Source organism: Nicotiana sylvestris, chromosome 10 (assembly GCF_000393655.2).
Source record: "Nicotiana sylvestris chromosome 10, ASM39365v2, whole genome shotgun sequence".
In the NCBI taxonomy this organism is placed as follows: Eukaryota; Viridiplantae; Streptophyta; class Magnoliopsida; order Solanales; family Solanaceae; genus Nicotiana; species Nicotiana sylvestris.
In genome coordinates, this window is record NC_091066.1 from 36,751,012 (window position 1) to 36,823,100 (window position 72,089).

At 37.7% G+C, this 72,089-nt stretch overlaps 3 protein-coding genes and 3 long non-coding RNA genes across 6 annotated transcripts in view; 4 read left to right on the plus strand and 2 right to left on the minus strand.

Moving 5' to 3' along the window:
• Positions 1-523, plus strand: part of LOC104218964 (uncharacterized) — a 20,948-nt gene extending 20,425 nt beyond the window's left edge. Inside the window, exon 4 of the long non-coding RNA XR_011403188.1 lies at positions 286-523. This is a non-coding gene — a long non-coding RNA (uncharacterized lncRNA). The remainder of the gene's footprint in view (positions 1-285) is intronic.
• A 15,007-nt stretch (positions 524-15,530) lies between these two features.
• LOC104216585 (brassinosteroid-responsive RING protein 1-like) lies at positions 15,531-16,370 on the minus strand. The gene has a single exon (XM_009766667.2). It carries the CDS (start codon positions 16,236-16,238, stop codon positions 15,738-15,740), a length of 501 nt encoding a protein of 166 aa, XP_009764969.1. The 5' UTR covers positions 16,239-16,370; the 3' UTR covers positions 15,531-15,737.
• A 2,058-nt stretch (positions 16,371-18,428) lies between these two features.
• LOC104216584 (zinc finger BED domain-containing protein RICESLEEPER 2-like) lies at positions 18,429-19,886 on the minus strand. The gene is made up of 2 exons (XM_009766666.2): positions 18,755-19,886; positions 18,429-18,681 (listed from the first exon to the last, which is right to left on the minus strand). Exons 1-2 carry the CDS (start codon positions 19,884-19,886, stop codon positions 18,602-18,604), a joined length of 1,212 nt encoding a protein of 403 aa, XP_009764968.2. The 3' UTR covers positions 18,429-18,601.
• A 6,806-nt stretch (positions 19,887-26,692) lies between these two features.
• On the plus strand, positions 26,693-27,646 carry LOC138879198 (uncharacterized). Its single transcript, XM_070158793.1, has one exon. It carries the CDS (start codon positions 26,693-26,695, stop codon positions 27,644-27,646), a length of 954 nt encoding a protein of 317 aa, XP_070014894.1.
• Positions 27,647-61,048: 33,402 nt separating this feature from the next.
• LOC138880385 (uncharacterized) lies at positions 61,049-62,544 on the plus strand. Its single transcript, XR_011403021.1, has 2 exons — positions 61,049-61,473; positions 62,282-62,544. It is a non-coding gene; the product is annotated as an uncharacterized lncRNA (long non-coding RNA).
• An 8,560-nt stretch (positions 62,545-71,104) lies between these two features.
• The window catches only part of LOC138880384 (uncharacterized), a 1,408-nt gene continuing 423 nt past the window's right edge, over positions 71,105-72,089 (plus strand). The window contains exon 1 of the long non-coding RNA XR_011403020.1: positions 71,105-71,550. This is a non-coding gene — a long non-coding RNA (uncharacterized lncRNA). The remainder of the gene's footprint in view (positions 71,551-72,089) is intronic.

Genomic DNA, 72,089 nt, shown 5'->3' on the forward strand with positions numbered 1-72,089 from the left:
CACCCGATATACATTCTGTATACACTGAATATACAGGGGCAGAATTCATTTTGGAGAGTTTTGAAGTTGAAAAAAAATAGTTACTGCTTCATTGCCTCGCTTAAGATCTGAAATAGTCAGAACCTTCCTGCCTTTTACTTCTTCACTATACTTGGAGTCGTTTATAGTCTCCTGGGTTTTCTGCTATTCCTACTGTACTGGTTTGCGATGTTGCTGAATCTGCTGTTGCTGTGTTATTACTGCTGCTGACTTCTCCTTCTTTTGTTCTTGTACTGCTGTTTCCAGGTACACATTTGTACAATCTCGGCTTGAAGCAAAAAATGAAATATTAATCAGGCTTTGTTCCTGTTGAATTCCTCCTGTTTAGATTTGTGGTTGAATATAATTTTTCTTTCTTCGTATAAAGATGTAGTTGAATGATTAATGAATAATGAGGTTGCATATGTATACTTTCTTCATCTAATAATGTTAGTTTAAATTACGGAGAATAATTAATCTGTTTTGATATTATGGTCAATCTCATGTTCTAGTATTATTGAATAACAGAATATAAAATGAAAGCAGTTTTTCTTTGTACAAACTCGATCGCAATTTTCCATTCGCATTAGCCGTAAACTAATAACTAATAAGTTACGTTTTTCAGCATGTAAATAATTAAGAGATTTTCTTTTAGTTTAGAGACGAACTTAATAGAAAATATAGTCATTGTAGGTTTATCCTGTAAAAATAAAAATGAGACGAGCCTCGCCAAATAAAACGTATAGATTGCGGGGCCCTCACAAAATGTATGGTTTAATTAGAATTCGGAAGGACCGTTTAGCGAATTTCACGGTCTTCCCCAAAATAATAACGCGATAGTCTCTTTAGGCGCGTGTTTAATATTTTACTTTCTTAAGCCTGGGTGTGCATTTCATGTGACCCGAATCCAAATCCCAAAACATCAAATAAAACGTGTTCCGGATTGTGGGTGCATTTCATGTAACGCAGTCCAAAGACGTGTTTTAAGCGATGTTCATATTTCTTTTAAAAACAATAATAATAAAGCGGTTAAAAGATAAAATTTGCACATAAGTTCATATTTGTATAAAATCAGACAATCAAGCCGAATATAACAGTTGAGCGACCGTGCTAGAACCACGGAACTCGGGAATGCCTAACACCTTCTCCCGGGTTAACAGAATTCCTTATCCGGATTTCTGGTACGCAGACTGTAATATGGAGTCATTCTTTTCCTCGATTCGGGATTAAAATTGGTGACTTGGGACACCCTAAATCTCCCAAGTGGCGACTCTGAAATAAATAAACCAATCCCGTCTCGATTGTCCTTTAATTGGAAAAACTCCCTTGCACCCTCGCGGGTGCGGAAAAAGGAGGTGTGACAGCTCTGGCGACTCTGCTGGGGACTTGGCCCAGAACCACTGGTTCAGGGTTAGAAATTCGAGCTTAAAATAACTGTTATAGTTGGCTTTATTTATTATCTGATTTTTACATGTTTATGCTTAATATGCTAAATGATGCTTTTACCGCTTTAATATTATCTGAATTGTGTATAAAACTGCTACGAAACTCTTCTTCTTTCTGAGTCTTCTAAATTTATGGTGTACACGTGCGCGTGACCCACCTTTCTGTTAGAAGTCATACCAAATAAGACGAAGTTGGGACAAGTAACTAGGCCGGGCAGACTTTCGTGCTCCCGGTACGTTGCCCCCATTTCGGCTCAAGCTGTCCACTTGGGTAAGCCAGGGCTAGAACAATATGCCTCAGGTTTTTTTTCACTTAGAATAACTCAGCTTCATGCCGGATCCCTAGTAGGAACGTTTGTTTGCATCACGTGCATTTGACTTTGGAGGCTCAACACAGGGGTTGGGTCTGTCTAGGACAGGTGTACCAAAAAATGAAAATGACCATCCTGATGCATCTTACTTGCTGCTATTTGCGCATTTATTTGATTCGGACTTTTGTGTTGACTGACTTTTGAATATCAGGAATAATATTTTGAAATTGAAAAAATAGCGGTTAGGGAATTGATTGTTTATTTTTGGAAAAAAAAAAACAATGCCCAAATAACTGTCAAAACTCTGCCGAAATTTTGAGAAAATGAAAAAAAAATATTTTATTAGTTTGTTTTATTAAAAGCAAAGGAAAAATAGAAAGAAAAAAAAGAGTCGTTGTTTTGTCTTGTTTTTAAAAAACAAATTAGAAAAAAAATAGTTTGTCTTGCCATAAAAAAAAATGAAAATGAAAAAAAGTCTTGTTTTAAAATGAGTTTTTATTTATTTATTTGTTTAGATACCAAAATAAAAATAACTAATAAAATAAAAAGAGTCGCGTCGAAAGTGGTTTTATTATTTGTTGCAAATATGTATATATATAAAAATCCAAAAAAGTTGTTCTTTATTTCCAAAAAATGTATATATATCTTTATTTGTTGCAAAAATATTTGTCGTGCCAAAAGTCTAGAAAAGTTTTTTTTAGACTCTCAATTTTCAAAACAAAAAAAAAATCCAATTTTTTTTTCCGTTATTGACTTCTTTAGAAAGTCTTTTTAATTATTAAAATATATATATATATATATATATATATATATATATATATATAATAAAATAAAATAAATTCGAAATTATTTTCCTTCTTCTTTAAAAATTGAAAAGAAAATTCAAAATTCAAAAAATATTTTTTTTAGAAAGCGTTTCTTTTATTAAAGGTAAAATTCCAAAAAAAAATATTTTCTTTCTTCTTAGAATAAGAAAAAAAATATCTTCCTTTTACTTTTGAAATTCTCAAAGTTCAAATCAAAAGAAAAGGAATTCTTAGAAATCTTTCTTTCAAAAAGAAAATCAATTAAAAATCCAAAAAAAAATATAAAAATACTTCCTTTCTTCTTTTAAAGCAGTTCTTTTACAAAAAAAAATCATAATTTAAAATCAGTTTATTTACTTTATTCATGACCGGCCGAACTATGCGGGTTTGATTCTCACCGGATGTGAGATACGTAGGCAACCCTCATCGGGTCCAACCCCCATTTTTGCTAAAATAGCCAAAAACCAATAAATAAATAAAAAACATGTCAAAATTTTAATTTTTTTTCATAAATAAGTCGGGCAGTGTCCAGCCTCCACTTTTTGCTAAAACAAAATAGCCAAAAAAAAAATATGTCGAATTTTAAGAGTCATAAAGAAGTCGGGTGACGTTGTTTTATCAAGACATAGCCGAATGTTCCCGAATGGGACGCCAGAAGGCCGACTTTGCATAAACAACCACCTTTTGGGTCATGTTTAGGATTTTGGTCTAGTTGACCCACACAGCCTTAAAAATCTTCGTCCCCGAGGCGCTGAAGGGCCGTGTTTGCAACACCAGGTTTTTATTGTAATTTAAAAAAAATAAAAATAAATAGTCGGCGGTCAGGTGAATACCGTTTGAATTTTGTCATAATAAGCCGAGCCAGCTTCGGCCGCGTCTTAAACCGTTCTTGCCGAAATAGCCTCAGAGTATCTTTCAGTTGTCGAAAGGCTATTTTCGTAAAAGAACGGACAAGTGTGTAAAGTGTCATAAAATAATCCTCTCCGGCCTCAAAATTTGGACGGGGCCACATTTGCAAAAATAACCGTTTGGTTGCATTTGTCAAACGGAGAAAGGAAGCTGGCCGTTTGTTTTGGAGTTTGTAAAACTTTTGATTATAATATGTGGGTCGTTTGATTTTCTAGTTTGTAGGTCATTTTTAAACCTTTGAAACCCAATATGAAAATTGAAAAAAAATGATTAGTATTGCTTATCTTTTATTGGTCCGAACTACGCAAGGTCTGATTCATGCAGGGGCATGATACGTAGGCAATCTCTATAAGATTCGACCACCACAATAAAATATATATAATAAAATAAAATAAAATATAAGTGAATAAAATTTTCAAGAAAACTGGGACAACACAAGCAGTCGAGCAAATGCATAATAGAAAGGGGATATTTGTCTAGGAGCATTGCATCTCAACGTGTAATTATATATGTGTTAAATTCTCAAAACTAACAAGTTTGTTCATTTCCAGAATTCAAGCAGTTAGTTTCTCTAAAGAGTATACTGGCATATTATCATTATCACACGAGATCAAAAGGACGAATACCCGAAAGTATGTCTATCCCAGATGTTGACACAGGTATTGAGCTAGAGGAGATGGATGTCGGGAAAATGAAAGAAGAGATGTTTAAACTCAAACAGCAAATGGCTGAAATGTACCAGGCTTGGTCTACAGGGCAGTTACCCCTATCTTACCCAACTAACCCTGCTCCATCAATGACCCAAACTCAGGATAATATTACCACTGAATTATCCCCAAATTTCCCCATTTACCAACACTACCGAGGAACCACCTCTCAAACACCGCAGTCTCCACCTCCAAAACCAGTTTCATACTTTCCTCCACCTGTGACTCCTGTTTTCGTAGCACCTCCCCCGGCTACATTCCACAAATCTCCTAGTGAGCCTACATTCCAGGCCCAGGACAACCAATATTACCCCCCGGAGCCCACCCTCAAAGCCTCCGAAATCCATTCAACTGCTCCTCGTTTTGATATCCCAACCGAAATTGACAAGCCAGCCAAAAATGCTGAACAAGAAGAAATGTTCAGGAAGGTCAAAAGTCTAGAACAATCATTCCGAGACATGCAGGGATTAGGTGGGCAAGTCAGTGTAGCTTACAAGGATTTGTGCTTGTTCCCAAATGTACAATTACCAGTTGGTTTCAAGATGCCTAAATTTGACCTATACGATGGGCACGGCGACCCAGTAGCCCACTTAAGGGGTTTCTGTAGCAAGATGCGAGGAGCTGGGGGAAAGGATGAATTATTGATGGCTTACTTCAGTCAAAGTCTAAGCGGATCAGCTTTGGAGTGGTATACACGCCAGGACCATGGGAGATGGTACACCTGGGATGACCTGGCACAGGCATTCACATACCATTTCCAATACAATCTGGAAATCATCCCAGATAGATTATCTTTGACAAAATTTGAGAAGAAACATAATGAAAGTTTCAGAGAGTATGGTTTTCGGTGGAGAGAACAGGCAGCAAGAGTGGATCCTCCTATGAAGGAGAGTGAAATGGTAGACTACTTCCTCCAAGCCTTGGAACCAACTTACTATGCCCATTTGGTTTCAGCGGTAGGGAAATCATTCAACGAGGTAGTGAAGATGGGAGGTATGGTGGAAGAAGGCCTCAAGACAAATAAAATTATGAGCTATTCAGCAATTAAGGCAGCTACTCAAGCTATTCAAGGCAGGGTAGGAGAAATCGGAAGAAAGAAGAGAGAGGAAGCAGCGGTAGTTGGTTCAGGAATTTGGTCGGGACCCAGAGGTTCACCGCCTTACTATAATCAACAACGACCTCGCCAATCAACTTACCACCACAATTCATCCCAACACTACTATCACCTTACAGAGCCCCATTCTTCCATTAACCAAGCCCAAACATATACTCAGCCTCCGGTTCGCTCGCAATGGCGCGCACCGGCTCCCCAGAACACACATACACCACTGCAAAACACCTATTCACCACCAAGAGCCTACAAGAACCCTCCAGGGGTAGGTTTCCGGGGAAATCAGGCTTTCAGAAATGAAAAAATACAAAGAACATTCACTGAGTTAGGGGAAACCTATACTGCCGTGTTCCACAAATTAAGGCAGTTAGGCTTGTTGAGTCCTGTTGAGCCCAGATTGCCAAATCCCTTTCCCAAAAATATGGACCACTCGGTAAGCTGTGAGTATTGTTCGGGGGCTCTCGGTCATGATACCGAGAAATGTTGGAAGTTGAAACATGCAGTACAAAATCTTATTGACACCAACAAGATTGAGGTTCAGACACCAGAGGCACCCAACATCAATCAGAACCCGTTGCCGGCACAACTTGAAACCCACATGATTGAGCTAATGCACGAAGGAGGGAAGCTAAAGAAACCCTCACAAACAGTGATGATGATCCGTGTCGGTTCAAAATAAATGTTAACCAGTGGGAAAACGGTGGTATAGTTGGAAAAGGTGGATAACAAGCCAGTTATGGTGTTGGGAAAAGGGTCCAATGAGGCAGATGTACAGTTTGTGGGGTTGAAAGCAAAAATCAACAATTGAATGGCTACTCCTCTTCCTATACGAAGGGAGTCTTGGTAGTGGGCTCTGATTTTCTTTTTTGTTGTCTGGATTATTCCAGGGTTGTAATCCAAATCTTTCTTGTGCTCGCCAAAGTGTGAAACCTTGCTATCCCGTATTTTAATAATTTTTCTTCTTATTTTTGTCTTCTGAACAGTTCTCTTTCTACTGATTCTAATGACATGGCATGCACGACGGATCTTCAACCTAGTCTAAAAAAAGAAATCAATCAATCTGATTTCGAACTTATAGTACAAGATTGTGATGATAAGTCGGAATACGATGAGGACTAAGCCTTCAGAAAAATTAACAGAGAGTTGAGCCAAGTTGAAAAAAAAAAAAAAAAAAAGAGCCCAACTCAAATGACACGGAAGCCGTCAATCTAGGGGATGCGGATGACATCAGGGAAGCTAAGATAAGCATCCACATGGAACCAAACATCAGGGAAGAACTAATCAAAGCACTTACTGAATTCAAAACATTTTGCATGGTCATACGACGACATGCCGGGCTTAAGCACCAATCTAGTGGTTCAAAAATTGCCCACTGACCCGGCATTACCCCCCGTCCAGCAAAATTCAGGAAGATCAAAACCAACGTGAGTGGGAAGATTAAGGAAGAAGTGACCAAACAGCTGAATACTAAGGTTATTCGGGCCGCTCGATATCCTGATTGGTGGGCTAATGTGGTGCCAAAAAAAAAAAAGGAAAATCCGAGGTATGTGTTGATCATCGCAATCTAAACAGAGCAAGCCCGACGCTTTATGATCCACAGATATCGAAGGGAAATGCGTCGACATGACTATCAATTCTGACGCAGTTAAGAGATATTATGATTTCTGGTAATTGTAATTGTTGTTTGTTTGTACTTACCATTTATCAGAGAATGAAATGACGGAGGCAATTCTTTCTTCTATCCAAACACTTTGACCTTTGCCTCCCCTTTTGAGCCTTATTTACTCTTTCATACCCCTCTTTTGGAATCTGTAATGAAAACGAAAAAAGTAATGATAATAAGAACAAAAGAAAAGTCAAGAAAAAAAACAAAGGAATGGGAACTACGTTTGACCTGATTCCTCAAAGAAGGATACGTAGGCGCCTCACGGCTCGGTATAGTGTAACATAGTGTGCATAAGGTAACATATTGTGACAAAATAAAAATCCCCAAGCAAGAAAAACTGGGGCAGAAGTTGGCGCTTGTAATTTTGGCAAGAAAGTTTGATTCCAAGAGTTGTACTATTTTACCCCTAAAAATTATTTTTGAACTTTTGATACCCCCTTCTCCTTTCAGCCATACACAAAAATCCCTATTGATGTCCAAAAAAGACCTCCCGATCAGTATCTGAGAAGTGCTAAGTCAATGCAAATGGAAGTCGGGAATAACACTCTGATCCCCAGCAAAGAAGAAGATCATAAGCTGGAACTGAATTGATAGCCGAAAGAATCCCCAACAGAGAGAGTCATATCGGCAACACTCCAATTCCCAGCTGAAAAATAAAATAAAATGAGAGAGTCTTATCGGTGAAAACCTTCACAGGCACCATAAGGCGACAGGAGTTGAGAGAAATGAGAGAGTCTTATTAGTGAAAACCCCTCGAAGGGCACTATGAGGCGACAAAACAAGATTGGCGGGAAGGATCCGCAAAGAGTTGAGTGCCTGTTTATCCCCAGCAACATGAGGCCGTCTGGAAGGTTGATTGATACAAATAGACTGGGTTGATTAATCCGGAATGCGCGACATGAACGTTGGAATCGGTTATATCATTCAGATAAGTTCTTTTCTTTCCTTTTCCCTAGCATTTGTTCAGAAAGACTTCTTCTTTTTTCTATTTTTTGAAATCATCACTTTTTCATTTCTTGGTTTAAAAGACTTACCTTCCCAGCAGTTTGTTTTTGAAAAGGATTTTCAGAGCTTACTACCAGTTGCCAAAATGATGCAAAGCAAAATGCGAATAGGACACGCCAAAGATAAGGCGATAAAGAGAAAAGAAGTTGGTCGCAAGACCAAATGATGAAAGGGGCCTAGATCCCAATAGGACCAAATTTCCAGGGGAAGTTGGAGAAAAACAGGAAAACAACAGTTGAGAAAATTGTGGACCTAATTCCAAGAGGGCCCCCGACAGATCATCGAGATGTAGGAGCATCCCCAACAGATTTTCGACCAAGTTCCAAGAGGGTCGGACAACATAGAGTGGGGAAGGGAGAAAGGGAAAAAACCATCCCAGTAGGAGTATCATAACCAACCACCGGGTTTTTAAACTAACAAATTTTGTTTGGTTTGAAACAGGTAAATGGAATGGCAGTGATCTTTGAACCAAGGAAGTGGTCTTTGAACCAGGGTTTCCCCCAACATAATAAGCTTCCAATGGAGGAAGTTGATCCCCAGCAGACAAAACAAAGAGATGACATTTGTGCTCAGAAAAGCAAAGAGCCATTATCCTCCCCAGCAGCTTCCAGAAGAATGAAGCATCGATTTGAAGGGATAAAATTCCCCAGCAGCGTTATCCTCAACAACGTTATCCCAAGAAGATAACACTTTTATCCCCAGCAGTGTTAAGAAAGAAAAAAAAATAAAAAAGAAAAAAAAATTGAATTTGAAGGAAGGAAAGAAAGGAGACTCCCCCAGTGGTATTATCCCCAGCAATCAGGCATCCACCTGGAGAACAAGGATGAGTAGTTGAAGTATTAGTAATCAGGCATCCACCTGGAGAATGAGGAAGAGCAATGAAATATCAGAAATCAGGCGTCCACCTGGAGAACAAGGAAGAGCAATGAAAGAAACAGCAATCAGGCATCCACCTGGAGAACAAGGATGAGTAGTTGAAGTATTAGTAATCAGGCATCCACCTGGAGAACAAGGAAGAGCAATGAAATATCAGAAATCAGGCGTCCACCTGGAGAACAAGGAAGAGCAATGAAAGAAACAGCAATCAGGCATCCACCTGGAGAACAAGGATGAGTAGTTGAAGTATTAGTAATCAGGCATCCACCTGGAGAACAAGGAAGAGCAATGAAATATCAGAAATCAGGCGTCCACCTGGAGAACAAGGAAGAGCAATGAAAGAAACAACAATCAGGCGTCCACCTGGAGAACAAGGATGAAGAAAAGAAATAGCAATCATCTGGAGAACAAGGATGAAGAATTGAATTAGCAGTCAGGCGTCCACGTGGAGAACAAGGAAGAACAGTTGAAATATCAGAAGTCAGGCGTCCACCTGGAGAACAAGGAAAAGCATCAAAACTGGGGCAGAAGATTTTCTGCCATGGTCGAAAATTTTCTCAGAAGAACAAGGAAATCAATTCAAGTTTTAAGAGATAGCAAGACAACAAGATTTGGAGAAAAACAGTCGGAGGTAAGACAATTCCAATATGTTGAAAATGGGTTCATCCGCCCTCGAATAGGATATTCTGGGTTCATCCGCCCTCGAATAGGATATTCTGGGTTCATCCGCCCTCGAATAGGATATTCTGGGTTCATCCGCCCTCGAATAGGATATTCTGGGTTCATCCGCCCTCGAATAGGATATTCTGGGTTCATCCGCCCTCGAATAGGATATTCTGGGTTCATCCGCCCTCGAATAGGATATTCTGGGTTCATCCGCCCTCGAATAGGATATTCTGGGTTCATCCGCCCTCGAATAGGATATTCTGGGTTCATCCGCCCTCGAATAGGATATTCTGGGTTCATCCGCCCTCGAATAGGATATTTTGGGTTCATCCGCCCTCGAATAGGATATTTTGGGTTCATCCGCCCTCGAATAGGATATTTGGGTTCATCCGCCCTCGAATAGGATATTTTGGGTTCATCCGCCCTCGAATAGGATATTTTGGGTTCATCCGCCCTCGAATAGGATATTTGGGTTCATCCGCCCTCGAATAGGATATTTTGGGTTCATCCGCCCTCGAATAGGATATTTTGGGTTCATCCGCCCTCGAATAGGATATTTGGGTTCATCCGCCCTCGAATAGGATATTTTGGGTTCATCCGCCCTCGAATAGGATATTTTGGGTTCATCCGCCCTCGAATAGGATATTTGGGTTCATCCGCCCTCGAATAGGATATTTTGGGTTCATCCGCCCTCGAATAGGATATTTTGGGTTCATCCGCCCTCGAATAGGATATTTTGGGTTCATCCGCCCTCGAATAGGATATTTTGGGTTCATCCGCCCTCGAATAGGATATTTGGGTTCATCCGCCCTCGAATAGGATATTTGGGTTCATCCGCCCTCGAACAGGATATTTTGGGTTCATCCGCCCTCGAACAGGATATTTTGGGTTCATCCGCCCTCGAACAGGATATTTTGGGTTCATCCGCCCTCGAATAGGATATTTTGGGTTCATCCGCCCTCGAATAGGATATTTTGGGTTCATCCGCCCTCGAATAGGATATTTTGGGTTCATCCGCCCTCGAATAGGATATTTGGGTTCATCCGCCCTCGAATAGGATATTTCGGGTTCATCCGCCCTCGAATAGGATTTTATTTTTTAAAGTTGTTGAAATCAGGAGCCCCCTCTGAAGAACAGAATGGCGATGTATTGGTTGAAGAGAGGAATGACATTCATTTTTAAAGTTGTTGTTGAAGTTGGGAGCCCGCCCATAGAACAGAGGCATACATTTCAGTCTTTAATTTTCAAGCATTGAACTTGGGAGCCCGCCCAGATAACAGAGGCATACATTTCAAGTCTTTAATTTTCAAGTATTAAAATTGGGAGCCCGCCCAGATAACAGAGGCATACATTTCAAAATCAAGTCAGAGGACAATAAAACAGAGGGTTACAATAGGAATCCCCAGCAGGAAACAATAAAATTCCCCGGCACCGGGAAACAGAAGGTTGCAACAAGAGGTCACAGTACAAACTCAAGTACATGTGTCAAAAGAAGTAAAGCACCGAAAGAAATGCAAGCAGACAAGGAAGCAAGGCAACAAAAACAAATTGTACTCTAGCCTAGCTTCTTGTTTTTTTAAGCACGGTGTAACAAGGAGATCGGTAAGCAGTAGTAATAACATGCAACAACAGTAACATTGCAGTCCAACGGTAGTCCCAGCTACCAAAATTTCTCGAACTACATTGACCTGATTCCTGTTTAGCCCAGGATATGTAGGAAACCTTTGAAGCAAAGGTTCGGTCAAATCTTTTTCAAAAAAATGCTTCAACGGAGTACTCGGATGGGCAAAAATCGCTCGCTTTATCTTTGCACGAAAACCCTTCGTGTCTCCGGGCAAAGAGGGGCAGCTGTAAGCACGTGATTTTTGCCCTATATGAGAATTACTCCCAAAAAATTCAAAAATAAAATGATTTTTCTTTGGTGTACAATTTTGTGATATTTTGAAGAATTATTTGTATTTGTCTGTGCGTGTTTATTCGCTAAATTAATAAAAAATACAAAAATATGTCGCATTTTGCATGTAGGATTTAATTCTACAATTGTTAGTAATTAAAATTGTTTTACAAAAATTAAAAATTACAAAAATAGGCATCGTTTGCATTTTTAGCATTTAATGTCCAAATATACAATTTTATGCTTAATTAATACTTAATTGTGCGTTAATTGTTATTGGGAGTTAATTTGCGCCTTTATAACTTAATTTAGTTCTTAATAATAGTTTAAGTATTTTTATAATTTAGTTTTAGAAAAATAAAAGAAGAAAAGAGAGCGAAAATATAAAGAAAGTCGGAATTGGGCCTCTTCTTCAATTTCAAGCTATAGGCCCAAAAAATGGCCCAATCTTCCCTACGACCCAGTCCATTTCGAACTGGGTCGACCCAGTCCATTAACCCAACACCCCTTCTTCATTTTTGTCCAACACAAAACAAAACCAAAAAAAAAATAAAAAAATAAAAAGTGAATTATCACTATTAATAGTTTTATTTTTTGTTTTTTTTTATATATAAAAAAAATCCGAAAATATTTTATTTTATTTATTATTTTTATTTTAAAATATATATATATATATATATATATATATATATATATATATATATATATATATATATATATATAGTAATTTCGGAAATGATTTTAAAAAAATAAAAAATAAAAAAATAAAAAAATGTAAAAGAATGTAGAAAATTTTAAAAAAAAGTAAAAAGTTTTAAAAAATTTAAAAGTAAAAGAAGGTTGGAATTAAAAAATAAATATAAAGATATCTGAAAATTTAAAAAATTTAAAGTAATTGAAAGTAGCATTTTTAAAAGAAAAAGAAAAGATAGTGGTTTATTTTTTAAAGAAAAGTTAAATAAAGTGAGATTCTCTTTTAAAAAAATAAAAAGTGGAATTTTAAATAAGATAAAGTAATTAAAGTTGGAATTTTAAAAATAAAAGTAAATAAAGGTGGGATTTCTTTTTCTAAAAAAATAAAAGCAATTTGTAAGTGGGATTTCTTTTAATTAAAAAAATAATAAAATAATAAAAAACAAATCTGAAAATTTCGAAAATTTTGCTATAAATAGAAGAGAAAATTTAGGAAGAAGGGTGGAAAAAAAGAGAGGAAAAACTAGATAGAGAGAAGAAAAAAAGAGGGGGCGGAGTGAGAAGTATACACCCGATATACATTCTGTATACACTGAATATACAGGGGCAGAATTCATTTTGGAGAGTTTTGAAGTTGAAAAAAAATAGTTACTGCTTCATTGCCTCGCTTAAGATCTGAAATAGTCAGAACCTTCCTGCCTTTTACTTCTTCACTATACTTGGAGTCGTTTATAGTCTCCTGGGTTTTCTGCTATTCCTACTGTACTGGTTTGCGATGTTGCTGAATCTGCTGTTGCTGTGTTATTACTGCTGCTGACTTCTCCTTCTTTTGTTCTTGTACTGCTGTTTCCAGGTACACATTTGTACAATCTCGGCTTGAAGCAAAAAATGAAATATTAATCAGGCTTTGTTCCTGTTGAATTCCTCCTGTTTAGATTTGTGGTTGAATATAATTTTTCTTTCTTCGTATAAAGATGTAGTTGAATGATTAATGAATAATGAGGTTGCATATGTATACTTTCTTCATCTAATAATGTTAGTTTAAATTACGGAGAATAATTAATCTGTTTTGATATTATGGTCAATCTCATGTTCTAGTATTATTGAATAACAGAATATAAAATGAAAGCAGTTTTTCTTTGTACAAACTCGATCGCAATTTTCCATTCGCATTAGCCGTAAACTAATAACTAATAAGTTACGTTTTTCAGCATGTAAATAATTAAGAGATTTTCTTTTAGTTTAGAGACGAACTTAATAGAAAATATAGTCATTGTAGGTTTATCCTGTAAAAATAAAAATGAGACGAGCCTCGCCAAATAAAACGTATAGATTGCGGGGCCCTCACAAAATGTATGGTTTAATTAGAATTCGGAAGGACCGTTTAGCGAATTTCACGGTCTTCCCCAAAATAATAACGCGATAGTCTCTTTAGGCGCGTGTTTAATATTTTACTTTCTTAAGCCTGGGTGTGCATTTCATGTGACCCGAATCCAAATCCCAAAACATCAAATAAAACGTGTTCCGGATTGTGGGTGCATTTCATGTAACGCAGTCCAAAGACGTGTTTTAAGCGATGTTCATATTTCTTTTAAAAACAATAATAATAAAGCGGTTAAAAGATAAAATTTGCACATAAGTTCATATTTGTATAAAATCAGACAATCAAGCCGAATATAACAGTTGAGCGACCGTGCTAGAACCACGGAACTCGGGAATGCCTAACACCTTCTCCCGGGTTAACAGAATTCCTTATCCGGATTTCTGGTACGCAGACTGTAATATGGAGTCATTCTTTTCCTCGATTCGGGATTAAAATTGGTGACTTGGGACACCCTAAATCTCCCAAGTGGCGACTCTGAAATAAATAAACCAATCCCGTCTCGATTGTCCTTTAATTGGAAAAACTCCCTTGCACCCTCGCGGGTGCGGAAAAAGGAGGTGTGACAATATGTACTATTTAATTTTCAATTATCAAATACCACTTCAAATTCGAAAAAGATATAAGAATCTAGTAGATTTTGATATATGAATATGAAAAAATAAAGAGATTGACAAATTTCTATAACACTTGATAAGAAAGTGATCATACAACATATTTAAAGTTAACAAAAATGGAGCACTTCATTGTCTATTAAATATTATATCTCATAAGAGAATTTCAAATATCTTAAGATATTTTTTGAAGAAAATCTATATAAAGTGTTAAAAGTATATATTTATATGTCAGTTTGGTTCGATTTGTTTTACTTAATACCAAGCTAAATCAAATCAAACCTTATTAGATTTTTAATCGGTTTTGTTTAACTTTTTGGTTTGGTGCGGTTTTTCGGTTCTGTTTATATACTCCTACTTACCTCTATTGTACATTATCTACTTTATTCGGATAGTGTTGTATTTTTTTCAGAACCTTGTATTTGGTTGGATCTAGAAGCTCCTATACGTGTGACACTAAATTTTGGGGTGATTTACGTTAGTCGTTAGTTTTAGAACTTTATTATGTTATTACATAGCTGTTTATGGTATGTTATTGATCAATTGTTAGATAATTATTGTTTTTCTTTTTGTATTATCTGTTGTGTTGACTTATCTAGCGAGCAGTATTAGGAGCCATCACGACTTTGATTGGTTGGGATTTTAGGTCACGCGAGAACGAAATTTAGTAGCTGTCATGGTACGAGAAACTTGGTTATGACTTTACCGGAATGACTAATCTAAAATCATCACTACTCATTGAGAAGGATTTACGTAATATTTTAGGCGTGGTTTTTGTTGGAAATGAAGCTATATAGCCTGTTTGGCCAAGCTTATTTTTGGCCAAAAGTGTTTTTTTTGGTCAAAAGCAATTTTGGCCTCAATTTGAGGTGTTTGGCCAAGCTTCTGGAAGGAAAAAAAGTGCTTTTGAAGAGAAGCAGAAACAGTTTTGGAGAATCAGAAAAAAGTAATTTCTCTCCAAAAGCACTTTTTTGATAAGCACTTTTGAGAAAAATACACTTAGAAGCAGTTTTTTAAAGCTTGGCCAAACACTAATTGCTGCTCAAAAGTGCTTTTCAAACTAATTAGCCAAACACAAACTGCTTCTCACCAAAAGTACTTTTGAGAAAAGCACTTATAAAAAAAACACTTCTCAAAATAAGCTGATTTTTGCAGCTTGGCCAAACGGGGCCAAACGGGCTAATAATCACGTATACATCTTTAGCTCGATGAATAGATTATCGTCACTTTCTTTTGTTTTCTCTGTAGAAAGAGATAGGAGTAATAATATATACAGTAAAAGTATCCTATGAATTTTAATATTAAAAGAACATATGATTATGCATAAATATATTTGTATTGTCATTGTCTTCTATATTTTTAGATCTCTTACAAGTAAATATAAATAATTTTCGAAAAATTGCACATAAAACTAAAAATAGATTGTAATTGACCACAACCAATTGACTATTTGCAGTATGCATATTCTAATTTCTTGAATATGCATTATCAACTTTCAATCCATATTCCTAAAATCGAATACTATACAAATTCTCTCCTTTTTTTTTCTCTTGTTGTATACGCATTTCACATTGTCAATTTACCTCAACCTCTATCCTACCCCTCCAAAAAAAAAATCACAAAAAAATGGAAGTACTATAAACCGGCAATAATGGGAGAAAAATCGCCGCAAAAATCAGAAATCCCAGACGCCAACCAAAGCCTCTCATTAAAAACCTCCTGCATTTTGTCCGGTATAATAGGTGTTCGACAAAGCGGACAAGTCTTTTGATCATGGTCCATCCAACGGTCCACACAACTCCTATGAAATATGTGACGGCAATTTGTGAGCCGTCGGATCTCATCCTCCCCATTAAACTCGTACAAGCAAACCGCACAGCTCTCGGGTGGGTCCACTAGTTCGGAAAACTTGACCACTGGCAAAATCTCCCTGATTAGAACCGCCGATAAGGAGTACTGGAGCTCCGAACAAGATTCGGGCCGCGCTGGAAACGACATTTCGGGTTCTAGAAAATCCCCAAGACCCAGAATTGTTAAAAGGGAGCAAATGAACTTTCTAATGTAACCCAAAATTGTAAGAATGTGGACGAGCAATTTTGGAAGAAATAGGTCCGTGTAGCCTACTGGAAACCCCATAAATTATAGTACTAGTCTAAATAAACATAAATTAAGCTGAAAGATTGACAGTAGAAACGAGAGATGAAGATAAATTTTCTCCCTAAGATTGACAGGAGAACTGACTGATATTTTTGCTGTTGAGGAGAGAAAACGGGAACGGGGGAGGCTGGGTTATATAGGGGGGATACTGGTTAGGAAGGGGTGAAAAGACAGAAATGGGGTTGAAGGGTATAGAGGGAAATTTCGAGGGGGAGGGGGGAGACGTGACAGTAGGGTCAGCAGATGCTGATTATATATGTCTGTCCCATATGGAGGTGTAGGAGTGTTTGTGGTACGATTTGAGCTGCTGGCAGTAGGACACGTTCTCTCCATGTCTCTATTTATTAGTAGTTTGGACACAAAAAAATTACTCCCTCTTGTCCATAATAAATAATTTTTTAGTTATTTTTTATGTTCCAAAATAATTAATTTTTTCAGATTTCAAGAATAAATTAATTATTTTTTTCCTACATTAACCTTGAAGTAAATAGTATTGGAGTATGTGTTAGGATTGTTTATGTAAAGAGATAGTAGATGTTAATATGATCAATTTCATTGCTAATTAATGTTAAAAGGTGAGTTTCTTAATATGTGTGAAAACAATTAAAAAATCACTTATTTTGGACCGGAGGGAGGGAGTATATACTATTAAATTTTTTAAAAGAAATTGGAGGTAAGTTTAAGATGAGTATTTGAAATTTAATTTTTTTTTTGGATATATATATTTATTTTATTAGAAAAAATATTGTAGTTTTACGAAGAAAAATCAATTTTACATGAAAAATGGTGAAACTACTATATTTAAATTTCCAAACTCATTCCAAAATATTCTTATGGACAAACAGGCCCTTAAACTCCATAGAGATTTACTATAGTACTACTTTTAGTAAATTTTGCTATTCTACTAGACCAATTTCTTATTTCTCGACCTATGTAACCGTATATCTGGTAAAGAGTGTCCATGATTTGGTTATGGTGGATTATAACATAAAAGAAAACAAAATCAGCTTGTAGGTTTGATAAATATATACACCCCTATTAAATCTAAGTTCTTTACTCTTTAAACTACGCCATTGTTCACAAAGTAATTTATTACAGAAAGTTTCAAATTTACAGATAGATCCAAAAACTTTAGATAATGACATTTTGTTTGAGGAGAATCTTAAATAGGACCAAATGTGATTCGAATTCAACTTTAGGGGTATCCCGTAGTATGATGATTTACTTAATCAGGTGATGTTTATGATAACATTAAAACTGTGCTATAAGGTATATTTGGCAATCGACTGAATATCTGTAATGAGATTTAAGCTCTGTTCACTGACTTTGTACAATGATCAATTGCGTGCGTCAGATACAGTGTGGGTGGTATCATTATGACAAACGGTGCGGTGTGGTTGCGGGGCACCCCGCGCACACCCGCGACGACTCCAACCCGCCCCGCCCCGCCCCATAAAACAAAATTTTCTGTTTTTAACCGCCCCGCCCCGCGCAAAACCGCCCCGCCCTGCCCCGCATATATTTTTTTTTAAATTTTTTAATCTGATCTAGTAAATCAGGTAATTTTCTTTGAACTCTGCAATAAACCAGGTAAAATTCCAGTTTCTATTGCTCCCAACGTATGTCATGAATAATTGAATAGCTCCCCTTCCCTGCACTCAACTTCTGTAATTCTTTTTTTTTTTTTGTCATTTTTAATGTATGTTTTATAAATATTTAGTTGAGAAAAACTTAAATAAAGTAACATAGACAGTGATGACTAGTCATGTGGTGACTAGTTATGTGGATTTCTGAACCATGGAAATATGTCTTTGTTGAACGCCATACATATTTCAGTTGTGCTGTTCTTTGAATATTTTGTCAATCTTTATAATGCAGCAACCAGGAGGAACAGACAAAAAAAAAGAATTTCTGGCACAACGAGCAGCTTGAAGAGATGCTGTAGAAGTTTTCAGTCCATGTACACATAACACATCTTTATCAAGAAGGTCAATGGAGTTCATCAGTTCAAGTCTTTTCAGAAGGATTAGTATTGATAAAAATAAGCCACATATCTGCTTAGTGAATTCTAAGATAAAATCACACTATTTTTTAAGTTTAATGAAAAAGTAGATAACTAGATCAACAAACTATTTTTGTGACCAAGTTAAAAGAAACACAAATGCAGACACCAACTTAGCAAATGGAAAACGAAAATCTTAATAAAGTAGATACACAAACCAGTCGTAGCAGAAATAATACTAAATGAGAACTCTGATTAGTCTGTTACAACAAAGCAAAAATTGAAATATTGGGATCTTCTTCTTCATCAGAAATAATGCATCTCCAACTTCCTTCAGTTATCAAGCAACTGAAACATCTGGATCTTCTTCTTCATCAAGTATCGTCGGACATGAAACTCTATCAATGCTTGAACACGAACCTAAAAAAAAGTATAATAGTATAAGAGAGTGAATACTATTATTAACATAGTAAATCGTAAAAAAGTTACTTACCATTTATCTCGTTCCATAACCAAGTGCGAGCATACATCAATGCCTCCAAAGTAGTAGGATGAAGTCTACTACGATGCGGGCTAATCAATCTCCCACTAGTGCTAAAGGCCGATTCTGAAGCAACGGTAGAGATAGGAATGGCTAAGAGGTCACGAGCTATCTTTTGCAAAGTAGGAAATTTTAATATGTTTGTCTTCCACCAGCTTAAACTGTCAAATGATGGCGTACGAGATAGCACACCTTCTTCTAAATATGACTCCAACTCCGATCTTGGGTCCACATTCGCGCTACTCGAAGCGACAAATCTATCGAAACTAGACAGTCGATCACCCTCAACAACACCAGCAACTTCATTAGAACTAGATGCTTGAAATGACTCATGTGAAGCAACCACTCTGCTCGTATACTCTTGAAAGAGATTAAAACAATGGTTTCGAACTTCTTGAATTTTATGTAAAGTTTCTTCACCATAAATTTGTGCAAGATAGAACTCAACCAACTTCATCTTAAATCTCGGATCAAAGATAGTAGCTACCCCCATCAAAATATGCATATCATCCCAATATTTTTTAAATTTCAACAACATTGATGATGCCATAGAGCTAATCAAAGGATTTAAACTTTTCACCCAAGCTTCCAATTCTAGCTTAATATCACAAACTTTTGAAAAGTATTGAGTTGAAGTTGGATATTGACTCCCTGAGAATTGTTCAGTGATACGGTGAAACAGCTGCAACTTTTCACAAACTTCATGTGCTGCACTCCATTGCCCTTCGGTTGGAAAACAACGATAATTGGTGTCATTTAAACTCAACTTTGTGAACACCTCTTTGTAATCTAGGGCTGTTCTCAACATAAGATATGTTGAGTTCCAACGAGTAGGGCAATCATACTCCAACTTTTTAGTACAGGAAATATGTAGCAACCGTGCAGCTTCTTCGAACCTTTCAATTCTGCCTGAAGATGCTATCCAATATAAGACACTGTTACGCACATTACTAATACCATCTTCTATCACCTTTAGTCCTTCTTGCACAATCAAATTTAAGATGTGTGCGGCACAACGCACATGCAACATTCGACCCATCAACAATAAATCCCTCTTACAAAGTTTCTCATCTAAAAGACGCATCATAAGATTGCCCGTAGTGTACTACTCTACTAATCGAGCTCATTCAGTCTAGGATCATGTAGGACTTTATTTGGTTGTAATGTAAGCTACGGGACGGGTAGGATACATTTAGATATAAGAGTGACTACACCTCCCTAAGCACTTTAATACATATACTTTAACATTTAAAACTCGCACTTATGTCAAACCATAACTCGACATTCGCATCAATATATATTAACTCCATACTTCTTTAAGTACAATTACATCAAGGAATATTTTTCGCAACAATACAACTATTTCTTTCTTTCTTTTTCAATTCAAGTGGCTCTTACGTGTTTAAAACAGTGCACTTTTCTCCTTATTTCATTAGTTCCACTCAAAAGCCAAACCAACCACCCCACACTTTAACTTTTATAAAATTCATAATAATTCAAGTGCTCATGGGAGAAGAAACGGTTTAAATAGATGGTTAATTCAAAAAAATGGGTAAGGCTTGTAATGTGGTTGCCAGAGAAACAGGATTACAGGCTCAAAGGGGTTAACTGCGATACATAATAGTTAGGCAGGTAAAATATATATATGGCTCAACAAAAAAAATGTCTATATCACTTCCAAGACTGAACAAAACAACTATTTCGCTTTGCAAACACACGGGGCAAGTTCTAGACATCAAATGCAATGCACAGAATACAACAAAACCTCACACACACATGACACATAACTCACTTAGGATTGGATTCATCAAGACACTCTAGTCAAAGCAGTTAAGTAAATTTAAGAACATACAATTTAAGTCACTTCTTCAAGAGTCAAAAACTGAGCCTAAGCCTCTCAGCCAAAGTACTCACTATTCTCAAGGCATAACAAAGTCAAGAGATATTGCTTCAATTCAAAACACAATACAATGGCTCTTACTCCCAAAAAAAACTAACTACACCCGGTTCAAACAAAACTCTTGGAAAGAACCGTGACACAAAGAAAAACCAAAGGAGGTTGCTACACTACCTATAAAGAAAATCTTTTTATCATTTTTTTAGACTTAAATCCCTCAAGAAAACTGTCTAATCGATCTATCGTCGGAAAAGTCCAATTTTTTTGTAATTTGTTTTTAAAAAAATTATTCAATTAACCTAACACAGCTAAAATAACATAGAAAGTCACCCAGACAATCTCCTCACCCACACTTAAATATGTGCATTGTCCCTAATGCACACCATAACTAATAAGAGGGTAAGAAAACTCTCTGGTAGGCCAAAGGCCGAAGTACTAGCAGCTCATGGGGTACTCAGACTTCTCCTAGGCTTGGTCCTTCGTGCGAGTACCTCACACTTAGTTCCAACCATATGGTTTGCTGGTGCCTCTTTCCAATAACCTTGTTTTCCATGATCCTAAAAACTCAAAAATCGACACAACAAAAATAATACAATAAAAAAATAAAAATAAAATAAAACAAAGCAATAAAGTTGGGTTGCCTCCCAACAAGCGCTTGATTTAACGTCGCGTCATGATGCGAATCATTTTTTGCCTCCACTTCGAACTTATAAATTGGACCCCAAGTTTTGATTTTGCTCTGCGATCATGCTTCTGGGGTGGTAGAACGAATCTAACTGGCCCAATAAAACAATATAGTATTCTGCACTTCTTGGCCTTTAGATGAGATGTGTATTCATGACTTTCTAGCAAGAAGAATTCTAGAATGTAGGCATCTTGTTCCTTACTTCTTGACTCCTCAAATGGCTTGGACGACTCTATTTCCATATCCAAACACAATGTGAAAAAATGCTTGGAGTGTGGACCAATGCGCTCAACTACATGAACATTGGGACTGTCTACATTCTCAACACTAATGACAATAGAGTCAACTAAATATGTATCCTCAATATCCTTAGTTGACTCTAGTATCTCTTCTACAACATCGGCATCCTCAAAATCTAGTTCAATTGATTGTTGGTATTCTACTATGGTCTTCTCCACTAGCACCTCAATTTCTGTATCTAATTTATGCTCTTTTTGGATACTATTAACAATATTGGCTTATTGAGCATTAAAATTTTAAACCAGTTGACTCACGTGACTTTCAAGTTGAGAATAATTTCCTCTTGCCTTTCTATCTGTAGTTTTAATTTACTATGTTATTCCAAAAGACACTTTAACATATCTTCGATCTTCTTTAGGTCAGCTTCCCTGGGTTTTTTTTCCTATTAACTTCACTAGAAAAAGAAGAACCATCAAAGTAAAGGATTGGGGGAAGATAAGAAATATAAGCACAACCATGAAAGTGACTATTTTGATCACCACATATATCACACACATTCCACACATATGATTGAGTTGGTGCACAAAACTCGCTCTCGGAAATATTTTGATAATTTTGCCCTGGGTGGTTTCCTTCACAATATGCATAAGGAGGATTAAAAGTAGAATTACCAACATCAAAACTCTCATAATTCCAAGATGCCATGTTTCTCAAATTAACAAGTAAAACAAAAAACCAAAATAAAAATCAAATACAAAAAATAAAAATAAAAGTTCAAACTTGAAACCTAGTAATATGTACACTTACAGCTACACCGTTAGTTCCCCAGCAACGGCACCAAAATTTGATCACGCCCAACAATGCCTTATAAAAAGGACTAAGAAGTCGTTGCAAATATAATCCGGTTTACAAGTCCGGAGTTGAATCCCACAGAGAACTAAGGTTTAGATACAATTGTTCACTATCACCAAGAAGACAAGCTTGAACAATTTCTAACTTATAGATATTAAAATTCATGTGTTTAACTAATTAACTAATAAATTAAAATATTAAATTAACAACTAAAGATACTACGGGTTGGAGAAAAGATTAAGGAGGTCTAGAGTGATGATTTCCCCAATTGTCGGAATTTTTTCCGCTACATTTTATATAAATTTGCCTAAGTATTCTCTACTGATCATGAGTGCTCTAACTGTCGTAAATCTCTCCCTAGTAATTAACACAATTTACTAGATATATTCTCCCGAATTACGCTAGCTAGCATTAAGTACGGCTCACTCTGATCACACCCAAGGTTTCGTTATCCCTAATCCCACCTTTAAAACCCTTCGTACTGATCCCTCATATGCGTTAGGAGTGATGTTGTTCAATAACTACCTAAATATGAACTCTGTCCCGAGTAATATACACTAAATAGGCACAGTTGATTGGGAGCTTTTCAACCAACCACAATAATAACGTAGTTGAACAAATAGAGAAAATACTACGACAAAACTATATTAACGTAATAGAAAAATCATCTTCCAATAGGTTCCATCAAAACCTTGGATAACAAATTAGCTATTCATAATAATATGAATAACTACAATACTAGAATTCATAACCAATAATGGAAATAGGAAGAAGGAAGTGAAAAACTCGTAGAAGAATTCTTTGCCTTGCTCCTAGTGTGTTCTTGCCTCCTTAGGTCGAATCTCGATCTCTACGGCAGCTCCGTGCTCTCCCTAGGTCTAAAGTGTGTTAAAAGTCTATCCTTCTCGCTATGTTTTCTATCCCCGGTCTCTTTAGTCTCCTTAGGTCTAAATTATGTCAAAAGTCCTCAAAATACCATTTTTTCATGTATATATACCAAGTAGGGTTGGGCCCAAATAATTATACCTTCTCCTACGTGAAAAAATACACTTTTCCCAGAGAGGACGTGAGCGACCGCGGTTGGACCGCGCATATCCACTTTGATTCTGCCTGACGAGCGCGGCCTGAGCGTGGCCATGAACTTGACGTTCACTTTTCACCATGTTCTGTTAGGAATTTAGAAAAACGTTAAACATGAAAGTTGTAGCCCATATCGTTATCTTTCTAACTATATATTGTGGGGCTCAAATGCAGTTCTGAGCAAAAAGTTATGTATATTTTACTAGACAGTGCGTAATATGCCTACTCGATTCTTCGTTTATTCTTAATTATCATCCGTTGATCTCCAAACACGATCCTGGCTTAATTCCTTGGGATTTTACTCAGACATTAAAGCTTCAAATCACTTGAATTCATTCCATAACATCTACATAGCTCGAAATAACTCCTACAAGGCATAAAACACACAATTAGTGCAAAACACTAGCGATTAAAGCTCAAACTCAATTAAAGCGCAGTAAATTAGAATGTAATAAGTGACTAAAATACGTAATTATAGCCTATCATCAGTTAGTATTGAGGTGATGCACATGCCAAGTAACGGGCATGCGGGCGTGTACCGTGAGAATCGGGACCTGGTTCATTTCATGGCACCGTTTAGTGACTCTTTCTTGTTAATATCCGTGTTTCCATTATGTGATAAAGTAAATGAGCTGTAAAACATGTTAGATATAATGTTAGGGCTTTACGATGATACTGTTGGGACTCCTAGTGGTCATTTTTTGCTGTCGTCTCACTATTCATTGATATTCTGTACTTAGTCATATTCATGCATTTCATATCATGTTTCAGTCTCAGTTGTTATTAATTGACACATCATATTATTGTTCCGGGCTAGTTTTTCATGGCATTATGAGCCCGTGGGTGAGATTGGAGAGTGATGACTAAGTGAGGCTGATAGCCGGATTATGAGTGACAATATAGGATCGAGTTGCACGCCACAACGGTTATATTGATTTGTGATAGCGCTTGGGCTGAATGAGCCACTCCGAAGTCTGTACATACCCTCAGTGAGTGCAGTTGATATTATTATTGGAGATGGATCTCCTCCATGGGCTGGATTGGCCTATGTCCTCGGTACTGGAGACCGATGGTCAGTGATGTATATATTTCGGGATGGATCCTCCCTGGGCCGTGTGAGCCATATACAGTACTAAGTAGTTGTGAGGATATTATTATTACCTGGAGATGGATCTTCTCCATAGGGCGAGATTGGCCTTCCTCAGTACTAATTGACTGCTGTCAGAGATGTATATAATCTGGGATGGATGTTCCCTGGACCGTATGAGCTATATACAGTACTGAATGGATGAGTATTTGAGAGTGTGAGCACATGAGGTATCCAGCATGGATCATCACATACAACATGTGCATTGGCATGTAGATGTAACAATGCTTTATTCTTTACCTTGTTCGTATCTGCTCTATCTTACTGTTTTAGCTGTCTATTAAATTAAAAGCATGGTTGTGTTTCTACACTTATATTTCTATTATTTCTGTTGAGGTTGAGTGCGTCACTACCTTTTAATCCATAGTTTGGACTCGTTACTTACTGAGTTGGTGTACTCACATTACCCCCTGCACCTTGTGTGCAGATTCAGGCACTTTTGGTCCCAGTGACAGTCGTTGATCGAGGCTTCAGGCTTTAGGAGACTATCGAGGTATCTGCACGGCGTTTGCAGGCCTTGACTCTCCTTCTTTATCTCCAAATGTATTTTAGTTTGTTTCTTTAAACATTGTACTAGACCATGTTCTCCTCTAGACGATCATAAACTCAGTGACACCCCGATTTTGGGCAGTTGTATCATAATTTGGATTTTATTTTGTTTTCAGAAATGTTCTTTAATGAATTGTTGCTTCAGTGTTTATTGTTTAAAAATACTTTTGCGGTGTTGGATTATTAAATTGAGGCTGACCTAGTTCCACGATAGGCGCTATCACGATGGATTGGATTTTGGGTCGTGACATTTTTACTTTTAGATTTTTTTCTTCTGGGCCGACATATAGATCAAAATTGCTTTCTGAAAATGAAATATGATTTGACTAGTTTTAATTAGGTAATTAGAGCAGTGAAGGAGCAGAAGTATACAACTCCACACATTTTGAGCAGGAGGAGGAGCAGGATGCATTAACACAAGAATTCTATATAATGCACGAAGTGCATGAAGGGGGTTCAAACGGATCTAGTAATCATCTCTTTTAACCACCCCCTTCCCCCCCCCCCCCCCCCCAAAAAAAAAAAAACAGGGCAAGAACAAATTAAATTAAATAAGGATTTAATTTAATTTTTTTTGTGCATTAGCATTTTAGCGTATTATAGTGCGTAACCTATCATATTTTTCTGGTTATTAATATGTTACTTATTACAGAAGATTACTTGTAATTGACTGTTAATCTTTTGGTGATCCATAATGTAAGAAAATTTTACTCTGTAAAGAAGTTAAATTCATAAATAAATAAAAAACACCAACCAATCACCTTCTTGAATACGCAGAAAACAAAACAAAATCAAAGGAAGGAGGATCGGAGTGGTAAAAGAAGAGATGAGGTTTGACAAGGGCGGGGATTAGCCTCAACTATGTCAGCCAAATTGTATTAATATTTTAAATTTTTTTATATAATTAGAATTTGACAAATGTCTTTGCATGAAAAGGTAAAAGACAAGTGGTCTTACTATTAGAGTGATAGCCAACCTTTAAACCTTTTGATAAATGGCACATTCTTTTAGAGAAGTAGCAAATGAAGATAGCCACGTTGCAATCATTCACAAGGATAGAAACATGCACTTATGGCTATAAATAGCCTTCATTAGCCATTCATTCCCATCATCATAAATCCTTCTTATACGTCTCTCTCTTATTCCTTCTAATTTTTTTTCTATAATATTTAATTAACATTACACATTAGTTGTTCTTCCTTTTTTCCTACTAACTGGATTTGTATAATATTTAATTTTGCTGATTCCTGTATCCTCTAAATAAAATAGAGGTAAGATTGTTTAATCCTGGAGAAATATTTCACACTGCTGAAATAGTTTATTAGGACAGTTCCCAGCACGACTCAAGCTAGTTGGTGTATTTTCGCTCACAAATAATATTATTGCAATATTATTATTATCGTTACTTTTTGGTGTCATTTCTCTACAATCTAAGAAACTATGGCAAATAACACTGATGCTGAAAATACTACTGATATCGCCAATATTGGCGTTACATCCGCTACTCCAGGCCCAGTTGCACTGCTATATGCCAGGACAGTTACAGAAGTGTCAAATATTGAAATTTTTGCCAATGAAAATTTCAAACGTTGGCAAGAACGTATTTTCTCACTGCTTGATGTCCATGGTGTTGCACATACACTGCTGCATCCACAATCTAGTGCAGACGCTGATAATAAAATAGTGGAATCATGGCAATATGTCAACAAGGTATGTTGTCATACAATATTGCAAACTATTTCTAACGAATTGTTTGACGTGTATTGCAATTATAAAGAAGCAAAAGCTATATGGGAAGCTTTAATTAAAAAATTCACTGCTAAAGATGCTACAAAACAAAAATTTGTAGTAGAAATTTTTTATCAGTGGCAGATGAGAGATGATAAAGGGATGAGCATACAAATCAATGAATTTCAAAAATTGTTAGAAGACTTGAAGGTCGAGGGGATGTCTTTACCAGAGAAGTTTGTTGCTAGAGTGCTAATTGAGAAGCTGCCTGACTTATGGAGTGACTACAAAAATAACTTAAAGCACAAACAGAAAAATTTTACCATTGAGAAAATTGTGACCCACACCCTAATTGAAGATTCCAACAGAAAAGAATCTGCCAAAGCTAGGATGACAGCTCTTAAAGCAAACTTAGTGCAAAGCAGCAACAAGAACCGCAAAAGGTACGAGAATAAGTCTCAAGGTTGCAAGCCTAAAAATCCTAAGCTTAAAAGAAAAAAGGGCTCTTTTTTTGTTTGTGAAAAACCAGGCCATCATGCCTTACACTGCAAGTACAGAGCAAGAAATGACAAAGGAAAAACTAATACTCCTAAGGCTAGCTTAGCTGAAGGAGGTGATATTATTGCAGCTGTCTATGATGACCCAAAAGGTCATCACTTGTTTTAGAAATACATTCTGTATTCCGAGGCCTTAAAACCTTCTTTTTGCCTTACCTAGATTTGCGTGCACAGTATGGGTTTCGGAAAGCCATTATGTGAAAATCTGTGAAAAATGGTAATTTTTGTTTTTAAAATAAATTTAAGTTGACTTCAATCAACATTTTGGGTAAACGGACCCAGACTCATGATTTGACGGTCCCGGAGGGTCCGTAGGAAAATATGGGACTTGGGCATATGCCCGGAGTCGAATTCCCAGGTCCCAAGCCCGAGAAATGAATTTTTAAAGAAACATTATTTTTTGGAATATATATGAGTTTTTGAAAATGAAATATGTTTGAAATTGATCGTATCGGGCCCGTATTTTGGTTCTGGAGCTCGGTACAAGTTTGAAATAATAATTAGGTTGGATCTGTAAAATTTGGTAAAGATTGGTATTGGTTTGGTATAAAACGGACTTAAAGTTGAGAAAATTGGAAATTTTGATGTTCTTGAATGATTTCATGAATTTGGGGTTTAATTCATAGTTGTTGATATTATTTTGATGATTTAATTGCACGAGCAAGTCCATATGATGTTTTTAGGTTAGTGTACATGATTGGTTTGGAGCCCCGAGGGCTTGGTTGAGTTTTGGATAGGCCACTGAGTGGAATTGAACTTAGGAAGTGGCAGGTTTTCAGCTGGTATGAGTTGCAAGCCCTAATCTCGCAATTGCGAGGTCAGGTGTCGCAATTGCGAGCCTATCAGGCTTGGGAATTGCGAGGGTCACTTCGCAATTGCAAAGTATGCCCTGGCCAGCCTTCCTCGCAATTGCGAGAAATTCTTCGCAAATGCGATTACCCCCAGATGTCCCCAGCCGTCGCAAATGCGAGTTCACAATTGCAAACATATGACCGCAAATGCAAAGATAGCAGGTTCCCTAAGTTTTCGCAATTGCGAACCCTGGTCGCAATTGCGACATATGCAACCTGCTAAATCATAACTTAGACGCATTTTCAACCATTTTTCAACCCTTTTCAAAACCTACACACCTTTGGGCAATCTTTCAAAGACAAGTACTCTTCCAAATCGATTGTAAGTCATTTCTAACTCGTTTTCATTAATCTTTAACATCTTTTCACATGATTTCAACTCAAAATCAAGGGCTTTCATGGGGAAAATTGGGTGTTTTGGTAGAACTTAGGTTTTTAAAATTTTGGGAATTTGGACCTCGATTTGAGGTCCGATTTCAAAACAAATTATATATTTGGGTTCGTGGGTGAATGGGTAATCGGGTTTTGGTTCGAACCTCGGGTTTTGACCATATGGACCCGGGGTCGATTTTTGACTTTTTGGGAAAATTTTAGAAAACCGATTTTCATGCATTAGAATTGATTCATTTAGCATTTATTGATATAATTAAGTAACTTGTGGCTAGATACAAGCGAATTGGTGGTAGAATCAAGAGGTAAAGCGATAGTTGAGGCTTGAATTATGTTTGTGGCATCGAGGTAAGTGTTTGGTCTAACCTTAGCTTGAGAGATTAGGAATTGTGTCCTATTTTCTATGTGTTTGTTGTTGTATAAGACGTATAGGCATGGTGACAGTATCTATATGTTGGTGTCAAGCATGCCCGTGAGTCTTATACTATGATTAATGTGACTCCGTTTGTATTGTTCATGTCTTATGTGATGATTTATATTGTTGAGCAAGGCTTGTGGAAGTAATATTGATATATGAACATTGAAGAGTGTTGGCGTAAGTTGTAAAATGATTTGAGGAAGTATAATTGGTAATTGAACCTTGTAGAGCATTGGCTCAAATTGTGAATTGAGTTATGAAGTAAATGTGAAAAAGAAAAGAGGATTATGATATTGTCTCCCTTGCCGGGATGTTGTTGTTTTAATGTTATCTCCCTTGCCGGGATGTTATTGTCTTGATCTTGTTTCTATTGCAGGGATACGATTGTTGTGCTATTGTTCCCTTGTCGGGATTTTATTGTGAATTCGTTGATTCCCTTGCCCTTATTGCTTTGTGGTTGTTGTTTGGGTGAGGAAGAATGTATGATTTTTGTATGATTTTTGTGAGGAAGAGTGTAAAGCACGAAGGGTGATGTCGTGTATGAATTTTGTGAGGAAGAGTGTAAAGCACGAAGGGTGATGCCATGTATGATATTTGTGAGAGAGTGTAAATCACGAATGGTGATGTCGTGCCGCACGATGCACAATTCCGTGCCATGATATGAGTGTTAATGCTCTAAGGATCATTCTGTGCCATGATTATGTGAGGTAAAAGTATGAAGGGTGATGCCGTGCCGATTTTATTGATTTTATGGTGAGGACGAGAGTAAAAGCACGAAGGGTTATGCAGTGCACTTGTCTTTGATTTTTCCTGATTTATATTGATAATTGAGTTACGATGTTCTTTACATTTAATTGTTGGTTTCTGTTGCTATTTGTTGTCCCCCGCAGCATGATTCCCCCTTCCTATCTTTAATTGTCAAGTTTTTCTTTTATTTTCCGTTGTATATGATTTAACTACACATGTTTATTTGGTAGTCTAGTCCTAGCCTCGTCACTACTTCGCCGAGGTTAGGCTAGGCACTTACCAGCACATGGGGTCGGTTGTGCTGATACTATACTCTGCACTGTGTGCAGATCCTGATACTAGAGCTTACAGACCTTAGCTTTGGGTTGCTGCCTTCAGTCCATTCGGAGATCCGAGGTAGTCCTGTAGGCATCCGCAGGCCTTGGCGTTTCCTTCTATCCTTTCATCCTATTTCATTTATGTATTTTCGAGACAATATTGTATTTATTTCTTTGGATTTTATTTGTATTACTCTTAGACCGTCAGTGAAATTGTGACACCGGTTCTGGGTAGTTTATGTATGGATTGGTATTGGCATCTTTATTAAAATATTACATTTCAGTCTTCCTCTTATTAAATTTTGTTGTTTATCTAATGTTGGTTATTAATTGTAAAGGATTAAAAGGGGAAAAAGGTAAATAATTCAAATGGTTGGCTTGCCTAACTTTCACTAGTAGGCACCATCTTGACTACCGAGGGTGAAAAATCTTGATCGTGACAAGTTGGTATCAGAGCCCTAAGTAACTTAGGTCTCACAATTCACGGACAAGCTTAGTAGAGTCTAAGGGATTGGTACAAAGACGTCTGTATTTTTCCTCTAGAGGCTATAGAGTTAGGAAAAACTTCATATCTAGTCTTTCCTGTCGTGCGGTTTGGTTTCTCGATGCTAATTGAATTTCTACTCTGTTCTTTCGCAGATGGCGAGAACACGCGCTTCCTCATCCACTGATCAGCAGCTCGAGCCCCCAGCAGCAGCTCCCATGAGGGGCAGATGGCGAGGCCGAGGTAGGGGCAGAGCTTAGCCTAGAGCAACAGCACCAGTGGCGGAGCCTCAAGTTGAGTTTGATGATGAGGTTCCGGCCCAGGCAGTTTCGGTGGGCCCAACTCAGGTCCTAGAGGGGTTCATTGCTACCCAAGTACTCCAGTATGCTCTGGTCCGTCTAGTGGGACTTATGGAGAGTGTCACCTTGGCAGGCTTGCTTTATGTAGCACCAGCCGTCTCTCAGGCTGGAGGAGGAGCCCAGACTCCTGCTACCCGCACTCCGGAGCAGATGGCTCCCCATTTTTAGACTCCAATAGCTCAGCCAGTTGGAGCAGTTCAGCCGAGTGTGGTAGCTCAGACCGGTGATGGAGCGGCTATGTCTGCTAATGCCTTGTGGATATTTGACAGGTTCACCAAGCTCTTCACTACCACTTTCAGCGGTGCATCTTTTAAGGATCCCCAGGATTATTTAGATAGCTGTCATGAGGTTCTCAAGAACATGGGGATACTGGAGACCAATGGGGTCGACTTTGCTGCTTTTCGCTTATCTGGATCCACCAAGACTTGGTGGAGAGATTATTGTTTGGCTAGACCAGCTGGGTCACCAACTTTGACTTGGGATCAGTTTTCTCAGCTATTTCTGGAGAAGTTTCTTCCTGTCACTCAGAAAGAGATCTATTGGAGGCAGTTTGAGCGTCTCCAATAGGGTTCTATGATTGTTACTCAGTACGAGACCAGGTTTATTGATTTGGCCTGTCATGCTCTTCTTATACTTCCCACTAAGAGAGAGAGAGACAGTGAGGAGGTTCATTAAGGGACTCATTTAGCCTATTCGACTTCAGATGGCTAAGGAGACAGGGAGCGAGATTTCCTTTCAGGATGCGGCCAATGTGGCCAGGAGGATTGAGATGGTTCTATCACAGGGGGGTGGTCAGGTGTCGGACAAAAGGCCTCGTCATTCATGAAGATTCAGTGGCGCCTCGTCTGGAGTAGGGATTCGTATGTAGAGGCCATCCTCCTAGGCCTTTTCAGTCAGCACTTCAGGTTTCTCATGGTGCTTTAGGTGGCCGTGGTTCTCATATGCAGTATTCGGATCAGCATTCCTATAGTGCACCACCAGCTCCTATCAGTGCACCACCGCTCTAGAGTTTTCGGGGTGGTCATTCAGGTCGTTAGGGTCAGCAGTCTCAGCAGCCGAGGGCTTGTTATACTTGTGGTGATATGGGGCATATTGCTAGATTTTGCCCTCGAGCATCGAGCAGCTCTCAGCATCAGGGTTCCCGTGCCATAGTTCAGGCACCGAGTGTTCCACAGCCCGCTCAACCAGCTAGAGGTAGAGGTAAAGGTGCTAGAAGTGGAGGTAAAGGTACTAGAGGTGGAGGTCAGGCCGCTAGAGGTGGAGGCCAGCCTGCAGCAGGCCATCCCAGAGATGTAGTTTAGAGTGGTGGGGCCCAACCCCGATGTTATGCTCTTCTAGCTAGGCCTGAGGTTGAGGCTTCCGATGCAATTATCACAGGTATTGTTCTAGTTTGTAGTAGAGATTCTTCAGTTCTATTTGATCCAGAATCTACGTACTCCTATGTGTCATCTTATTTTAAACCGCATTTGGTCATGCCTAGTGATTCTTTATGTGCTCCTGTATATGTGTCTACACCGGTGGGTGATTCTATTGTGGTAGATCATGTCCATCGTTCATGTATAGTTGTGATTAGGGGTCTTGAGACTCGTGTAGATTTGTTTCTTTTGGATATGGTTGATTTTGATGTCATATTGGGGATGGACTGGTTATTACCCTACCACGCTATCTTGGACTATCATGCCAAGACTGTGACCTTAGCCTTGCCGGGGTTGACTCGTTTAGAGTGGAGAGGGACTCCTGGTCATTCTACCCATAGTGTTATCTCATATATGAAGACTCGGCGTATGGTCGAGAAGGGGTGTTTGGCCTAGTTGGCATATGTTCGTGATTCTAGCGCTGAGGTTCCTTCTATGGATTCTATGTCTGTTTGTCATGAGTTTCCTGAGGTATTTCCTTCAGACCTGACGGGGATGCCACCCAACAAGGATATTAACTTTTGCATTGATTTGGCCCCGGGCACCCAGCCCATTTCTATCCCGCCGCATCGTATGGACCTGCCTAAGTTGAAAGAGTTGAAGGAGCAGTTGCAAGACTTGCTTGATAAGGGCTTCATTAGGCCTAGTGTCTCGCCTTGGGGTGCGCCGGTTTTGTTTGTCAAAAAGAAGGACGGACCGATGAGGATGTGTATATATTACCTACAGTTGAACAAGGTTACAATCAAGAATAAGTATCTATTGCCGAGGATTGATGATTTGTTTGATCAGCTTCAGGGTGCCAAGGTATTTTCGAAGATGGACTTGAGATCTGGCTACCATCAGTTGAGGATTAGGGCATCCGATGTCCCTAAGACAGCTTTCCGCACTCGATACGGGCATTATGAGTTCTTGGTGATGTCGTTTGGGTTGACAAATGCCCTAGAAGCTTTTATGGATTTGATGAACCGAGTGTTCAGGCCTTACTTGGATTCGTTCGTAATAGTCTTTATTGATGATATTTTGATTTATTTCCGCAGCCATGAGGAGCATGAGCAACATCTGAGAGTGGTTCTTTAGATTTTGAAAGATAGTCAGTTGTATGCTAAGTTTTCGAAGTGCGAGTTTTGGTTGGGGTCAATTGCTTTCTTGGGTCATGTTGTTTCAGTAGAGGGTATCTAGGTAAATCCAAAGAAGATTGAAGCAGTCAAGGACTAGCCTAGACCCGCATCAGCTATATAGATTTCGGAGTTTCTTGGGTTTTGCAGGCTATTATTGTAGATTTATGGAGGGGTTTTCATCTATTGCAGCCCTGATGACCAGGTTGACCCAGAAGGGTGCTCAGTTCAGATGGTCGGACGAGTGTGAGGCCAGCTTTCAGAATCTCAAGACAACTTTGACTACGAAGTCAGTGTTGGTTTTGCCCATAGGTTCAGGGCCATATACAATTTATTGTGACGCATCTCGTATTAGACTTAGTGCGGTGTTGATGCAGGATGGCAAGGTCATTGCTTATGCTTCACGGCAGTTGAAGATTCATGAGAAAAACTATCCAGTTCATGATTTGGAGTTAGCAACCATTGTTCACGCGTTGAAGATTTGGAGGCATTATCTATATGGCGTGTCATGTGAGGTGTTCACGGATCACAAGAGTCTACAGTACTTGTTCAAGCAGAAGGAGCTAAATTTGAGGTAGAGAAGGTGGTTGGAGCTGATGAAAAACTATGATATCACCATCTTATATCATCCGGGAAAGGCCAATGTGGTGGCCAATGCTTTGAGTAGGAAGTCAACCAGTATGGGCAGTCTTGTTTATATTCCGGTCGGTGAGAGACCGCTTGCTTTGGATGTTCAGGCTTTGGCCAATTTGTTCGTGAGGTTGGATGTTTCAGAGCTCAGCCGTGTGCTAGCTTGCACAGTCTCTCGTTCTTCTTTATTGGAGCGTATCCGAGATCGGCAGTATGATGATCCTCATTTGTGTGTCCTTAGGGACACGGTGCAACATGGTGGTGCCAAGCAGGTTACATTAGAAGATGATGGAGTTTTGAGGCTGTAGGGTCGAGTTTGTGTGCCTAATGTGGATGGGCTCTAGGAGTTGATTTTAGAGGAGGCCCATAGTTCCCGTACTCTATTCATCCGGGCGCTGCTAAGATGTATCAGGATTTGTGGTAGTATTATTGGTGGAGGAGGATGAAGAAGGATATTGTTGCATATGTGGCTCGGTATTTGAATTGTCAGCAGGTAAAGTACGAGCATCAGAGACCTGATGGTTTATTCCAGAAGATTGAGATTCCTGAGTGGAAGTGGGAGCGCATCACTATGGACTTCGTTGTTGGACTCCCACAGACTCAGAGGAAGTTCGATGCAGTGTGGGTTATTGTTGATAGGCTGACCAAGTTAGCACATTTCATTTTGGTGGCAGTCTCCTATTCTTTCGAAAGGTTAACTGAGATCTATATTCGGGAGATTGTTCGTCTTCATCGTGTGCCAGTGTCTATCATTTCGGACCGAGGTACGCAGTTTACCTCACATTTTTGGAGAGAAATCCAGTGTGAGTTGGGCACACGGGTCGAGTTGAGCACAACATTTCATCCTCAGACGGATGGAAAGTCCGAGCGTACTATTCAGATTTTGGCGGATATGCTCTGAGCTTGTGTCATTGACTTTGGAGGCTCGTGGGATCAGTTTTTGCCTTTAGTAGAGTTTGCCTACAACAACAGCTACCAGTCATGCATCCAGATGTCTCCTTATAAGGCTTTATATGGTAGGTGGCATCAGTCACCGGTTGGATGGTTTGAGTCGGGAGAGGCTCGGTTGTTAGGTACAGATCTAGTACAGGATGCCTTAGACAAGGTCAGGATCATTTAGGATAGGTTTCGTACAGCTCAGTCCAGGCAAAAGAGTTATGTTGACCGTAAGGTTCGTGATTTGGCATTCATGGTCGGTGAGTGGGTGTTGCTTCGGGTGTCGCCTATGAAGGGCGTGATGAGATTTGGAAAGAGGGGCAAGCTTAGCCCTAGGTTCATTGTCCCGTTTGAGATTCTTGATCTAGTGAGAGAGGTGGCTTACAGACTTGCATTGCCGCCGAGCTTATCAGTCGTGCATCCAGTTTTTCATGTATCCATGCTTCAAAAGTATCACGGCGATCCATCCCACGTGTTAGATTTCAGCACTGTCCAGTTGGACAAGGACTTGTCCTATGAGGAGGAGCCGATAGCTATATTGGACCGGCAGGTTCATCAGTTGAGAACGAAGAGTTTCCCTTCTGTTCATGTTCAGTGGAGTGGTCAGCCTATTGAGGCATCGACTTGGGAGTCCGAGTCCGATATGCGGAGCCGTTATCCCCTTCTTTTCTCCGACTCAGGTACTTCCTTCTTATGTCCGTTCGAGGACGAACGGTTGTTTAAAAGGTGGAGAATGTGATGACCCAAAATGTCATCACTTGTTTTAGAAATATATTTTATGTTCCGAGGCCTTAAAACCACCTTTTTGCCTTACCTCGATTTGTGTGCGCAGTCCGGGCGTGTATTCGGAAAGCCATTATGTGAAAATCTGTAAAAAAATGATAAATTTTGCTTTTAAAATGAATTTAAGTTGACTTCAGTCAATATTTTGAGTAAACAGACCCGGACCCATGATTTGACGACCCCGGAGGGTCCGTATGAAAATATGGGACTTAGGTGTATGCCCGGAATCGAATTCCGAGGTCCCAAGCCCGAGAAATGAATTTTTAAAGAAAAATTATTTTCTGGAATATATATGAGTTTTTGGTAATGAAATTTGTTTGAAATTGATGGTATCAGGCCCATATTTTGGTTCCAGAGCCCGGTACAAGTTTGAAATAATAATTAGGTTGAATCTGTAAAATTTGGTAAAGATCGGTATTGATTTGGTATAAAACGGACTTAAAGTTGAGAAAATTAGAAATTTTGGTATTCTTGAATGATTTCATGACTTTGGGGTTTAATTCATAGTTGTTGATATTATTTTGATGATCTGATTACATGAGCAAGTCCGTATGATATTTTTAGGTTAGTGTGCATGATTGGTTTGGAGCTCCGAGGGCTCGGGTGAGTTTTGTATAGGGCACAAAGTGGAATTGAACTTAGGAAGTTGCAGGTTTTCAGCTGGTATGTGTTGCAGGCCCTGATCTCGCAATTGTGAGGTCAGGTGTCGCAATTGCGAGCCTATCATGCTTGGGAATTGTGAGGGTCACTTTGCAATTGCGCAGTATGCCCTGGCCAGCCTTCCTCACAATTACGAGAAATTCTTCGCAAATATGATTACCCCCAGTTGTCCCCAGTTGTCACAAATGCAACACCCCCTTCGCAAATGCGAGTTCGCAATTGCGAAAAATGACCGCAAATGCGAAGATAGCAGGTTCTTTAAGGGTTTGCAATTGCGAACCTTGGTCGCAATTGCGACATCTGCAACCTGCTAAATCATAACTTAGATGCATTTTCAACCATTTTTCAACCCTTTTCAAAACCTAAACACCTTTGGGCGATTTTTCAAAGACAAGTACTCTTCCAAATTGATTGTAAGTTATTTCTAACTCGTTTTCATTAATCTTTAACATCTTTTTACATGATTTCAACTCAAAATCAAGCGTTTTCAAGAGGGGAATTGGTGTTTTGGGTAGAACTTAGGTTTTTCAAATTTTGGGGATTTGGACCTCGATTTGAGGTCCGATTTTAAAACAAATTATATATTTGGGTTCGTGGGTGAATGGGTAATCGGGTTTTGGTTCGAACCTCGGATTTTGACCATGTGGGCCCAGGGTCGATTTTTGACTTTTTGGGAAAAAACTTTAGAAAACCTATTTTCATGCATTAGAATTGATTCATTTAGCATTTATTAATATAGTTAAGTAACTTATGGCTAGATACAAGCAAATTGGTGGTGGAATCAAGAGGTAATGCGATAGTTGAGGATTGTATTGTGTTCGTGGCATCGAGGTAAGTGTTTGGTCTAAACTTAGCTTGAGATATTAGGAGTTGTGTCCCATTTGCTATGTGTTAGTTGTTGAGTACGACGTATAGGTATGGTGATGAGTATCTATACGTTGGTGTCAAGCATGCCCGTGAGTCTTATACTATGATTAATGTGACTCCGTTTGTTTTGTTCATGTCTTATGTGATGATTTCTATTGTTGAGCAAGGCTTGTGGAAGTAATATAGGTATTTGAACATTGAAGAGTGTTGGCTCAAGTTGTAAAATGATTTGATGAAGTATAATTGGTAATTGAACCTTATAGAGCATTGGTTCAAATTGTGAATTGAGTTATGAAATAAATGTGAAAAAGAAAAGAGGATTATGATATTGTCTCCCTTGCCGGGATGTTGTTGTTTTAATGTTATCTCCCTTTCCTGGATGTTATTGTCTTGATATTGTTTCCCTTGCCGGGATACGATTGTTGTGCTATTGTTCCCTTGCTAGGATTTTATTGTGAATTTGTTGATTCCCTTGCCCTTATTGCTTTGTAATTGTTGTTTGGGTGAGGAAGAGTATTAAAGCTCGAAGGGTGATGCTGTGCGCACGATGTACAATTTCGTGCCATGATATGAGTGTTAATATGCGAAGGATCATTCTGTGCCATGATTGTGTGAGGTAAAAGCAAGAAGGGTGATGCCGTGCCGATTTTATTAATTTTATGGTGAGGACGAGAGTAAAAGAACGAATGGTGATGTCATGCACTTGTCTTTGATTTTTCTTGATTTATATTGATAATTGAGTTACGTTGTTCTTTACATTTAACTGTTGGTTTCTGTTGCTATTTATTGTCCCCCGCAGCATGATTCCCCCTTCCTATCTTTAATTGTCAAGTTTTGCTTTTATTTTTCGCTGTATTTGATTTAACTGCACATGTTTATTTGGTAGTCTAGTCCTAGCCTCGTCACTACTTAGCCGAGGTTAGGCTAGGCACTTACCAACACATGGGGTCGGTTGTGCTGATACTGCACTCTGTACTATGTGCAGATCCCGATACTAGAGCTTACGGACCTTAGCTTGAGTTGCTGCCTTTAGTCCATTCGGAGATTCGAGGTAGTTCGTGGGCCTTGACGTTTCCTTCTATCCTTTCATCATGTTTCATTTATGTATTTCCGAGACAATATTGTATTTATTTCTTTGGACCTTTATTTGTAGTACTCTTAGACCGTCTGTGAAATTGTGACACCAGTTCTGGGTAGTTTATGTATGGATTGGTATTGGCATCTTTATTAAAATATTACATTTCAGTCTTCCGCTTTATTAAATTCCATTGTTTATCTACTGTTGGTTATTAATTGTTAAAGGATTAAAAGGGCGGCTTGCCTAACTTTCACTAGTAGGCGCCATCACGACTCCTGGGGATTAGAAATCCGGGTTGTGACACTGTCATTTCTCAAGTAAACATTATAGCACATGCAAAAGAATGGGTGTTAGACTCTGGGGCTACTCTGCACATTTGTGCAAATCGAGAACCTCTTATACTCCTGTAGAGGATGATAGAGAAGAAGTCTACCTTGGAGACTCAAGTACTACTAAAGTCTTGGGTAAGGGTAAAGTTCTCTTGAAATTCACTTCGGGAAAATTTTTAGCCCTTGTTGATGTACTGCATGTTCCTACTATGAGGACAAACTTGATCTCTATATCCTTGTTGGGAAGAGCCGGAGTCAAAGTGTCATTTGAATCTGATAAGATCATAATGACCAAAAATAATGTGTTTGTGGAAAAAGGCTATTATAACCAAGGACTCTTTGTACTTAATGTTTCTAATGTTATCAATGAAAATGTATCTGCTTCTGCTTATATGGTTGAGTCTATCTCTTTATGGCATGCTAGATTAGGACACATTAATATCGCATATATAAAGAAAATGCAATCACTCGGATTAATATCTGGTTAGACTCAAATAATATTGACAAGTGTGAAATATGTATTGAAGCCAAAAGTACTAGAAAAACATATTTTTCCATAAATAGAGAAACTGAATTGTTTTCTTTAATTCACACTGATTTAGGCGACTTGAAGCAGACTATAACTAGAGGTGGTAAAAGATATTATGTAACTTTTATTGATGATTTTTCTAGATATACTAAGTTGTATTTACTTAGAAATAAAGATGATGCATTTAATGCTTTTATTTCTTATAAAACTGAAGTTGAAAATCAACTTAGTAGAAAAATCAAGAGAATTAGATCAGATAGAGGTGGAGAATATTTATCTTTAAATGATTTTTGTGAAAAAAATGGAATAATTCATGAAATAACTCCGTCTTATTCACCTGAGTCATACGGAGTAGCTGAAAGGAAAAATAAAACATTGAAAGAGATGATGAACTCTATGTTAGTTAGTTCTAATGCTCCTGATAACTTGTGGGATGAAGTTATTTTATTTGCATATCACTTACAAAATAGAATACCACATAAAAGAACTGGCAAAACTCCATATAAATTGTGGAGGGGCTATAAACCTAACTTGAAATATTTAAAAGTGTGGGGTGTCTTGCTAAAGTTCTTTTACCTGAACCTAAAAGAGAAAAATATGTTCTAAAACTTCTGATTGCATGCTTATTGGATATGCTGAACATAGTGCTGCATATAGATTTCTTATTTTAAAAAGAAATGTGCTTGATTAAAATACTATAATTGAGGCAAAGAATGCGGAATTCTTTGAACATATTTTTCCACTATCTGATAAATATTTCTCATACACATGTTGAAACAAATAGTGAAATTACCTCTAATGAAGAATTGAGAAGGAGTAAAAGGCCTAGGAAATAATATTTTTCATATGGAAATGATTTTCAAACTTTTCTTGTCGATAATGAACCATCAAATTATTTTGAAGCTATATCTTCTTCAGATGCTAAATATTGGAAAGAGGCAGTAAAAGTTGAAATTGATTCTATTAAGAAAAATAATACATGAATTTTAACTGATTTACGTCCTGGTGCAAAGCCTATTGGTTGTAAATGGATTTTCAAAAAGAAATTTAATCCTGATGGATCTTAAGATAAATATAAAGCTCGGTTAGTAGCAAAAGGGTTTTCTAAAAAAAAAATATAGATTATTTTGATACATTTGCATCAGTGACTAGAATTTCTTCTATTCGAATTTTAATTGCCTTAGCTTCAATCCGTAAGCTTTTTATCCACCAAATGGATGTGAAAACTGCTTTTCTAATTGGTGATTTAGAAGAAGAGATTTATATGGTTCAACCTGAAGGCTTTGTCATTCCTGGACAAGAAAATAAAGTTTGTAAATTAATTAAATCTCTTTATGGCCTTAAACAAGCTCCTAAGCAGTGGTATGAGAAATTTGAACAAGTATTACTGAGAGACGGTTTTTCTTCAGTTGAGGTGGATAAATGTATTTATACTAAAATGGTAGACAATGATTATATGATAATATATCTATATGTTGATCACATGCTTATATTTGGTACAAATTTAAATATATTGCAAAGTACAAAATTATTTCTGTCTGCTAATTTTGATATGAAAGATCTGGGTGAAGTAAATACAATATTGGGAGTTAAAGTTATAAGGAGTGAAGATGGAATAATGTTGTCACAAGAACATTATATTGAGAGACGTCTTAAGAAGTTTGAATATTTTAATGTCACATCTGTGAGCACTCCTTTTAATGCTAACTCTAAGTTGAAAAAGAATAATGGTGACCCAATTGCTCAGTCTAAATATGCTCAGATTATTAGGAATCTGATGCATTTAATGAATTTTACAAGGCCTGATATAGTCTATGCAGTGTGTAGATTGAGTAAATATACTCATAATCTCAACAGAGAGAATTGGTCTGCATTACCTAGACTAATGAAATATTTGAGAGGAACCATGAATTATGGTATCCTATATAGTGGATTTCCTTCTACTTTAGAAGGGTACAGTGATGCAAACTGGATCTCTGATTCAGATGAGATAAAATCCACTACTGGTTATGTATTCACCCTTAGTGGTGGTGCAATATCGTGAAAATCATCTAAATAGATGATCATTGCTAGATCGACTATGGAATCAGAGTTTGTAGCTCTAGAGTTAGCTGGTTCTGAGGCTGAGTGTGTTACACCCCAAGTTTTCATACGTGAGAGTACATCGTAAGTCATTGATGTAAGCTCGGAAATGATATTCTATTTGGAAGCAAATAAAGTAAGTTAATCATGTTACCTTGGAGGTTACAAATATTTAAGATCATGAATAACGAGTACCAAGAGGGTTGGAAATCTTAGAAGCTAAACCAATTGAAGAAAATAAGTTTCGTCGAAAGTCGACAAGTTTCGAATGTTATAACATGTACTTTGGGGTGAGACTAGGGTTATTAACATGATAAGGAGGTTATTCTATGAGTTATTTTAGTCGTATGATATTCATTTTCTACATTTTGAAGGCAAGCAAGTTGTGGAACAAGAGTTGGCAAAGGTCATCACAAGTTACATTCATAAATTTGCTGAAATTTAGGTCAAATGTATCTGGGAATTTCTCCAAATATACTTGGAATAATGGTATGTTCTACCTACCAAATTGAAGGTCTACGAGTCTAGTTTCTAACGCATTAAACCGTTCGTCAATACGACATCGGAGTAGAGAGATATTTGCGTTTTCGCGAGATCGCGCAAGCAGCTCCCGATGGGACCCACTTAGGCGGTGGTTGACCTACTTCAATTTATAAACGATTTGGACGCCTATTTTTGCTCATTTTTCAACTACAATTCGTCTCCAAACTTCTCCTAACCCTCCTAAACATATACCACAAGGGTTTGAAGTGATTACACCATATTTCAACATCAAAACTTAGTTCTAGTGAAGAACAACACCTCTTTGAGGTTGTGTTGTCATTGAGGATTGTTGTGGGCTGTATTTGGATGAAATTCCAAGTTGTTGTTGCTGTCTAAGGTGAGTATAACAGCCTACTAATTGTGCTTAAGCTTGCTTGTATGTTGGTTAAGTTGTTAGGATGATAAACTACAAGATAATACTTGGATTAGCTTAAGTCACTTCTATGGTGTTGTATTGCTATTAAGGGTTGTTGTAAAATGAATATAACTTGGATTTTGACTTGAAGTTATTGTAGGAGGTATGTATATTGTGTTCTTGCTTGTTCCTAAGGTTATCTTGATATTGATTAAGTTAAATGGATGGGCTAGACATGAACTAGTGAATAAAGTTGCTAGTTGGGGATAGTTGAAGTTGTGGATTATTTTCGTTGTTATAAATATATGGTATAAGGCTGGAATCATTGATTAATGACTTCATTATCAAGTTAATGATACTTTTATGTTGAAGTAAGAAGTCTATAAGGATTGATAAGGGGTATACGGATTCCAATCGGAGCTTGCCGCTCGTCGTAATGTAGTTGTGACTTGTTGTTGTTATATGGTGTCTTGATATTGATAATTATGTATTGATGGATTGCTCTGGTCATTGTTGTTTGTATATGGTATTGGAGGAGGCCCTTGTTACAAGGGAGATGCTGCCAAAATTTACGTAAACGAGCTACTAGCTTAAGTTATAGACTTAGCCTTTGCTCAGCACTGATTTTGAATCTCCTTATACTATGATAGATTGAGTTGACTTGTTTGAAGAGTTGCTTGGAAGTGATTAAGGACTCAACGGGTTTAAGGTATGTTAAGGCACTTTCTTCTTTCTTTTGGCATGATCTAAAGTGAAATGAATACGCTACTTCATAACGGATCTACTCCTAGCAACTAAGGTTGTCCATGTTGTTCTTTCCTTATAAAATTATTCTAAGCAAGTGTGTATGATCCTTGAATCCTACTAAGGTTCATATTGAGGGTATGGATGTCCATAGTGCTCTTAAGTCACTCCAAAAGGTTTAGAAGGTGATTCCATGAGTTGAGCATGCATTATATATAGTATCTATTTTACTCTACCGAGCCGCGCTATAGTCGGCCGGGTACGGCACCTATTGTGCAACCACTGATCAGTTGGGTTTACCGAGCTCCACGTGGCCGGGTACGATTCTACCGAACCTTATGATGGTCGGGTACGCTTTTACCGAGTCCTCTTTGAGGCCGGGTACGATATGATGATGATGATGCCCACAGAGGCGAATGTTTTAAAAAGTTTATGTATATATATGTATTATGCATTTCATATCAGTAACCCCCAGAGGCACTTTGATGTTACAGGTTGTATCTCCTCTATCTCTCTCTTTACATTACTGTTCTTGTTTATGCTTTCCTGCCTGACATGCTCGGTACTTTATTCGTACTGACGTCCCTTTTGCCTGGGGACGCTGCGTTTCATGCCCGTAGGTCCCGATTGATAGGTTGACAGTCCTCCTAGTAGGCTATCAGCTCAGCGAAGGTGTTGGTGCACTCCACTTGCTTCGGAGTTACCTATTTGGTCAGTATGCTTTGGATATGTATTGATTAGTATGGCGGGGCCCTGTCCCGACCTTTATGATTTTATGTACTCTTAGAGGCTTGTAGACAGATATCAGGTGTATGGATACTTGTATGGCCTTGTCGGCCTATGTTTCGAGTTTACTAATGGTCATGTCGGCCTTATAGGCTCGTATGTCACATATATAAGTTTGTATATCATGTTGGGTCTTCATATGTTGAGTATTCCCTTATGTTTTATTCTTGTTATCTCATGACGAGTTTTCTGGCTCATTTACTCATGATAATATGATAAGAAAGATATGTTGCGTTGGTACTCGGTTGAGTAAGGCACCGGGTGCCCGTCGCGGCCCTTCGGTTTGGGTCGTGACAGAAGTGGTATCAGAGCAGTTCTGTCCTAGGGAGTCTACAAGCCGTGTCTAGTAGAGTCTTGTTTATGGGTGTGTTGTGCACCACACTTATAAGCAGGAGGCTACAGGGCATTTAGGTCTGTCACTCTTTCTTCTTACTCTAGATCGTGCAGTAGAGCTCGGTTGTAAGAATTCAAACTCCTAAATTCGACTTTAGTCGTAATACAACGATACCTACTTCCACAAAGATAGTTGGTAAGAGATTGCATGTGGATGTGAAAGAGTTGAGTCAGAGGAACTCGATTTCACATCATGCTTATGATGAGTAAATATGAGGTCTTCAACAGATCATGTGTGTACTAAGATGTGTATGGAGTCTTAAGGCAAGGATATCTATTCATGAATATGGTGAAAATCTATGAGGGATTCAGAAGCTAGATACAAGTTTCAACAAGTAAAAGAAGTAAGGTGAAGAGGGGTACAAGGCACCCAGATAATGAAGATTATCAATATTTTCAAATCAGGCAGAGAAATATAAGCATTTTGGTACCTTCATCAATGATAGAGGTAAGTACAATTGGCCACACCCATCTTAGTTATGTTCTATGGGAGCTAACAGATATTATTTAAGAGAAATATGGGATATCAGGATCCAGTTGGAGTTAGAGTAACCCAAAAATTGTGGATAGGTTGTTATCATTAACTAACGTTTCCGAAAGATGGTGCAAATGTGGTAATAGATCTCCTTCTAAGATACCCAGATGGTGAACTCTAGAGTAGTACAATCAGATACGAATACTGGAATATTCAAAAATTTCAGAAGATAGGCAGTGGGATCCTAGAAGGGACAAATATTTACCTTAGTATGACTCTAGCCCCGAGTAAAAAAAAGAATGTTAGGCATTCCCAAGAGCCAGTGAGATGAAGCTAGGGGAGCTTATAGGGAAAGAACTTTTTGTTGAAGTTTTCAGAATAAAGTGATAGACAAAAGAAATATTATCCGGAGAATAAGAAGAAAATAAATGAAGCATCATGAGTAAGATGTGATATATGGGTAATAACAGTAAATCAAAATATGACACGATCATAGAGTCTATAGTCAAGTGAAGGAAAATACAAGAGGTGACAAGCCTTAAGGCAATAAAAGAGTATAAGCCATAAAGTCATATTCTTATTTCGAGAAATGAGTTGGTGACTTCAACGTGATTACCAGGAGGAAAGGTTAGACCCCAGAGTAATAAAAATCAGTATGGGCTGGTGAACAAGATAAAACCGAACATGAATTAGGGACCGGAGGATTTGATAATGGTCGACATCGTGAGAATTTCAAAGATCGTGCTCCAACAATAATAGAATAGACAACAGACGAATAACCTTTAAAGGTTATTTAGGAAGTCGCTTACCTAAAGCAAGCACTCTGAGCAGAGTTAATCTTAAGGGACTAAGTGTTCCAGTTACCGTAGGTGTCACCTTCGTGCGTAAAAAATTTAGTTATCTCTGGTACAGAAGGTTACCATAAGGTGATTAAGGTTCATTGATAATGTGAAAAGACGTCAAAGATGAAGAGGTAAAACAACTATAGGTAGATCGTCGTAGTACTAAATCTTAGTACTCCCTTGAAGGGGGAATATGGTGTGATATGGTATTAAGTCGGAGTTAAGCGGTTCAGTTAACTATGGAATGGAAAAGGAAGAATGTGGTAAAAAGGAGAAAGGGATGATGTTGCATTTATTCAGTTCCTGCAGATATGTTGCGACTCCAGAACCTTATACAATCACGACACCGGGGAGAGGCAGTAAAAGTTTCCGGCCAGGATGTTATTGATAAATAAGTGTGAATGGACACTTGATACATCAGGAGCTAGTGGTGAGAGATAAGTTAAGACAAAGGATATATCCCAAGAGGGATTATGCAGAATATATATATATATATATATATATATATATATATATATATATATATGAGAATGGACCAACGGGTAATTAATAGTTGATTCAAGAAGAGCCCAGTTATGGCTAGACAAGAAGTCACAGATAAATCAATAGATCATGCAAGATAAATGTAGTGAACCGCGGCATAGTGAATTCAGTCTCGCAGATACGAGATCGCAATCATTTGAAAAAACTTTCAGATAGGAGTTGAGGCAGTTAAAGGTACCATTTTTAAAGGTAATAAAAATAAGAGAGAGTGCCACTAAGGAGACAATAAAAATTTGAGCTTAGAAGTAACCCTACGAGCACAAAGGCATAAATTTATGTAACTAAGGATTATTATAGGCGAGTAAGAATAACGAAAATTACCTTCGGGTGTACGATATATCAAGTTCGCAACTTTACAAGAGCCAGAAGGTCTCCCTAAGTACTACAATGAAAGACTAGCTGAGGAAATAAGGAAGAAGGTTTCCACCTAAGCATAGTGAGCTAAAGAGTAAATTATCCTGTAACAACAGTATCACTACAATATTGTATACACTCCATAAGAAAGTGGCACCTATCATGGCTAATGAATGGTAAAAAAAAGCCATCAAAGGTGATGTTTGAGATCATATGAGGTACAGAAAATTATAGTATTCGTGGGCAAAATGACAAGCTAAGTATTCATGCAACAAGTGATAGAACGACCAGCAAAAGTAATTGCTTACATTTAAGGACAACTGAGAAAGGCACGAAAGGAAATTTACGGTGCTAGCAAGTTTAAGGAAGGTTGCGAGTAGTATAAATAGATCAGTGTAGATCCTAAGGTAAAGTATTGTAGAGCAACGAGGTTTTAGGTAGATAGGAGTAAGGATATGAAAAGGTAAGTGAGAAGGTGACGAGAATATGTATGTCCTCGTGATTAAACCCATCAAAACAAGGGAGCTGATGATTTCCATATGTAATAAAAAGCTCGGTACAGCCTGAATGAACATAGAGGAGTCTGAGACTAAGTGCATTTAGAAGAGATGGAATGTTGCCCTGGCAGTAGAATAAGGGTCTAATTTTGATAGATAAGAGGATGATGCTTAGGCCTTTGATTGAGTAACGATTTCACGAGAAAGGGATTTTATTAATTGCACGGGATTAGAATACCCACATAAGATGAATTGCATTGGGATGCAATGAAATACGGTTATTGAAGTATAGTATTATCCCTAGGTGGATCAGGAAAATCACTTCATATGTTCCCCGATAAGATGTGAGCCCTAGTGACAGTGTATTACGTAAGAGGTTGCAAGTTATCAGTGATAGATTATAGATCAACATTAAGGTGAATAAACAATAGATGGGTACAAGTTCCAAAGTATGAGATGAGATTTGTTTGTTATTCTTAAGATGAATAAAACTGAGGAAGCACTAAAGGACTTAGATTTATACATATAGGATAAGCAGCGAGAGAGTAACCTGGAGTTGGGTAGCAAGCCTCGGTAATTATAAAACGAAGTAAGTTTTATGGTATAGTATAACCTGCCTAGATGTAGTAAATCCATAAGGATAGATATGCAAGGCTATGAAACAAGAGATAGCAATAGTCTTAAGTTCGATAAAGTACCAAGCGAAAGACATCAATACACCTATAGATGCCTAGAGGGACAGCTTTTCATAATTCTGTATATGTTCATACGGTGAGGCTTATAGATTGGCTAAAAGATGGAGGAAAAAGGGAAGACGAGTCGCTAGGCACTCATATAAGGACACAGTCGTACATACTGCATGATATAAGGTAGCAAATGTTACGATGTTGGAAAAATTCCGACCACATGTCATGGCGTGACAAAGAGGCCTAAAAGGGGGGAATGCCCAAGCGTTTGGATTTATTCACAAAACTGTTGCTTAGATGGCAAGATGAACATTAAAGTATTCGTAAGAGCCATAGTTTATGAAAATGATAAGCGCATCAGTCAACATTCGAGGACGAATGTTCCAAAGGGGGAATGATGTTACACCCCAAGTTTTCATACGTGAGAGTACATCGTAAGTCATTGATGTAAGCTCGGAAATGATATTCTATTTGGAAGCAAATAAAGTAAGTTAATCATGTTACCTTGGAGGTTACAAATATTTAAGATCATGAATAACGAGTACCAAGAGGGTTGGAAATCTTAGAAGCTAAACCAATTGAAGAAAATAAGTTTCGTCGAAAGTCGACAAGTTTCGAATGTTATAACATGTACTTTGGGGTGAGACTAGGGTTATTAACATGATAAGGAGGTTATTCTATGAGTTATTTTAGTCGTATGATATTCATTTTCTACATTTTGAAGGCAAGCAAGTTGTGGAACAAGAGTTGGCAAAGGTCATCACAAGTTACATTCATAAATTTGCTGAAATTTAGGTCAAATGTATCTGAGAATTTCTCCAAATATACTTGGAATAATGGTGTTTTCTACCTACCAAATTGAAGTTCTACGAGTCTAGTTTCTAACGCATTAAACCGTTTGTCAATACGACATCGTAGTAGAGAGATATTCGCGTTTTCGCGAGACCGCGCAAGCAGCTCCCAATGGGACCCACTTAGGCGGTGGTTGACCTACTTCAATTTATAAACGATTTGGACGCCTATTTTTGCTCATTTTTCAACTACAATTCGTCTCCAAACTTCTCTTAACCCTCCTAAACATATACCACAAGGGTTTGAAGTAATTACACCATATTTCAACATCAAAACTTAGTTCTAGTGAAGAACAACACCTCTTTGAGGTTGTGTTGTCATTGAGGATTGTTGTGGGCTGTATTTGGATGAAATTCCAAGTTGTTTCTGCTGTCTAAGGTGAGTATAACAGCCTACTAATTGTGCTTAAGCTTGCTTGTATGTTGGTTAAGTTGTTAGGATGATAAACTACAAGATAATACTTGGATTAGCTTAAGTCACTTCTATGGTGTTGTATTGCTATTAAGGGTTGTTGTAAAATGAATATAACTTGGATTTTGACTTGAAGTTATTGTAGGAGGTATGTATATTGTGTTCTTGCTTGTTCCTAAGGTTATCTTGATATTGATTAAGTTAAATGGATGGGCTAGACATGAACTAGTGAATAAAGTTGCTAGTTGGGGATAGTTGAAGTTGTGGATTATTTTCGTTGTTATAAATATATGGTATAAGGCTGGAATCATTGATTAATGACTTCATTATCAAGTTAATGATACTTTTATGTTGAAGTAAGAAGTCTATAAGGATTGATAAGGGGTATACGGATTCCAATCGGAGCTTGCCGCTCGTCGTAATGTAGTTGTGACTTGTTGTTGTTATATGGTGTCTTGATATTGATAATTATGTATTGATGGATTGCTCTGGTCATTGTTGTTTGTATATGGTATTGGAGGAGGCCCTTGTTACAAGGGAGATGCTGCCAAAATTTACGTAAACGAGCTACTAGCTTAAGTTATAGACTTAGCCTTTGCTCAGCACTGATTTTGAATCTCCTTATACTATGATAGATTGAGTTGACTTGTTTGAAGAGTTGCTTGGAAGTGATTAAGGACTCAACGGGTTTAAGGTATGTTAAGGCACTTTCTTCTTTCTTTTGGCATGATCTAAAGTGAAATGAATACGCTACTTCATAACGGATCTACTCCTAGCAACTAAGGTTGTCCATGTTGTTCTTTCCTTATAAAATTATTCTAAGCAAGTGTGTATGATCCTTGAATCCTACTAAGGTTCATATTGAGGGTATGGATGTCCATAGTGCTCTTAAGTCACTCCAAAAGGTTTAGAAGGTGATTCCATGAGTTGAGCATGCATTATATATAGTATCTATTTTACTCTACCGAGCCGCGCTATAGTCGGCCGGGTACGGCACCTATTGTGCAACCACTGATCAGTTGGGTTTACCGAGCTCCACGTGGCCGGGTACGATTCTACCGAACCTTATGATGGTCGGGTACGCTTTTACCGAGTCCTCTTTGAGGTCGGGTACGATATGATGATGATGATGCCCACAGAGGCGAATGTTTTAAAAAGTTTATGTATATATATGTATTATGCATTTCATATCAGTAACCCCCAGAGGCACTTTGATGTTACAGGTTGTATCTCCTCTATCTCTCTCTTTACATTACTGTTCTTGTTTATGCTTTCCTGCCTGACATGCTCGGTACTTTATTCGTACTGACGTCCCTTTTGCCTGGGGACGCTGCGTTTCATGCCCGTAGGTCCCGATTGATAGGTTGACAGTCCTCCTAGTAGGCTATCAGCTCAGCGAAGGTGTTGGTGCACTCCACTTGCTTCGGAGTTACTTATTTGGTCAGTATGCTTTGGATATGTATTGATTAGTATGGCGGGGCCCTGTCCCGACCTTTATGATTTTATGTACTCTTAGAGGCTTGTAGACAGATATCAGGTGTATGGATACTTGTATGGCCTTGTCGGCCTATGTTTCGAGTTTACTAATGGTCATGTCGGCCTTATAGGCTCGTATGTCACATATATAAGTTTGTATATCATGTTGGGTCTTCATATGTTGAGTATTCCCTTATGTTTTATTCTTGTTATCTCATGACGAGTTTTCTGGCTCATTTACTCATGATAATATGATAAGAAAGATATGTTGCGTTGGTACTCGGTTGAGTAAGGCACCGGGTGCCCGTCGCGGCCCTTCGGTTTGGGTCGTGACAGAAGTGGTATCAGAGCAGTTCTGTCCTAGGGAGTCTACAAGCCGTGTCTAGTAGAGTCTTGTTTATGGGTGTGTTGTGCACCACACTTATAAGCAGGAGGCTACAGGGCATTTAGGTCTGTCACTCTTTCTTCTTACTCTAGATCGTGCAGTAGAGCTCGGTTGTAAGAATTCAAACTCCTAAATTCGACTTTAGTCGTAATACAACGATACCTACTTCCACAAAGATAGTTGGTAAGAGATTGCATGTGGATGTGAAAGAGTTGAGTCAGAGGAACTCGATTTCACATCATGCTTATGATGAGTAAATATGAGGTCTTCAACAGATCATGTGTGTACTAAGATGTGTATGGAGTCTTAAGGCAAGGATATCTATTCATGAATATGGTGAAAATCTATGAGGGATTCAGAAGCTAGATACAAGTTTCAACAAGTAAAAGAAGTAAGGTGAAGAGGGGTACAAGGCACCCAGATAATGAAGATTATCAATATTTTCAAATCAGGCAGAGAAATATAAGCATTTTGGTACCTTCATCAATGATAGAGGTAAGTACAATTGGCCACACCCATCTTAGTTATGTTCTATGGGAGCTAACAGATATTATTTAAGAGAAATATGGGATATCAGGATCCAGTTGGAGTTAGAGTAACCCAAAAATTGTGGATAGGTTGTTATCATTAACTAACGTTTCCGAAAGATGGTGCAAATGTGGTAATAGATCTCCTTCTAAGATACCCAGATGGTGAACTCTAGAGTAGTACAATCAGATACGAATACTGGAATATTCAAAAATTTCAGAAGATAGGCAGTGGGATCCTAGAAGGGACAAATATTTACCTTAGTATGACTCTAGCCCCGAGTAAAAAAAAGAATGTTAGGCATTCCCAAGAGCCAGTGAGATGAAGCTAGGGGAGCTTATAGGGAAAGAACTTTTTGTTGAAGTTTTCAGAATAAAGTGATAGACAAAAGAAATATTATCCGGAGAATAAGAAGAAAATAAATGAAGCATCATGAGTAAGATGTGATATATGGGTAATAACAGTAAATCAAAATATGACACGATCATAGAGTCTATAGTCAAGTGAAGGAAAATACAAGAGGTGACAAGCCTTAAGGCAATAAAAGAGTATAAGCCATAAAGTCATATTCTTATTTCGAGAAATGAGTTGGTGACTTCAACGTGATTACCAGGAGGAAAGGTTAGACCCCAGAGTAATAAAAATCAGTATGGGCTGGTGAACAAGATAAAACCGAACATGAATTAGGGACCGGAGGATTTGATAATGGTCGACATCGTGAGAATTTCAAAGATCGTGCTCCAACAATAATAGAATAGACAACAGACGAATAACCTTTAAAGGTTATTTAGGAAGTCGCTTACCTAAAGCAAGCACTCTGAGCAGAGTTAATCTTAAGGGACTAAGTGTTCCAGTTACCGTAGGTGTCACCTTCGTGCGTAAAAAATTTAGTTATCTCTGGTACAGAAGGTTACCATAAGGTGATTAAGGTTCATTGATAATGTGAAAAGACGTCAAAGATGAAGAGGTAAAACAACTATAGGTAGATCGTCGTAGTACTAAATCTTAGTACTCCCCTGAAGGGGGAATATGGTGTGATATGGTATTAAGTCGGAGTTAAGCGGTTCAGTTAACTATGGAATGGAAAAGGAAGAATGTGGTAAAAAGGAGAAAGGGATGATGTTGCATTTATTCAGTTCCTGCAGATATGTTGCGACTCCAGAACCTTATACAATCACGACACCGGGGAGAGGCAGTAAAAGTTTCCGGCCAGGATGTTATTGATAAATAAGTGTGAATGGACACTTGATACATCAGGAGCTAGTGGTGAGAGATAAGTTAAGACAAAGGATATATCCCAAGAGGGATTATGCAGAATATATATATATATATATATATATATATATATATATATATATATATATATATATATGAGAATGGACCAACGGGTAATTAATAGTTGATTCAAGAAGAGCCCAGTTATGGCTAGACAAGAAGTCACAGATAAATCAATAGATCATGCAAGATAAATGTAGTGAACCGCGGCATAGTGAATTCAGTCTCGCAGATACGAGATCGCAATCATTTGAAAAAACTTTCAGATAGGAGTTGAGGCAGTTAAAGGTACCATTTTTAAAGGTAATAAAAATAAGAGAGAGTGCCACTAAGGAGACAATAAAAATTTGAGCTTAGAAGTAACCCTACGAGCACAAAGGCATAAATTTATGTAACTAAGGATTATTATAGGCGAGTAAGAATAACGAAAATTACCTTCGGGTGTACGATATATCAAGTTCGCAACTTTACAAGAGCCAGAAGGTCTCCCTAAGTACTACAATGAAAGACTAGCTGAGGAAATAAGGAAGAAGGTTTCCACCTAAGCATAGTGAGCTAAAGAGTAAATTATCCTGTAACAACAGTATCACTACAATATTGTATACACTCCATAAGAAAGTGGCACCTATCATGGCTAATGAATGGTAAAAAAAAGCCATCAAAGGTGATGTTTGAGATCATATGAGGTACAGAAAATTATAGTATTCGTGGGCAAAATGACAAGCTAAGTATTCATGCAACAAGTGATAGAACGACCAGCAAAAGTAATTGCTTACATTTAAGGACAACTGAGAAAGGCACGAAAGGAAATTTACGGTGCTAGCAAGTTTAAGGAAGGTTGCGAGTAGTATAAATAGATCAGTGTAGATCCTAAGGTAAAGTATTGTAGAGCAACGAGGTTTTAGGTAGATAGGAGTAAGGATATGAAAAGGTAAGTGAGAAGGTGACGAGAATATGTATGTCCTCGTGATTAAACCCATCAAAACAAGGGAGCTGATGATTTCCATATGTAATAAAAAGCTCGGTACAGCCTGAATGAACATAGAGGAGTCTGAGACTAAGTGCATTTAGAAGAGATGGAATGTTGCCCTGGCAGTAGAATAAGGGTCTAATTTTGATAGATAAGAGGATGATGCTTAGGCCTTTGATTGAGTAACGATTTCACGAGAAAGGGATTTTATTAATTGCACGGGATTAGAATACCCACATAAGATGAATTGCATTGGGATGCAATGAAATACGGTTATTGAAGTATAGTATTATCCCTAGGTGGATCAGGAAAATCACTTCATATGTTCCCCGATAAGATGTGAGCCCTAGTGACAGTGTATTACGTAAGAGGTTGCAAGTTATCAGTGATAGATTATAGATCAACATTAAGGTGAATAAACAATAGATGGGTACAAGTTCCAAAGTATGAGATGAGATTTGTTTGTTATTCTTAAGATGAATAAAACTGAGGAAGCACTAAAGGACTTAGATTTATACATATAGGATAAGCAGCGAGAGAGTAACCTGGAGTTGGGTAGCAAGCCTCGGTAATTATAAAACGAAGTAAGTTTTATGGTATAGTATAACCTGCCTAGATGTAGTAAATCCATAAGGATAGATATGCAAGGCTATGAAACAAGAGATAGCAATAGTCTTAAGTTCGATAAAGTACCAAGCGAAAGACATCAATACACCTATAGATGCCTAGAGGGACAGCTTTTCATAATTCTGTATATGTTCATACGGTGAGGCTTATAGATTGGCTAAAAGATGGAGGAAAAAGGGAAGACGAGTCGCTAGGCACTCATATAAGGACACAGTCGTACATACTGCATGATATAAGGTAGCAAATGTTACGATGTTGGAAAAATTCCGACCACATGTCATGGCGTGACAAAGAGGCCTAAAAGGGGGGAATGCCCAAGCGTTTGGATTTATTCACAAAACTGTTGCTTAGATGGCAAGATGAACATTAAAGTATTCGTAAGAGCCATAGTTTATGAAAATGATAAGCGCATCAGTCAACATTCGAGGACGAATGTTCCAAAGGGGGAATGATGTTACACCCCAAGTTTTCATACGTGAGAGTACATCGTAAGTCATTGATGTAAGCTCGGAAATGATATTCTATTTGGAAGCAAATAAAGTAAGTTAATCATGTTACCTTGGAGGTTACAAATATTTAAGATCATGAATAACGAGTACCAAGAGGGTTGGAAATCTTAGAAGCTAAACCAATTGAAGAAAATAAGTTTCGTCGAAAGTCGACAAGTTTCGAATGTTATAACATGTACTTTGGGGTGAGACTAGGGTTATTAACATGATAAGGAGGTTATTCTATGAGTTATTTTAGTCGTATGATATTCATTTTCTACATTTTGAAGGCAAGCAAGTTGTGGAACAAGAGTTGGCAAAGGTCATCACAAGTTACATTCATAAATTTGCTGAAATTTAGGTCAAATGTATCTGAGAATTTCTCCAAATATACTTGGAATAATGGTGTTTTCTACCTACCAAATTGAAGTTCTACGAGTCTAGTTTCTAACGCATTAAACCGTTTGTCAATACGACATCGTAGTAGAGAGATATTCGCGTTTTCGCGAGACCGCGCAAGCAGCTCCCAATGGGACCCACTTAGGCGGTGGTTGACCTACTTCAATTTATAAACGATTTGGACGCCTATTTTTGCTCATTTTTCAACTACAATTCGTCTCCAAACTTCTCTTAACCCTCCTAAACATATACCACAAGGGTTTGAAGTAATTACACCATATTTCAACATCAAAACTTAGTTCTAGTGAAGAACAACACCTCTTTGAGGTTGTGTTGTCATTGAGGATTGTTGTGGGCTGTATTTGGATGAAATTCCAAGTTGTTTCTGCTGTCTAAGGTGAGTATAACAGCCTACTAATTGTGCTTAAGCTTGCTTGTATGTTGGTTAAGTTGTTAGGATGATAAACTACAAGATAATACTTGGATTAGCTTAAGTCACTTCTATGGTGTTGTATTGCTATTAAGGGTTGTTGTAAAATGAATATAACTTGGATTTTGACTTGAAGTTATTGTAGGAGGTATGTATATTGTGTTCTTGCTTGTTCCTAAGGTTATCTTGATATTGATTAAGTTAAATGGATGGGCTAGACATGAACTAGTGAATAAAGTTGCTAGTTGGGGATAGTTGAAGTTGTGGATTATTTTCGTTGTTATAAATATATGGTATAAGGCTGGAATCATTGATTAATGACTTCATTATCAAGTTAATGATACTTTTATGTTGAAGTAAGAAGTCTATAAGGATTGATAAGGGGTATACGGATTCCAATCGGAGCTTGCCGCTCGTCGTAATGTAGTTGTGACTTGTTGTTGTTATATGGTGTCTTGATATTGATAATTATGTATTGATGGATTGCTCTGGTCATTGTTGTTTGTATATGGTATTGGAGGAGGCCCTTGTTACAAGGGAGATGCTGCCAAAATTTACGTAAACGAGCTACTAGCTTAAGTTATAGACTTAGCCTTTGCTCAGCACTGATTTTGAATCTCCTTATACTATGATAGATTGAGTTGACTTGTTTGAAGAGTTGCTTGGAAGTGATTAAGGACTCAACGGGTTTAAGGTATGTTAAGGCACTTTCTTCTTTCTTTTGGCATGATCTAAAGTGAAATGAATACGCTACTTCATAACGGATCTACTCCTAGCAACTAAGGTTGTCCATGTTGTTCTATCCTTATAAAATTATTCTAAGCAAGTGTGTATGATCCTTGAATCCTACTAAGGTTCATATTGAGGGTATGGATGTCCATAGTGCTCTTAAGTCACTCCAAAAGGTTTAGAAGGTGATTCTATGAGTTGAGCATGCATTATATATATGTATCTATTTTACTCTACCGAGCCGCGCTATAGTCGGCCGGGTACGACACCTATTGTGCAACCACTGATCAGTTGGGTTTACCGAGCTCCACGTGGCCGGTTACGATTCTACCGAACCTTATGATGGTCGGGTACGCTTTTACCGAGTCCTCTTTGAGGTCAGGTACGATATGATGATGATGATGCCCACAGAGGCGAATGTTTTAAAAAGTTTATGTATATATATGTATTATGCATTTCATATCAGTAACCCCCAGAGGCACTTTGATGTTACAGGTTGTATCTCCTCTATCTCTCTCTTTACATTACTGTTCTTGTTTATGCTTTCCTGCCTGACATGCTCGGTACTTTATTCGTACTGACGTCCTTTTTGCCTGGGGACGCTGCGTTTCATGCCCGTAGGTCCCGATTGATAGGTTGACAGTCCTCCTAGTAGGCTATCAGCTCAGCGAAGGTGTTGGTGCACTCCACTTGCTTCGGAGTTACCTATTTGGTCAGTATGCTTTGGATATGTATTGATTAGTATGGCGGGGCCCTGTCCCGACCTTTATGATTTTATGTACTCTTAGAGGCTTGTAGACAGATATCAGGTGTATGGATACTTGTATGGCCTTGTCGGCCTATGTTTCGAGTTTACTAATGGTCATGTCGGCCTTATAGGCTCGTATGTCACATATATAAGTTTGTATATCATGTTGGGTCTTCATATGTTGAGTATTCCCTTATGTTTTATTCTTGTTATCTCATGACGAGTTTTCTGGCTCATTTACTCATGATAATATGATAAGAAAGATATGTTGCGTTGGTACTCGGTTGAGTAAGGCACCGGGTGCTTGTCGCGGCCCTTTGGTTTGGGTCGTGATAGAGTGGCTAAGAAACTTCTTAGCTAATATCCCTTTAATAAAGGACATATTGCCTCATGTGACTATGCTTGTGATTGTCAAGCGGCAATAGTTATTGCAAAGAATAAATCTTATAATTGTAAAAGTAGACACATGAAATTGAGATATGATATCATAAAACAACTGTTGAGAGATGGAATAATTTGCATTGACTATGTGAAGTCAAAGATAAATTTGGCCGATCCTTTGACTAAACCCATAGGAAGAAAATTAACTCTTCAAACCTCAAAAGAGATGGGGTTAAGGCCGACATATTGTCAATAGAGAGGGTAACCCAACCTATGTGATTGGAGATCCCATGAGTAGGTTCATATGGGTAATAACAAGTCAATTTTGGCACTGATGCACTAAAAGAGAGTGCTTGACTGCTACTTATTGAGAGGTTGAGTTATAACTCTTAATGAAATTCATAGTCCTTATGGATGGTGTATTTAAAAACAGTATACATTTGATGAATTCACCTGTATGAGAGTGGAGTGGGCCGCTCCTATGAGATTTTGGCCTAGTCTCTAGAGATCTCATGAATAACCAGGCACGTGCATGGCCTATTGGGCGTAAAACCGCATTGAATAGCAAAATTACCGGGGTCGAAATGTGATTGATACAATCTCTGGCTCACAATAAGAATTATTTGGTTCATAGAAATTTTATATTTCACCAGTAATTTTGTGAATTAAGTTTTATTGATCTATGTTTGGTTCATAGTCCAAAAGACACCAAACCTATTACATTTAGATCATATAAATCCAGCAAATTTTACTTTTTTTCCCAAAAATTCTTTTAAAATACTGTGGGGGATTATCAGCCAAATTGTATTAGTATTTTAAAAGAATTTATATAATTAGTAGTTGACAAATGTCTTTGCATGAAAAGGTAAAAGACAAGCTGTCTTACTATCAATGTGGCAACCAACCTTTAAACCTTTTGATAAATGACACATTCCTTTGGAGAAGTGACAAATGAAGATAGCCACATTGCAATCATTCACAAGGATAGAAACATGCACGTATGGCTATAAATAGCCTTCATTAGCCATTCATTCTCATCATCAGAAATCCTTATTATACATCTCTGTTAGAAACTTAGCATTTACCAGACTGTATAGAGAACCGGGTTCTCTATGAGTTTCTACTGAAAATACTGAGGAACCAAACTGTATAGCGATCTGGTCCTATATCAATTTGGTACAGTGCTAACTGCGGAATCAGTATATAGATGAGATACAGGATAAGTTCCCACTGTATAGAGAACCAGATTCTCTAGCAGTTCCTACTGTAAGCAACAGACTGTGCAACCAATCAGTACGGGGAATCAACTTCTCTAATTGTTACAGCAGCTCGGCAGTAAGTAAAGAACATAGAGGATTTTTATGTGGAAAAATCCCAATTCAAGGGGACAAAAATCACGACCTATACTTTTAGGCTTTCAACTTCACTAACTTGTAAAAACCTATTACAAGCCACTTTGTAATGACTCCATTACAAAGAATTTAACCCAACTAACTTGTGGTACTCTTACCAGAAGCCACTGTGTGACTCCCTAGTTACGAAGGATTTTACTAACTTATGATGCTCTCACCACAAGTCACTTTGTTACTCTACAGTTACAAAGACTTTTGTCACTCTAACTTGTAATAACCCTATTACAAGCCACTTGTAATAACTCTACTACAAAGGCTTTACAACTCGACTAACTTTAGCTAAGACACAAACTTGGAGGATTTGTAATTTTGGATTTTCTAAAACAACTTCTAAGAAAGCAAGATAGGAGTTATAATTGAAGAAAAAATAACAAAGACTCAACAAACCTAAAGACTTAAGACATCTTCAATCTTGGATCCGGTCCTTGAGGTTGAAACAGCTTTATTCTTGAGAGAGGTTGTTCTTGCACTTGATAGAATATTTTCGTTTCTGATTTTGCAAGTGTTGAACCTGAATATTGTGCCTTGCAAGAGGTTTATACTACAAAAAACATTACCTTAGTGATGTCAATTCACAATGGTGATGTCTAATCTCATTGGAAAGTGATTGTTGCACTGTCTGCTGCATTGTCTGCTTGCACTATTGCAGACAGTCACTTTTTGCAGTTACTTTTTAGCTGTACAATTGACTTATACTTTTGTCAGGGGAACAACAAGGTATCAGGTCCCTAATCTGGTTCCTGTGAATCTAAATCACAATGCATAGATTATCTTGAGTCGATTAACTTGAATGATTGTACCAGACATGCTTCAGGTCCTTTATCTGGTTCTCTCATGAAGTAAGTCATTTTACCTTCCTTGATTGTATTTTTATGTGTGTGACATCACTTACAATGATGTAAGAAAGGTAGGTAAAAATCCTTCCACAGAAAGTTGATTGTTGCACTTTTCCTGTACAATGGCGTGTGCAGGCAGCAACTATCCTGCTGGAGAGTTGACTTCATACAGTCTCCTCGGAAACTGGTAGGGACCTGTTTCCTCAGTTGTTCCTTTCACTCTTCCTCACTTGAGTCATTGCTATCAGCTTTGAGTACCAGGTTCTTCTCTTTCTTTGGTTCTCTTCTTTCACTGTCTATCTTGCTCTTCATCTCGTAGGTCTTCAGATTTCCAACCAGCTCTTCTATGGTTAGGTCATGTAGGTCTTTTGATTCAGTAATAACATTCACCTTGCTTTCCCAAGGGCTGGATCCTAACCTGGAACTTTGTGATCTCAAGGTCTTGTAGATGTGTAACAGGTTCCTTATCTGGTTCTGAATGGTAAGTTTTTTAGATCATTAAAACATAAAGTAAAGTACTTGTGCCCAAGGTACTTGTAACCTATCAATTTCCCCCTTTTTGATGACGACAAACTTAGAATTGATATTCCCCCGAGAACCAGATCTCCATATTGTTCCCCTTACGAATCAGTCATATTCCCTATGAAAACCGAACCTAAGGAGCCGAGCACAACTGGTTCCTCAAGACTATTTGGTAAATCATCAAAACTCAAAGTTCCATAACTTATCAGTCTCTCTCTTCTTCCTTCTAATTCCTTTTCTATAATATTTAATTAACATTACACATTAGTTGTTATTCCTTTTTTCCTAATAGCTGGATTTGTATAATATTTAATTTTGTTGATTCCTGTATCCTCTAAATAAAATAGAGGTAAGTGTGAACACCTAATTTTTGCACTATTTTAACACCTCCTAAAGTTATTAGTGTTTTGTTATTTTAATTATTTTTCTCAATTTGTGTGACTTTAATTGCATATTTCCTATCATAAAGTACTAGAAAATAGTTCTTTCTTCATTTGTGCATTTTAAGAATTAACTAGTTGTTCAGTTGGTGAATTAATCTAATTAATTGATCATTAGAATAAGTTATTTAATTAATTTATTTGTATAAAATTAGTTTAATAAGTAGGATTAAGGAAGAAATTTGGCCAAATTTGAAAGAAAAAGTGTCCAAGAGTGCAAGATAAAGGGCTGCCATTGAAAGGGTCTGAAACTACGTAGTTTTGCCTCAAAACTACGTCGTTTCACTAAATGAAACAAGATCAAATCATACCCATCCATTCCATCTTGATCCAATGGATCTCATTCACTCTTGGCTTAGGTATTTAAAGCCTCAAAAATCTGAAAATTGTCCTCATTTTCACCCATAATTCTTTTCTTCTTCTTCTTCTCTCTTCTCTCTCTTCACTCTCTCTACGCCGCCCCAGCTCCGCCCACCGCTGCCGGCCGAAAATCGCCGCCGCCGGCGGACCATCTCCAAACACCTCCAAATTCACACCATGTAATCTCCACAACTTCCTCTTTCCATATCTCCAAACCAAATCCTTCAAAAATCCCTCAAACTCCTTGAACCTTAGATCTAGGAAACTTTCCCGTCACTCTTTTGCCCAAATTCTTGAAGCTCCAACCACTACCGCCCCACAATACCTACATCAATGGATAGACCTCCCCAAGACCTAGCTATTGATGCCAATTTTACCCTGAAAATCCGGCGACCAAAATTCGGCCAAATTCCAGCGACCTCCCCGAACACCCTCTTCGGCCACTTGAATTATAAAATGGTAAAAATTCTATTCTTTTTTGTGGCTGTTTTTTCTATTTTATTTTTATTTTTTCAGATTTTATTTTTGTCTATTATTAATTATTTTAGCATTAGTTTTTGAAGTTTGAAATATTAAATTTTCTGTTTTTGCACTTGTTGAAGTAGTAAAATAGTTTTGTATTGATAAAAGTGAGGTAATGAAAAATACTTAAGAGTATATGGTACTTGTTTGGTTGTTTATATACTGCTTCAAGACTCTTTGAGTACAACACTTAAAAGTCAAATTATTTGGTAAGAAAATGTAGACCTTTGGACAGTGTTTGAATAAAAGTCTGTGTTTGAATAGTGAAGGGCAGATTTTGTTTGAAATACTCTCTGTTGGACAAGATTGAACCAAAAAAGTCTTGCTTTTGAATTTAAGAGCTGATTTTGTGGAAAAATCTGTCAGAAAGATTGATTTTTAATCTTGAAATAGCCGGTTGTTTCTGAGGAAAAAAAAGAAGAAGAAGGAGGACACTCCATCTTACTAAAGGGGCTCTACACACAAAAAATAGAAAAAGAATCAGTAGCTATAATATCCATTAGCAGCTTTTGTTAGTTGATTCTTAAGTGAAAAACTTGTTTAAGGAAAATAGAGTAGTCTTGAAAGATTTTTCTGGAGTTACATAATTGTACTGTTTTGCTGGGGTATTTCTAGTTTATTTTCTTGGGTTTGAATCTGCCGGTTGTCGCTGTCTTTTGCTATTGTTGCTTCCCGTTTAATTGTTTTACTGTTAATTTTTGAAAGAGCTGACTCTGCTGTATTTGTTCTTCTTTCTGCTGTCCAGGTAATTTTCGGACCATGTAAACTCATAAAATCGAGTTGGAATGAAAGATAATGACGCTGGGAAATATTAGTAGCTTTATCCTTCTATTGTAATTTATTTTCATATGCTCTTGAATGTTTGATAATGTTATAACGATATGTTAGTTAATTAAATTGTGTTAAGTATTTTTAATTATTTTTATTTTGCAAAGCATTAGATATAATTCCACTGGCATTTGGTTATCTGGAAAGAGCATATATAATAAATTTGAACCCTTATAGCCATGTTTGTCCCTTTGTTGTCACCAAGCTAAGTTTTTATTATTATTATTATTATTATTATTATTATTATTATTATTATTATTATTATTATTATTATTATTATTATTATTATATTTTAGAGTCCCAATAATTTTTTTTTATCTCTTAAAAAATACTTATTTAGTAAGGTAGTTAAGTTGTAGATTAGAAAGACAATCTGTAAACTTATTTTTGTAAATAGTTGGCTACGGATTGCAAATAGCAAGATATGGCCAAATCTGTAACATAGCTTTAAAAGGCCATATCTGCAGATTTAAAGTCCAAAAGCATATGGGCTTTTGGATTTTGTCTTGGACATGAGCCCATTTGACTCCATCAACCCAATAGTGGGCTGCCTCATTCAATGTCAAGACAAGCCCACATCTTACTAGTTTTAAGCAATGTCAATTGATAATTTTCTCTCATTACTCTCATCTTTTAAATTAGTACTCATAACAATAATTTCCTCTCATTAGTTAAGTTGTAGATTATTATTCAAATCTTTTCTTTAATTTAAGTTTTTTTAAAATAAATAAAACGGACATAAGAAAAACATAAAAATCAAATAAACCACAGTTTATCCAAGATTAATTCAAGCCAATTGTAGTCGATAAAGCCACTGTGCTAGAACCACGGGACTCGGGGAATACCTTACACCTTCTCCCTGGTCAACAGAATTTCTTACCCGGACTTGTTTTTGCAGACCAATAATAATAGACTCAAACCTTCCTTTGAATAGGGATTCAAATAAAAGGTGACTTGGAACACCGACAAAAATCAATTCCAAGTGGCGACTCTGTAAATAAAATAATCTCTATTCAAATTTTGTCACTTTAATTGGAAAAACTCTCTAACCCACATCCATAACATTTTGTACATATCTCTTGGAGGGGTAAAAAGGGGTGTGACAGCTCTGGCGACTCTGCTGGGGAAAACCAGAATTCGAGCTTGTACATGTTGACTTTTATTTGGCTTTATTAATTTTGTATATACTGTGATTTATTTGGGTATATTGTGCTACTTGTTTTCTTTTTACCGCTTTGATATTTTTGAACGGTACATATAAACTGTCTTCTCACGCACCCCCTCCGAGTCTTCTTGAATTAAAATTGGGCATTTGCTTGACATAGCCCGCTTTCTTTGAGATAGCCGAAGTGTTTGTCACCCGGTGAAGGATTTTAGTCACACCTATTTTAGGCGGGGAGCACCACCAGTTAAGCCGGAAAGCAATGCTACCGGTACACTGACCCTCATCGGCTCGAGCTGTCCGCTCGAGTAAGCCAGTCTAGATACCTTTTCCACCAAGATTTAAACCTAGAAGAACAAACCTCATATCGGATTTTCCTAGTAGGTTCGCTCTATGTGCATCACATGCATTTGACTTAGCGAAACTCGGCACAGGGGTCGGGTCCGTATAAGACAGGTATCCTATTTGAGACCATCATGTTCACGTATGTGCTACTTAATACATCATTTGGAAGACTTACTTGCATTGTCGACCGACTTTAGAAAATTAGTGTAGTAGAATTATTAAAAAAAAGGTACCCAGTTTTACCGAACTACGCAGATCTGATTCTCATCGGATGTGAGCTACGTAGGCAAACCTCATCGGTTCCGGCCTCCAATTTTCAAAAAAAAAAAATTCAAATATATTTCCCTTTACTTCCTTCTTTAGAAAATAATTTCTTAGAGACCCCAATTTTAAAAAAAAAAACAAAAAAAAAATTCAAAAATATTTTCTTCTTTTTTCTTTTATAAGTCTTTCTTCCGCAAAAAAAAAATCAAAATCAGATTTTTTTTCTTCAAAAATCACAAAAAAATAAATAAATGAAAAAGAAAAAAAAATCGAAAATTCCAAAAAAAATTGTTGAATTCCAAAATATATATTTTTTCAGCTTCAGAAGTTTTTCTTTCAAAAATTTTAAAAAAAATATTCGAAATTCAAAAATATTTTATGTCTTCTTTAGAAGTGTTTATTTCAAAAAATTCCAAAAACAAAAATTCTAAAAAAAAAAGAAACTTTAAAAATGAAAAAAAATCTTTTTTTTAATTATTTCTTTCAACAATTCCAAAAACAAAATGAAAAAAAAATCGAATTTCAAAAAAACATCGCTCTTCTTTAGAAGTCTCACTTTCAACAATTCAATAAAAAAAATTCTTTCTTCTTTTGAATCCTTTCTTTCTACCAAAAAAAAATCCAAAATTATTTTCCTTATTAGGAGCTTTCGTGGAGTTATTTGTATATGAGTAAAAAACGAGAGTTAGATTGTGTTTTATTCCTGATTTTTTCTGAAATACATATGATCTGATTCATGCGGCGTCACGATACGTAGGCAATCTCCATCGGATTCGATCATATCCATAGAATTAACCGAGGAAAAAATAAACTAAAAAAAAAAGAAAGAAAAAAAAAGAGAAAAAAAAAGAGAGTGACAAAAAATAAAAGAGTGACATAAAAAAGAAAGGAGAATGCCAAAAATAAAAAGCGACAGAGACGAAAAAAATCAAGAGTGATTAAATAGAGGTAGAAATAAAAGAAAAGAGGTACATACTTAAAGGGTTAGTTAAGGCCGGGATGAAACATGCAACCGTTCAAACACATGGTAGAAATGTTTAACTATTAGGTGCATTGCATCCCCAATGTGCGATTTCCTATGTGTTAAATGTCTCAAAACTAACGAGGTTGTGGTGTGAGCAAATTAGTCAGGTTCTGTTCAGGTGGTTGGTTTTGTTGGTATGTAGTGATGAACGCGCAACCTTGCACGCGGCCACAACATTATGCACAAAACTGAGCTCCACCTCCCAGAAATGCACATCCTTACCCAGCTCCATATAATCCCCAACCAAATGATCTCCGATACAATCCTCGCCTAAGAGAGCCTTTCAGAAAGAATCAGTTCACCCCTATTGGTGAATCGTATTCAAGCTTGTTCCAAAAGCTAATCAGGCTAGATCTGTTGCAGCCAGTGGCCCCGAAATAGCCCAACCCCGAGTCCCTCTCGCACCGAGCTGATGCTAGATGTGAATACCACTCTAGAACAGTAGGACACAGTACAGAGGACCGTTGGACCCTCAAAAGGGTAGTTGAAGATTTGATTGAAACTGAAAGAATCGTTTTTCGGGATGAAGAAGCTTCTGATGTGATGAACAATCTGTTGTCTGCCCACAACATTGGGCCAATGGTCAGAATGATTTGTGAAGCTGAGGATTTTGATCCGGCACCGAAGGCCGTTGCAGCCTTTGCCAAGATAGAAGAAAAGCCAAAAATGGTCGCCAAGCATGAAAGTTCCCCATCAAACGGGAGTCTTAGTGGTCAGTCTTGCTATCCTTTATGCGTCTGGATTATCTCAGGGTGTGATCCGGATGTTTTACCGTATTATCTTACTTTCTGATGCAAACCCTTCTATCTTCAAAAAATTGAAAAAAAATCAAATCAAAAAAAAAATCAAAAATCAAAAAATCAAATGAAATTAATATTTCATTTTCCACGAATGTCTCTTTTCTTAATCTTGTCATTTTTCTTTCTTAATCTCTTTTTAGTTCTGTTAAATGCAGATTTCAATAACATGACATGTTTGCGGACTTCATGCCCAAATCCTGAAAGTTGTTAGGCCTCGAAATAATGAATCAAGGATTAGATCGCAATAAAGATAAAGTTTAAGGAAATAAAACAAAGAGTTGGAACAACTGAAGGAAAATTGGTTCTCGGATTGGAAAGGTCCGTACATTGCAACAAGAGTACTGCCAAAAGAGTGCGTTGCACTTGGGACACATCGAAGGAAATATCCCTGAAATAACTGTCAATGCAAATGCAGTCAAAAGGTACTATGTTGGATCCTCCATATAGTACTAATATTCTCCAATTGGGATGACGAAGGCTTTCATTCTCGCTACCCAAACACTATCAACCCTTTGTAAACCCTTTGAGTCGGCTCCCATTCTTTGATCACCCTCTTTGGAACCTAAAGGTGTTATTGAAAAAAAAAAAGCAAAAAAATGAAATGAAAAATGAAACAAAAAATATCAATCAAAACAAGTTCAAGTCACCTTGAACTACGTTCGACTTGATTCCGAAAGGATACGTAGGCAACCTCTCTCAGGGGTTCAGTCACACCAAAAAAAAAATTCAAATTCCCCCAAAAGTGAAACTGGGGCAGATGTTGTAATGGTCCGGCGATAATCCCGCCTGAATGGTTCCAAAGTTGTAATTCGATCCAAATCATTTTTACCCAAATCCTTTCAAGTCCTTCCGATCAATCGGTGAGAATGTTCAAGGATCAGAGAATACGACTACTTGGATCCGATGCAATAAAAATGAGAGAAATAAAATGAGAGAGTCTTATTGGTGAAAACCCACACGGGCACCATGAGGCGATGGTAAGAAGAGAAATGAAAAATAAGAGAGTCTTGTTAGTGAAAACTCGTAAAGAGCACTATAAGGCGAGAAGAAAAATGAGAGAGGTCAGCTCGTGAAAACCCGCAAAAGGCGCCCCTGATCGAAAAGAGGATCCTCACAGCCATCGGCATTGACAGAGTCCTGGCAGGGTTTCTCGATTTTGAGGAAAAAATTGTGATAAATTTCTGAGAGTCGGACGGTTTACACAGATCGGGCACCCTGTCCAAAAGGCATGTCATGTTCATTGAAGTCCGCATGTACTCCAGATAAGTCCTTCTTTCCTTTCCCCAAAAGGGACACTTATTGTTTTAAACTCATTCTCCATTCCATTGTTTGTTTTCTTTGAATCCCTTTCGATCTAACACTGTTCTGAAACTAAGATAAAGAAAGGATGACAAGACTGATTTATAGGGTTCTCATTTGGCGCGAGTTAATGTGCAGAAAGGCACCCAACCTCGTACGGGCATCAAGTCGACCCCGACTAGCCATGACGGCCGATGCTTCGAAATCAAAACTCTTGGAAAGAGAAAATCAAATGGAGCGCCTATAAAGGAAAATGAAGTTGAAAAGGTTGAGTCCCACGTGGCTAACCGTCTCGGCATTGAGTTGAAAAAGCCAAGGCATCCCAAATGCTCTGAATTTGAAGTTGGGAGAAAGAAGCCAGAAAAGAAAGGCCAACGAAGGCGAAATAAAACTGGAAAAGGTTAAGTCCCACGCAACTAGCCATTGCAGCAAAGTTTGAGGAGCCGAAAGTTCCCCAATGCTCCGAAGAAAAGAAAAGAAAAAAAAAATGATGAAAAAAAAGAATATAAAAAAAAGAAGAAAAAAAGAAGAGAAAGTAGAAGGAAAAGGCCTACGAAGGCAAGATAAAGTCGAAAAGGTTGAGTTCCACCAACCAATCACCATGACAAAGTCTAGAAAAGCTAGAGTTATTCCTGAGTCAGAAAGGTAATTGGTATTCAGGAAGCAACCAGTTGCAGTTGAAAGGGCCAAGATCAAGTGATCAAAACAACCAAGGCCACAAAACCAACCACCGTTTCAAACTAACAATTGTTCTTTGTTTAAAAACATGAAACAGGTGCGATCCAAAGCAACCTTGTGAGAAGCAGGTGCAACCAAAGAGAAACTGCGCAAGGGCTAGAAAGAGCTTTGCAGCAATAATCAATCCAAAAGGGAAGTCCCCTCCAAGTTCTTTCCCACATTCCATGAAATAAAGAACCAAAAAAAAAATGAACGTCACCAAACGTAAGATCCTTAATATCTCCATTTTTTGTTTTCATCATGCATCAATATTATTCACACCTCCCATTTACGTAGCTTAACTTAGGTAGAACCGTTTCGCCTAGGGGGATCTAGCTCATAGTTTCCGGATAGAAGTACTCTTCGCTCAGGGTGTTTTACGTAGCTTAACCCAGGTAAAACCATTTTGCCTAGGGGGATCCAGCTCATAGTTTCTGGGTTGAAGTACTCTTCACTCAGGGTGTTTTACGCAGCTTAACCCAGGTAAAACCGTTTTGCCAAGGGGGATCTAGCTCATAGTTTCTGGTAGAAGTACTCTTCGCTCAGGGTGTTTTACGTAGCTTAACCCAGGTAGAACTGTTTCACCTAGGGGGATCCAGCTCATAGTTTCTGGGTAGAAGTACTCTTTGCTCAGGGTATTTTACGTAGCTTAACCCAGGTAGAACCGTTTCGCCTAGGGGGATCCAGCTCATAGTTTCCGGGTAGAAGTACTCTTTGCTCAGGGTGTTTTACGTAGCTTAACCCAGGAAGAACCATTTTGCCTAAGGGGATCCAGCTCATAGTTTCCGAGTAGAAGTACTCTTCGCTCAGGGTGTTTTACGTAGCTTAACCCAGGTAGAACCTTTTCTCCTAGGGGGATCCAGTTCATAGTTTCCGGGTAGAAGTACTCTTCGCTCAGGTTGTTTTACATTAGCTTAACCCAGGTAGAACCTTTTCGCCTAGGGGAATCCAGCTCATAGTTTCCGAGTAGAAGTACTCTTCGCTCAGGGTGTTTTACGTAGCTTAACCCAGGTAGAACCTTTTCGATTAAGGGGATCTAGCTCATAGTTTCCGGGTAGAAGTACTCTTCGCTCAGGTTGTTTTACATTAGCTTAACCCAGGTAGAACCTTTTCGCCTAGGGGAATCCAGCTCATAGTTTCCGGGTAGAAGTACTCTTCGCTTAGGGTGTTTTACGTAGCTTAACCCAGGTATAACTATTTTGCCTAGGGGGATCCAGCTCATAGTTTCCGGGTAGAAGTACTCTTCGCTCAGGTTGTTTTACATTAGCTTAACCCAGGTAGAACCTTTTCGCCTAGGGGGATCCAGCTCATAGTTCTGGGTAGAAGTACTCTTCGCTCAGGTTGTTTTTACATAGTTTAACCCAGGTAGAACCTTTTCGCCTAGGGGGATCCAGCTCATAGTTTTCTGGTAGAAGTACTCTTCGCTCAGGGTGTTTTACGTAGCTTAACTCAGATAGAACCGTTTCGCCTAGGGGGATCCAGCTCCTAGTTTATGGGTAGAAGTACTCTTCGCTCAGGGTGTTTTACGTAGCTTAACCCAGGTAGAACCGTTTCTCCTAGGGGGATCCAGTTCGTAGTTCCGGGTAGAAGTAATCTTCGCTCAGGGTGTTTTACGTAGCTTAACCCAGGTAGAACTGTTTCGCCTAGGGGGATCCAGTTCGTAGTTCTGGGTAGAAGTAATCTTCGCTCAGGTTGTTTAATACAGTTTAACTCAGATCGAACCTTTTTTCACCTAAAAGGATTCAACACTTTATCAATAATACATGGTGCTAACACCCGATTCTATTTCCTTCTAGTAAGAGAAAGTACCAGCCCCTGATTACATTTCCTTTCAGTAGTACGGGATACCGATCCCTGGTTACACAATCATTTGTTACCAAATTTTATCTCTTTTAGCTAGTTTATACTACTATTTCTGTCTGCCTTTTCAATAAATTAGATAATTTACAGATTTCTCTAATAACTCACAAAAATTTTCTAGTGCCAGACTGGGGCAAAAAAATTTCTTTGTTTGTCTTTGATGGTTTTGCGGGCTCGGCCGTATAGCACAAGTGAAGATTAAAGCTTGCAGTTTCAGTTTCTCATCAGAAGGAAGAAGTTTTTCGATCACAGGATAGTCGGAGTTAACTTTGACAATGTGTCAGTAACCCAGCTTCTCAAGATTCATCTTCTCAATTTCAGATCAGGAAAGCAAGCAACTGAAATTGAGTCATAATCGTTTCTTCAAAGAGTATCAAAATCCAATCTAAGGTCAACGCAAGCGAGCAGGACAAGAATCAAGATTTGACTCCAGAAGACGCATAGATAGGAATTTTGTACTCTTAGTTTGCAGACATATATAGTACTCTTCTCTTTTTCTTTTTTGATGTAAGAAGCGAGTAACAACAATAGCAACAGCGACAACAACAGCAGCAACAGTCTTAACTCTAGTATCCGGTAATTCCAGCTACCAAATTTTTCCAGAACTACACTGACCTGATTCCTTTATAGCCAAGGATATGTAGGCAGCCTCGGAAGCAAGGTTTGGTCACCTTTTTTTTTCAAAAAAAAAATTGTTTCCATTGGAGTGACATGTGAGCAAAAATTAGCTATGGCATTCATTTTTCTTTGCACGAAAACTCTTCATGTTCTCGAGCAAAGAGGTGCAGCTGTGAACACCTAATTTTTGCACTATTTTAACACCTCCTAAAGTTATTAGTGTTTTGTTATTTTAATTATTTTTCTCAATTTTTGTGACTTTAATTGCATATTTCCTATCATAAAATACTAAAAAAAATAGTTCTTTCTTCATTTGTGCATTTTAAGAATTAACTAGCTGTTCAGTTGGTGAATTAATCTAGTTAATTGATCATTAGAATAAGTTATTTAATTAATTTATTTGTGTAAAATTAGTTTAATAAGTAGGATTAAGGAAGAAATTTGGCAAAATTTGAAAGAAAAAGTGTCCAAGAGTGCATTATAAAGGGCTTCCATTGAAAGGGTCTGAAACTACGTAGTTTTGCCTCAAAACTACGTCGTTTCACTAAATGAAACAAGATCAAATCATACCCATCCATTCCATCTTGATCCAATGGATCTCATTCACTCTTGGCTTAGGTATTTAAAGCCTCAAAAATCTGAAAATTGTCCTCATTTTCACCCATAATTCTTTTCTCCTTCTTCTCTCTTCTCTCTCTCTTCACTCTCTCTACGCCGCCCCAGCTCCGCCCACCGCCGCCGGCCGGAAATCGCTGCCGCCGGCGGACCACCTCCAAACACCTCCAAATTCACACCATGTAATCTCCACAACTTCCTCTTTCCATATCTCCAAACCAAATCCTTCAAAAATTCCTCAAACTCCTTGAATCTTAGATTTAGGAAACTTTTCCGTCACTTTTTTGCCCAAATTTTTGAAGCTCCAACCACTACCGCCCCACAATACCTACATCAATGGATAGAGCTCCCCAAGACCTAGCTATTGATGCCAATTTTACCCTGAAAATCCGGCGATCAAAATCCGGCCAAATTTCGGCGACCTCCCCGAACACCCTCTTTGAGCATACCACCATTTTTTCGGCCACTTGAATTATAAAATGGTAAAAATTCTATTCTTTTTTGTGGCTGTTTTTGTCTATTTTATTTTTATTTTTTCAGATTTTATTTTTGTCTATTATTAATTATTTTAGCATTAGTTTTTGAAGTTTGAAATATTAAATTTTCTGTTTTTGCACTTGTTGAAGTAGTAAAATAGTTTTGTGTTGATAAAAGTGAGGTAGTGAAAAATACTTAAGAGTATATGGTACTTGTTTGGTTGTTTATTTACTGTTTCAAGACTCTTTGAGTACAACACTCAAAAGTCAAATTGTTTGGTAAGAAAATGTAGACCTTAGGACAGTGTTTGAATAAAAGTCTGTCTTTGAATAGTGAAGGGCAGATTTTGTTTGAAATACTCTCTGTTGGACAAGATTGAACCAAAAAAGTCTTACTTTTGAATTTAAGAGCAGATTTTGTGGAAAAATCTGCCAGAAAGATTGATTTTTAATCTTGAAATAGCTGGTTGTTTCTGAGGAAAAAAAAAGAACAAGAAGGAGGACACTCCATCTTACTAAGGGGGCTCTACACACAAAAAAAAGAA

Bases quoted from the DNA above. Each gene is read 5' to 3' on its own strand.
- LOC104216585 (XM_009766667.2), bottom strand. From the start codon at position 16,238: ATGGGGTTTCCAGTAGGCTACACGGACCTATTTCTTCCAAAATTGCTC.
- LOC104216584 (XM_009766666.2), bottom strand. From the start codon at position 19,886: ATGCGTCTTTTAGATGAGAAACTTTGTAAGAGGGATTTATTGTTGATG. The intron at 18,682-18,754 runs GTAAGTAACTTT...ACTTTTTTTTAG, and splicing joins GTTATGGAACGAGATAAATG to GTTCGTGTTCAAGCATTGAT.
- LOC138879198 (XM_070158793.1), top strand. From the start codon at position 26,693: ATGGCAAATAACACTGATGCTGAAAATACTACTGATATCGCCAATATT.